At 40.5% G+C, this 59,133-nt stretch overlaps 4 protein-coding genes across 10 annotated transcripts; 1 reads left to right on the top strand and 3 right to left on the bottom strand.

Annotated features, from left to right (window-relative positions):
- Nucleotides 1-12,229: 12,229 nt before the first annotated feature.
- trpv4 (transient receptor potential cation channel, subfamily V, member 4) lies at nucleotides 12,230-27,344 on the bottom strand. Its single transcript, XM_033618444.2, has 17 exons — nucleotides 27,102-27,344; nucleotides 25,744-25,825; nucleotides 23,282-23,730; nucleotides 22,551-22,726; nucleotides 21,452-21,604; nucleotides 20,563-20,703; nucleotides 18,805-19,103; nucleotides 18,498-18,677; nucleotides 16,498-16,656; nucleotides 15,229-15,321; nucleotides 15,025-15,098; nucleotides 14,506-14,671; nucleotides 14,345-14,411; nucleotides 13,589-13,893; nucleotides 12,828-12,955; nucleotides 12,613-12,734; nucleotides 12,230-12,491 (listed from the first exon to the last, which is right to left on the bottom strand). Exons 2-17 carry the CDS (start codon nucleotides 25,750-25,752, stop codon nucleotides 12,391-12,393), a joined length of 2,622 nt encoding a protein of 873 aa, XP_033474335.2. The 5' UTR covers nucleotides 25,753-25,825; nucleotides 27,102-27,344; the 3' UTR covers nucleotides 12,230-12,390.
- Nucleotides 27,345-28,815: 1,471 nt separating this feature from the next.
- Nucleotides 28,816-35,024, bottom strand: gltpa (glycolipid transfer protein a). The gene is made up of 6 exons (XM_033619192.2): nucleotides 34,635-35,024; nucleotides 34,342-34,471; nucleotides 31,108-31,166; nucleotides 30,869-31,002; nucleotides 30,614-30,764; nucleotides 28,816-30,473 (listed from the first exon to the last, which is right to left on the bottom strand). Exons 2-6 carry the CDS (start codon nucleotides 34,442-34,444, stop codon nucleotides 30,291-30,293), a joined length of 630 nt encoding a protein of 209 aa, XP_033475083.1. The 5' UTR covers nucleotides 34,445-34,471; nucleotides 34,635-35,024; the 3' UTR covers nucleotides 28,816-30,290.
- Nucleotides 35,025-35,451: 427 nt separating this feature from the next.
- On the top strand, nucleotides 35,452-41,570 carry tchp (trichoplein, keratin filament binding). The gene is made up of 13 exons (XM_033619017.2): nucleotides 35,452-35,608; nucleotides 35,988-36,182; nucleotides 37,180-37,390; nucleotides 37,492-37,548; nucleotides 37,894-37,962; nucleotides 38,441-38,614; nucleotides 38,696-38,808; nucleotides 38,903-38,969; nucleotides 39,067-39,239; nucleotides 39,321-39,402; nucleotides 39,496-39,681; nucleotides 39,892-40,035; nucleotides 40,125-41,570. Exons 2-13 carry the CDS (start codon nucleotides 35,992-35,994, stop codon nucleotides 40,155-40,157), a joined length of 1,500 nt encoding a protein of 499 aa, XP_033474908.2. The 5' UTR covers nucleotides 35,452-35,608; nucleotides 35,988-35,991; the 3' UTR covers nucleotides 40,158-41,570.
- A 75-nt stretch (nucleotides 41,571-41,645) lies between these two features.
- Nucleotides 41,646-58,856, bottom strand: git2a (G protein-coupled receptor kinase interacting ArfGAP 2a). 7 transcript variants are annotated; one of them, XM_033619504.2, is made up of 21 exons: nucleotides 58,520-58,856; nucleotides 55,126-55,259; nucleotides 54,628-54,740; nucleotides 54,407-54,512; nucleotides 54,206-54,292; nucleotides 53,968-54,098; nucleotides 53,780-53,874; nucleotides 53,061-53,106; nucleotides 52,526-52,577; nucleotides 50,836-50,908; nucleotides 50,604-50,701; nucleotides 50,390-50,501; nucleotides 50,157-50,299; nucleotides 49,911-50,060; nucleotides 47,305-47,553; nucleotides 46,347-46,436; nucleotides 44,708-44,790; nucleotides 44,335-44,526; nucleotides 43,961-44,092; nucleotides 43,406-43,469; nucleotides 42,674-43,036 (listed from the first exon to the last, which is right to left on the bottom strand). In XM_033619504.2, the coding sequence occupies exons 1-21, from the start codon at nucleotides 58,569-58,571 to the stop codon at nucleotides 42,824-42,826; spliced, it is 2,415 nt and encodes an 804-aa protein (XP_033475395.2). In that variant the 5' UTR covers nucleotides 58,572-58,856; the 3' UTR covers nucleotides 42,674-42,823. The 7 variants fall into 7 exon arrangements, with proteins under 7 accessions (XP_033475402.2, XP_033475400.2, XP_033475405.2 ...); XM_033619509.2 differs by lacking the exon at nucleotides 43,961-44,092 and having other exon boundaries at nucleotides 42,569-43,036; XM_033619514.2 differs by lacking the exon at nucleotides 43,961-44,092 and having other exon boundaries at nucleotides 42,569-43,036; nucleotides 52,526-52,574; nucleotides 58,520-58,709.
- Nucleotides 58,857-59,133: the final 277 nt, after the last annotated feature.

Below are 59,133 nucleotides of genomic sequence, written 5' to 3'. Positions count from 1 at the left end.
GCTTGAATCTTGTTAACTTTGAAGTTTGGAATTGGGTAGTTTGGATATGATATATTTAAGAAACTTGAAAACTTGAACCTATTTTTTGTTGTTTTATATATTTGTAGGTATATTATATGCATTGGCTGCTATGGGGAAAAGTGTCTCAAATGCTTTTTTTTTCTTATCTTGTTTTTTTTCCCACTTTTGTTTTTATGATTTAATAATTCCTCCTCAAGCTGATGTGCAGTTTCTTATGTCCTGGTGTGAGGCATAGTCGCTGCTTTGGTTCTGTAAGAACCTGGTCGGAGAGCTCTTTTTCTTAACCAACACTGGAATCTACAATAAATCTTGAAATACTTATTTAAAAAAGAAAATGTCACAAAAAAATATGAAAAAGAAATGTTACAATGAAGAATGTGATTGGGAGGTTATCTACATAACCTTACGTGTATGTTTATGCGTGTATGTGGCTGAGTGCATGCGCGTGTGTGCATTTTAGTTTGTGTTCTTCAAAATCCTCAGACTTTTTTTTTCTTTTTTCAATTGTGTCATTATAAGATTTCTACCACCGAGACTGAAAAACTGATTCACCAGTCCCATAAACATCATATCTGAGTAATGTACAGGAGATACTTTGCAAATCTTGTTCCCTTTTTTATCGGAGGCTTTAGATGGAGCTAGAGTAGAAATCAAGTTCTCACATGACTCCTTTAGTTACAGTGCTACATCTCATACTTCTGTCAACTGCTATCATGATGACAGAAAGAGGTGGGAACAAATGGAGGTCCTATTTCGGGGGTACTACTCACCCCTGATCCTGCTAACGAATACAAAATGAAAACAATCATGCCCTGTCCTCTGGCATCAGATGAAATGAGAAGAGGCTCACTGCTTCCCCTTGTCCGTTTCAGCCCCTGGTTGGGATACATTTAGCCCGGGCCAGTCTTAACTTGATGATTCAGAGCAGTGAAATATTTATTATGACTGTGAGATTCCCTTGAATGTACTGCACTTAAATTACTGCAATGTTTTATTGCCTTGTGGGACTCGAGTGAAAGAGAAAAATTGGATCAGTGCAGCAGTCCTCTGGTCTTAAATTAGCATTTCTTTTGTCCGTCAAATTTCAATGGTAAATTGAATTTAGTAACTGGAGAGAGGAAGCAGGAGCTTTGTTGTGGGAAAATACTGGCATCAGTCTAGATTTATGAAGTGCAATTATTATGACTGTATTAACATTTTTTCTCTGAGCTTACACCAAAAAATGTAAACTACAGTTGTCAATACATTCCCAATGTACCACATCCCTAATCCCTATCCTTTTTTTTGTTTTGAGGTGTAAAATAAATTTCTTTAAGAATATATTAAGAAGCCACATCTCGGCTTTGAAGTCTGTCATTATTTTTTTAATGTATGTCCTCTAGACGTCAGCGGAAAATTAAGCCCTTGTTTCAGCAGCAGCGTCATGTGTGATATAGATCCTTCACTGTACTGTAGCGATCAAACCTCTGCCACTGAGATAACCTACCATATTTAAATGATTATCTTTCAAATGTTTACACTTTGGCCATCCAAAGATAAAGGATAGCAATGTTGGAAAAAAAAAGAAAGGATTTACACATTAATATTGAAGACGGAGCAGAAAATAAATTTTCTTTGATCACTTGCACTCCATAAATAGACCTGTTTCTCCCTTAAGATAACCCTTGCTTAATCTAAACTACGAGCCTTAAATTTCAAGCTAATGGTGTTTGTAGACACACACTACTGTCTTTGAAGGCTGACAAAGATTTCAGTGGAAAGAATACCAAGCCCCCTTGGCTTAAATTTGCACAGTAAGCCTCCTTAACATTCCAGTGAAAATTGTTCATGTTGTTTCAACAGCTTAATACCCCAGCCACACTGTGTGATTCCAGCATATTTTCTGTCTTGTAGAAATATTTTGACAGATTTACAGATACATCCCGTCCCTAAATCCCCTCCGTTTGGCTTCTGCATCCAAGCATTAAACCCTGTCACATGATGTTGAAGTGAAGAGGAGACACTTGAGGCAGTGGAGTTTCTGGTGTCTGGCCTTTCCCACCAGTGGAGGTCTGAGGCACCAGGCCTTTCTGCTAATGGGAATATTGGGTGACGCCTGGCTGCTGGACACTGCCAGTGGAGAGTATTCATTCACTCAAAGGGTTGAAATCAAACCCTTTTCAAATAGCAAGGGATTTCCTATTAGATACTGCGAGGAATCTGGCCATTGTGAGCCAAGTTTAGATGAATGAAACACAAAAGATGACACAAAATACAGCATTTTTCTTTTGTTTTTTTAACAGGAATGTTTAAGTCAGGTCCCATGTTGTGTTTAATATGAGGTGGTATTCAGATACTTTTACCATCTTTCCTTTGTGGCTACATTTTCTACTGTACAGGCTCCAAACTGTCTGGTTCTTTGCACACATTAATGAGCTCCTATTGATGGGATGCATCTTAGCCCTGCAACTCTGGTCCATTCCACAATTCCCGATTTGGACAATGGACGCTTAGCCCATATTAGGATAATAGAATTAAATTTCAAATAGATTTGTGCCTGAGCTGATCCATGCACGGCTCACTCAGCTGCAGAGGCAGAGTGGCATATGGCATGTCATTATCTAAACCCACCCTCCCCCTGTCCGGGGCCAACAGGGTTCAGCAGTGCTTAAACAAACTGAAGGTTAGGACTGGCTGGCTGGCGTTGAAGGGGAGGACAGCGGGGTTTTAAAGGGGAGGGGAGGGGGGTTGTTAAATCACAGCCTCCACAGCGTCTCAGAGGGCCTCAGCACCGCACCATGGCGCCTGGGCTCAGAGGCCTGCTTTAAAAAGCTGGGCTGTGTTTGATCGAGGGGATTTGTTTTCTGTTGGATTATACATGGTTGCTCCCTGCCTGGCTGAGGGGCCCTGTGCAATGTGACAGATCTCAGCAAAAGAAAGAAACAGGGAGAGAGATACAGGGAGGGATTTTGGGGTCAGAGGAGCCTCGAAGCATCAGTAATCAGGATAATTGCCATGTTCCTGGTGCTGGTTTCAGCCTCCCCTCTTTGGCTCTGCGGCCTCATATTCAGATTCAAGCTCTGAGGAAATCACATTCCTCACTGAAAGACTTATTGTGCCTCAATTTACTAAATTCAAGTAAGTGAAATCTTCATTTCCAATTAAGTTCTCAATGCTTGGGAAAATATTTTAAGTTCTGTGGCCCAGGAAATGATAAATTACACCAATCAAACCCCATCTGAACATGGACACTTAGATCCATAACTTATCTCTGTGGCTTCACACTATCGACTGTTAACACGTTTTCAAGGGCAATGAGATGCTCACGAGGATGGCCTGAGGGCAAAGTGGAGGGGAATTGACTTATGCTCGTTGTAAAAATCCCTTAGTAAATCCCAATAAGTCCATGAAGACCTTTACCCAGTGCAAAGGTCTAGTCGCATATTATGCACCTTAAATACTGCTGAGAAGGAAGCAGAGCGGACGGGCTCGTTCAAAGCAGGGTCAGCTCTTTCACTCTCAAAACAGAGGGGATGGGAGGGTGGGGAGAGATAGAGAAAATAAAGGCAGCTGCTCGCTCTGTAGAGTCTTGGCGCTGCTTCCCTAACCTACAGATGACTGAGGGGGGTGGGTAAGGGGGGTGACGTCCCCTCCACGCTGCTCTGGTCAACCTCAGTCATGTCCCCTGGCTGCCCTTGGGACCCTGGGGCTCTCATCTCTGAGTCCTTCCCAGCATCCCTTCTTAACGTCTGCAGAAGATAAAGTCATGAGGCCAGTGCTCTCCATTTGGCTCCTACCTAGCAAGAAAATACTTTAATCAATAATACAGATGGTTCTGAGGAGGCTTGTATAGTTAACCCACCAGCCTTATATCTGCACAATATCATTAAACGATTTCTTGTGTTTTGCTACTTAAGCACATTGCCATCGCTATCGTGCTACTGAATAGAACTGGATGGGTCCGATGTGAGCACCATGTAATTTAAATGTTGTTTTCAGCGTTTATTAATACAACACAAGGTAAAAATCAGCACAGATCCCAAAATAAATCAGGATCTTTTTTTTCCAAAGGCACAGCCCTTTTCTAAGAGGCAATGCAGCAGGTCGTAATTCCAGGAGCTTACAGCTTTTTATTTCTTCAGCGTCACAACTATGTATGTTCAGCTGAAAAAGCTTATGGCCTCCAAATATTCATCTAGTTTATGTGGTGGGTATATTGCTGTATCCAATCTAAACACAAAAGTCTGGGGATTTTGCTTTTTTTTTCTTCCTCTTTCCTTTTTACTGTTTGTGTGGCTCTCAGAATGTTCCTGTGGACAAACAGGGCTGTTTTTTTCCCGAATGATCTCAAATGCACCAACGCTGCCAAAGTCTGAGGGTGCCGCAACCTTGAGAAAATAATATATATGGAAATGGGAAATCTATTAAGCATCTCTCTTATTGTTCTCCCTGCAGTGTTGTATTTATGTTTAAAAAATGATTTTGTCTCCTCAGGATGAAAAAAATGTAAAGAATACCTTGCTTTTTCTTTTGAAAATGATAATATATGAGTCTTAGATTTCGAAATAAGAAGTCTGAATATAAAAAAGCTGTAAAATCCTTTAGTCGTGGGGTTTTCAACTTTTGAATGTGCCTACAGCCAAGCATCCCAGTGATTGCTTACCTTCTACCCCCTCTCCAGTTCTGCAATCTCCCCCTAATCTCCCCACAACCATCATCTTCAATTTGCTGAAACTGCCACTGTCCCCCCTCCATCCCAACGACCACAGTAGATATTTTGTCTGTTCCCTGCTTTTTGTCAATCTCAGGACTGAAATTTCTTTATTTTAATGTAGATGGTTGGTTTTCATTTGACCTCTCCTCTCTTATGTATTATTGTTTGACATAAGTAAATAAAGCAGATGACTTCTATGCCTGTCTTGTTGCTATACTCCTCTGTGGTCTTTTTTCCTCTCTCTCCCTTGCTGTAAACATCTTCTTAAACAATATTTAAGACTCTGGGTGAGACCTTACTGTAATGAAGGTAAGCATATTAGTCTTAGGACTCACTTTGCACATCACCACCATATGCTAGCCTCCGCAATCCTGTTGTTCACTTGACCTTTTTCACCTTTGCAGCAGTATATTGTGGCATAAGGCTTCAAAGCAGGGGCGGAGCTTTTAGGTTTTTAAAATAACATTACCTTATGTCATTTTCCTTCGTGCTGTTTGATTGGACCAGCAAATCCATGGAGCAAAAATTCTGTTAGGGAAATGTTGTCATCAATAGGTTAAACCTAACATTGCCACACACATCTCATGTGTGTCATTTTACCTTTAGCTATGTCACCTCAGTGAGCAAGCTTGCTAGCTAGCTAAGTGGCCTGTGGACTAAAGAAGTGAGGTAGTTTTTCATCAGGAATCAACCTCAGCCACCCACAAATGGTAAAAGTACCACGCTTGTAAAGCGCCTTTCTTGTCTTTCGACCACTCAAAGTGCTCATGTCACAGTCACCCATTCACACACTAGTGGCCGAGGCTACCATACATGGTGCCACACGCACTCATACACTGATGGAAAAGCCAACAGGAGCAATTTGGTTTTCAGTATCCTGCCCAAGGTCACTTCAGCATGCGGACTGGAGGAACCAACCTCCGATCTCCCGATTAGTGGACGACCCCCTGTACATTGGAACCACAGGTGCCAGGCTACTAGCTACCACTTAGGCTCGTAGGAGTGAATTGGTGAGGTATAGACTAATACAGTGCTGCGTTCTAATCATCTCAGAAGTCAAAGGTCAGAGCTGGGAATGACATCATAGTCAAGTTAATCACGTTCCAGTAAAACATGATAATTAAAACAGCAATACCAGTTCTAGCCAGGCTAGCCATTGCCAGTAACACCAGTTGATAAGGTCGCATTACGCTGTATTTTGGACATACAAATACCATACACCCATAGCAGCATGTCAACAGATAGAAGTTGGACTGGACTGTGAAGTGCTAATAAACAGTATGTTACAGTATTACACCTCTCAACACCACTGATGCATGGAGCAGCCACACTAGATTTTGAGGTCAGGGTTGGTAAGGTTCCTCTGACTTCCAAAGTCGGAAATTCAACTTCAGGCGGCATTCCTTCAAAATTCCTGACTGGGGATATGGAAATTCCAACTTCCCAGTGCAAGTGTAACACACCATAAATTGCTGGCTATCTAATGTTAGCTGCAGATAGCTGACTAGTTAATATAAGGGAGTATATGTTCTTCTGTTGGCCTCAGACTGAGTTCAGAATGTTGAATTAATTCTGTGAACTCTACTCCAGCATCATATGACAAAAATACATTTCAAGATTACTAATGTTGCTTATGCAAAATTCCTACCTACTTTATGTAACTTAAAAATAGTAATTTCAGACAATTTGTGATCCGCAACATTTTTTGTGATGTTGTTTCACAATGATCAAGACAGTTGGAGAACAATTGGATACTAAATAAAATGTTGGCTCTACAGGATGATTTTAAGGCATTCTTGAATTTCAAATGGCTTGAAAATTGTGCATATAGCTGCCTTAAATAGGGAATAAATTGCCAGAGGGGAGCATGCCCCTGGGCTCCCCTAGGTTTGGGCTTAGCCCCCAGTGCTTACAATGTTTGGCTCCAGCCTTGCCTCAAAGTCCATGACAGAACATTTGTGCTATCATTGGAAAACAACCAACAGGATAAAAGGGGACAGTAACCTCTTATACTGTGGGAATGATTGACAGTTTTCGTGAATGAGGATTTGGAGACACTGCTCTTAAGCAGAGGCAAAGGCAAGCTAAGTCTCTTTACATGCAATTTCCCAAAGTGGCCAAGACAAGGTGTCCTCCTCTAAAGCCTGGACATACAAGTCATACAATAAGGGAGTATTAGCTGACTCACATAACTATCTTTCTGAATGTATTTTTTGACAAATCAAAGAGCAGCAACTAATCTTTGTCTTTTACTGCAGCTCACACCTCTTTGCTCACTACGCCTTCTCCATAAACCCACCACAATGACAAATGCAATGAATGCTTTAGTTTGGCATTATATGTTAATGTCATAATTAATATGTATATTCTAATGTCAAGCTATCAAAAATATCTTGCATATATGTTAAGAAAGTGTGTGTCTTAGTAGGATTTGACCAGTGGCCTTGCTAGGAAGTCCATTTCCTGAAGATAAGGAGCACATCATACACGCAATCTAAATGTTTAACAACACAGGTACCTTCAAGAACTCAATATTGACGCTTTTTTCCTGCTTTCTCTCCTCACTCCCAACCTCTCCACCCACCTAAAACATCAGATAAGCCGTAGACTGATGAGCCAGCCGCCTCCACCAGAGCGTGTGGTACTGGGAGACTGCACACTGATTTCATACACGCTCGCTCAGACAGAAAAAGAGCTCTGTGGAGCAGAAATGCTTCTCTTATTAGCAAAACTCATTCACCTGCACGCCACATTGAGTCCCTGGCAATTTCACAATAAATCATGAGAGATGCCTATAGAGGCCGGGCAGCAGGCTGACGCTCTGCCGCGGCCATGCCCTCGCCTGTCAGTTTAGACACTCTGAATCATTTTGGGTTCAGCAGCCTCGTTTCATCTTAGATGAACTGAAAGGTCATCTCACATGCCACCTAACCAATATATCTCTGGCTCCTCATCTCCCAACGCTTCCAGTGATTGCTCATTCCATTTAGAAATACCACACCTTGGTGAAATATTTCACTGGGGATTATGGAAGGAATTTCATGGAATTATTTCAAGGAAGTAAATTAGCACTGACTTAAAGCTGTGAGAAACCTGCTTTTAGGTCTTAACCTGACTTTATCTGTTAGCCGAGAGAATTATTCAGTGATGATCCATCCACCTCTTTTGCAGTATCAGTCAGTGAAATGATTAGTGAGAGTGTGACCAGTACGGAAGGAGCCCTGGCTCTGTGTGTCAGGCGGCTGGACCTCAGACAGGCAATGAATGTTGTACTTGAAGCCATCAGACAGTCTGGAGTGTTGTTTAGTGAATAAAGAATGAGTTGGCCCAAGTCCAGCCCAGTATCCGCTTGAGACTCATCAGCCTAAACACCTTAAAGCTTAACTGGCTGGACAATAGCTGAACAATTTGTACTGCCAATATCTAAGCTAGTTAGTTTACTTAAGACCTTTGGCTGAAACTGTCAACTTTCCCTTATGTGTGGTTGCTAAATGAGGGCCGTTACAACATGATCCTGCTTGGCTGTCACTTTGGTTTGTTGAGACACATTTGTGGCAGCGAGCACACACATGCTGCAAGCAAGTGAGCCATTTTGTTAACAGCTCACACTTCCTGTGCAAGTGTGCGGTTCCAGAGTTGCTGACAGTGACACTTGCAGGACCGAGCCCTGCCCTACTTAACAGGCTGCGGGGAGGAGGGCAGGCCAAGTTGTCAGCAGCGCTAGGTGCTCACTGCTTAGATAAACCTGGAGGATTAGTGGCCCAGTTAAAGTTGGGGCAAAGAGGATTAGCCTCTTCTCTCAGGTGGTGAGAGATTCCCTGTGTCCTTCAGCGCTGCCGGCCTCAGAGAGGGGAGAGAAGAGGAGGAGGATGAGGAGGAGGAGGAGGATGGGAGGTGAGGGGTGAGGCCCTAGTTATCGTGAGTGAGAATCACCACTGTAGCATTTTAAAGAGGAGAAGGAAAGGTGAGGTGTAATGATGAAAGGTGAAAAGCAGTGAAGCAGTTCATAAATTGTTGCCAGCTTGTGGTTTCATTAGAAAGGCAAAAGCCCATAATTACTGGCCGGGTGTTACAGCGAGGTCAACGAGACCTGAGATCCAGAGGAAAAAAAAAATGTTTCATAAGTGGACTGCATCCTACAAAGTATAACCTATTAAAGGTTAGAGTGTTGGTAACAGTTAGCACTGACAATTCAATATTTACAGCTATAATTAAAATACATATATATATATATATATATATTTGCCCTACAGTTTCTACAGGAGTAGACACAGCTAATGCTTGTGTGCCTCAAGTGGGATCTCTTCTCTACATGCAGCACAGCACAGGAATTTAGACCTCTGCAGCCATCAGCAGGCCAGAGAAGGAACTGCAAGTGATAATTAACACTCATCTTCCCAACATATTTATCATACAAGGACTACTGTAGGAAACAACCATCATCTTAAAATGTTAACTTATATCCTCTCAAAATATTATTAGCTAAATAATTAATGTAATCTGGAGGAAAAAAACAGATTATTATTATTTTTAGGATAGTTATGTAACAGTTAATTGGCTTTAAACATCATCCTACATTAGGAGGTATTCAGGGTCATCGACAGAGCACATGAAATCTGTGTCTGTCTCCTTCATAATGACTGACAGAGTGTCCCTACACTTACTGCTGTGTGATACTTTAAATCAGGACCCATGGCAAACATGAACTCAATAAATAGTTCCGTCTATTAAAACTGCATAGGCTGAATTAGGTGCCTTTGAGTGGCACTAATGCACTGGTATTTTTAAAATGCACCAATTAAAACAGAAACAGAACTGAATGAAGTAATTGGGAACAAGTTGATTGACAAAAGGAATGGAAAAATTGTGATGATAGAATAAAGCACCTGTGACATACGACAAAAAGTAGGCCACACCTCTGGGGTCTGTCCAGCCACAGTCGGCAGTTTGAATTAACAGGACAGAACTCAAAATCCTTGAGTTTTGGAGAATTTGGTTTAATGTGGAATGAAGGTGCACTTATTAAAAAATACACAGAAAATCAAGAATATTGTTTTTTGTCATCAAAACGCTCTGTGAAAGATTATATAGATGCTTAGCTAAAATGTAATTCTTAACTTTCATGTGGTGATATAACATGTATATTTTACATGCAACAAATAGTAGAACAATGTTATGATGAGAAATGTAGACACTTAGATACCTTGCAAGGAAATGGTATGAATTTATTTGTATTTTGTCTTTGTTTTTACTCTATAGTGCTCGTTTGAGAAACTTTACACATGTATAGTAGAATTTAGAGAAAGGTCTCTGGGGACAGGAAAGGTCAGGGTTGAGGGGTGCAGGTGTATATGTTGTGATACTTCTTTGTGTCTGCTACTGTCTTTGTCATAACAGTGGAGCTGTGTTATATGAGGTATGATGTTGTTAAGAGAAGGTCAAATAATTAATTGTTGTCATGCCCTGTTTTGTTTATTTAACTGTCTGTCATTGTCCTGATATCTTCATGTGCTGTGGCATTGACAGCAGTTATTGGTTAATGTATACCTGCAAGTTGTGTCGAAAATAAAATTATGTCAATAAAAGAAAAACAACAACAAAAAACAACATAATTTTCACTACATAACCATCATGGCCAAAAGAATTCATGATAACGATATTTGTAGAAAATTTGAAAAGAAAATACTGTAAGTCAAATTCATCTTTAACTTTGTTTATTGTGCAATTTGTCTCTTTTTTGGTAAATAAATTACATTCAAAATGTACAGAGGTGGAGAGGCAGACAAAAGGAAAACAGAGAGAAGAGAAAATTATTTAAGAGGTGCTGGATTATTTGAACAGTATTATCATATATCTGTTATTAGCATGTTTTCAATATTTCATTTTTAAATATCACAGTTATCATCAATACCAGTATTTCACAACACCCCTAAACTCTACTGTATCACTCTTGTTAAACCACAAATGGAAACAGAATACATAACCATATATATATATATATATATATATTAAAAAAAAGCTTACATTTCCATATCTAAGTATTTACTTTCTTTGTATCTTTCTTTCTTTCTTTATTTATCTATATTTATTTATTTGATTTGCGTCTGTTCAAAGAGCTTCCATGGGCTCTTTCTTTTTTTTCTTTTTGATCAAATTAAATCATTTCTGGCTGATAGCAAATGCCCAGGGATACAATAATCCATCTATCATTTAAGTACTGATTGCAAAACATCCTCAGAAGAAGAATCTCATAGTCCAATGCAGGAATAGGAAGACAGAGTACTGTGTGGTTCATAAAATAAATTCAGTGTTTATTGTTCTGTGCAGCAATAAACAATGTAAAAAAATGCATAGGCATTTCTCTTTATAAAAGCAATGTAAACATTGTGAACAATGACCTGTGACCTTCGACAGCAATCAATTAGCGAAAATGAATTGCATGGCCTATCTGCTCTTTATCACACCCTGTCATGTAGTACAATAACTCACATACATGTATACATACATACAGTAGTTGTGCATCAACAAGATGCTCTATAGGGCAAGGAGCCAATTGCAATAAAAGCACTGCAGCAAATGGGGGGTGGGGGTGGGGGCACATAATGGCAAGGCCTGAGAGTTGATTATGCAAATACCCCAGCTGCAAAGGAACAATAACTCTGGAAATTCAAAGACAAACCATAACACGGAAGGCTATTGTCTTGCATTTGCATATTTGCTTGACAACTATAACCTGCTCATCATTCCCATCTTGTTCCGAACAATGTCTTTGTGTTCATACAATAATGCACACATCACAAATTGGCATAGTGCATTGTTTCAGTTACATGAAAGCTACGCTGCCGGCACCGGCGGTCCCAGCCCAAGACTTTCATAGTTTTAAAACTATTTGATTAATATGGTATAGAAAATAAAGGGAAAATACACTTCATAAAATACATAGATCCAGTTTCTACACACTGAACCCCCATAGCTGGAACAATACACATTCAAATTAGCACATACAATATAATCTTCATGATACATATAGGGACCTCTTAAATATAGAGCAAGCAAATAAAAGCCAACTTCTACTCTGTAAGCCTATGAATATTTATTGCAGTGATGAAGAAATATCTCCCATTGTGATTATATCTGTAGATGGCATTTCTAGCAAAGCTTTTGTTTACACTGCTGATGCAATAATACAGTAATTATGCTTCTGCTAGCTATTAGAAAACCCATGATTCTGTTTTCTGTAACACTATAATGAGATGGGAAATGCTGAAATATTTTGACTCACTTAAATCCCTGAGTGATCAGCTGCTGATGTCTGAAATGCAGAGGTACAGTACGTTTTTATAATAAGTTTTTTATTCTTCTGTGGCAAGTAAAAGACAAATTATAGCTATTTTTTATACTTTTTTTATGTCAAGTTTTTGACTCTTTTTGATGTTTTTTCAGATCAGTGATTCTTTAAGACGTTGTACATCCAGTGTCTCTGTGTGCTCAGTCTGTCTTCTTACACTGACTGTCTTACTGTAATATTTACTATACTATCTTTGAACAAAAGGCACATGAAATCTGTGCAAATTAGTCATTTATTGGCCAAATCGTTCCCTGCAGAGTGATCTCACTGGTGCTGATGGCTCTCTGCAGTCCCCTATAAGAAGGACAGCTGTAGTCTTCTGCAGGCGTCAGTGTCTTGGCGTAAGCGGCTCCATCTCCACCACCAGATCACGAGGCCGTGGCCCCTTACTTAACTCCACCACCCGCGGGACCACTGTGGACCAGCGGTCTAGAGGGGGATAAGAAAAGAAGGATTTTCTTTGATCTGTATGAATAAGTCAGTGTGCGCGCCATGAATATATACTTATTTGTTAATGCATTTATTCATAAGAGCACAGTGAGAATCTCACCTCTCCGCAAAGCTCTGACGCTCTGCTGCAACCCGTTGGCTTGGCAGGTCTCATTCTTGCCTGGATCTTCATTGATTATTGCCAGATTCTGATTCCAGTGGCACCAGTTCACCTCATCCACCCTGATATAACAAGACACCAGTGGGCTTGACAGTTCTCTTTGAAGTGGCATTGGCACTGCTGAGTGACTGTGATTGTGGGTCATGCATTAATACCTGAAGCACCAGCGTCGGTCAGGTGTGCCGTCCCAGTTCTTCCCCACAGTCACCATCTCCCCAGCTCGAAAAGACTTGCGGAGGCAGACTGGGAAAGAGCGCTCGATGTCCAAGATGGTCGTTGCCCACTGTGAGAAGACATTATGTTTAATTATACTATTTAAGCCACTTAAATGACAAAACAAATTTTCTTATTTGCATGTTGTGGTAAATAGCCATGCAGATTCATCTTTAATTCTTCATCTTCAGATATCCACGGTCCCTAGAGTATAAATCCCGATGATCCCCTGACCTTTCCTCCAGTACTCAACTGATTGCCATTAAAAAAATAGGTGAATAGATTCACGTGCCCCTCAGGATGAGTCCCTTGCCCTTACCCTTACCTTACTATTCAGCATGATATACGGATGGTACAGTGTTTGTTATTTATAAAATATTATGCAATGGTTTTACTGGTCCAGCCCACCTGCGATCAAATTGAACTTTATGCGGCCCATGAACTAAAATGAGTTTGTTACCCTCTGATTTACGTGTTCATACTGGGAGCTGCAGCTGCAAGAAAATGTAATTTTTCATTCCTGTAAGCACCACAAATGAAAAATGATCAAAACCTGCCAAAAAAAGGCCAAACCAAAACTATCTGCATGTCTAGATACCAGATGAGGTAAAGACACTACATGCGTTTTAATCATTTGGAAGAACTGAACATGAGACCATATTTCACTGACAGCGCCCATCACAAACAGCTACTTCCATCTCACCTGAAGCTTCCAGATCTTCTTGCTCTCCTTGGACACCTGCCCCACTGTCTCTCCCATCAAAGCGATTAACATGTTCAGCAGCAGGACAAAGGTGAGAATGATGTAGGTCACCAACAAGATGAGGAAGACTGCAGGATACTGTGCACTGTGGATCATGTCCAGCTCTCCCATCCCAATGGTCAGCTTAAAGAGGTCAAGTAGGAAAGCACTGAAGGTGTCTGTGTCCCTGCAGTCGGGGTAGGTGGGGCAGCCTCCGTCGCACTCTGTGCCCGGTGGAGGACACGCTGTCAGCAGGGACACCAGGGCTGTGCGGTGGGAACAGAGGAAGTCTGGTTATGTGTCTATGAGCGCTTAAAGGATTAGTACATTAGTACTATTGCTTTTTTTACCAAAAGTTAGATGAGGAGATTGATACCACTCTCATGTCTGTCTGTTAAATATGAGGCAGCCAGGAGACACTTAGCTTAGCAAAAAAACTAGAAGCAGGGGGAAACACCCTGTTAGCTTTAGGGTCACAGTTAGCTTAAATTAACCTGACATTAAGACTGAAAGTTAATAGCGTCAAGTTAATGGTTAGATATTTAGGTTTTTGCATTAAAACTGGAAGCATCCTGGTCGTAACTTCATATTTAAATTAATGGACAAAATATAAGTGTTAGTGACATTAACTATTTCCTAAAATGGCAAACTATCACTTTAATTAATGCAGACACAGCATTACACCTGTAAAGTGAGGTGACCATGAGCCTACAGTACCTGATGCATATCCAATCATGAAGAGCACGTACACAAGCAGAAATCTAAAAAGGTCTTTGAAAAGAATCTGTGAACCAAAAGTAAGAGGAGTGGTAAGACACATGGATAATGATTTTTAAGGTTAATTAATATGCATTGGTTTATTGTCTCCATTATCTAACCTTCTGTATCATGATGCTGTAGGTGCCAGTGAGCTTCAGGCCTCTGGTGAAGTACAGAGTGTTCATCCAGCCCAGGACGAGTGCAAACACCATCACAGACACATAGGCCTTAATGCCAGACAGGTAGAGAGCAGTTGTGACTACAATCAGTACCGAGTAGATGAAGCTGGAGAAGACACAGAGGACGTTTGTCATGATGTTAAAGTTTGTGATACTGGAGTAATACTTGAAGGCAGGCAGATGTGATTGCTGGCATTTGGCATTTTTAACAGAGTGTAGACAACACAGCCATGTTGCTAATGATTTGAATCAAGACGGTTCAGAGAGGTGCTTGACATTCTCTGCTCTTTGTTTGGATCATGGGCTTAATTAAAGATGTAAACTATAAAACGTGCCAGCAAGGAGGCTGAGAAATTAATTAGATGACTCAATTAAGAGGATGCAACATTTGCCTCAAGTAAAAGTCAGCAAAAGCTATGGCAGAGGTGAGGAAGAGGGGAACGGAGGATGGAGACTTACTACAGCAGTTGAAAAGATCCATCAATAAATAAAGACTTCACCCCAGGGCACTTCTTCAAGAAGAGGTCCTTAATCTGCAAAGAGCAAGAGAGGCATTTCCATAATGACAACAACACTATTGTTACAGGTTTGCAAAAGACTGGGAGACAGTCGTGAGCAACTAATGATCAAACGATAAAGAAGCGTCAGAGTGTGTTGACTCACATTGGTGAGGAAGAAGAAGATTCCTGATGCCAAGGTGACAATCTCTCCTGCCATGCGCAAGTAGTCAGAGGACGTTGTGTAAGGGTACGGAGGCTGGAAGGAAGCAGGATGGGGGTTTATCAATTCACTCAATCTGAACATTTTAGCAATAAAAAAAAAAAATCCATACACAATATACATATGAACATCTACGGGAAGAATTTAGCTTGTCAGGGATGGATGGTTTTAGATTTCTTCAGTAACAACATTCCTTATAGACACATGCAGATTGGGAGCAGATATGTAAACTACCATCCAGTTTAGAAAGGATTTTTCTCTGCTAAAAAGTTACAGATATACTATGCACTATCATAAAGAAGTAATTCCACTCAAACATCACTTGTGACCCCTACCTACCTGTTTGAACTCCTTCATATCTACACACCCTCCCGTACTCTTAGATCCTCTTCTGCAACTCATATCACCATCTGCGCGCTTAACTACCATGGCTTCTAGAACCTTCAGCCATTCTGCCCCCTCGCCTCTGGAATTCTCTCTCCCATGACATTCGCAGTATTGACTCAATTTCCACTTTCAAATCCCATCTGAAAACACACCTTTTCAAACTGGCATATTCAGTCTGATTTAACAGTGACACACATATGGTACCCTGGCCTGCACTGATGATGACTCCATGATGATGATTTTATACCTTAAATTTATAATTAAAATTTTTGTCTCGTCATTTTATTAACTCTTATTGTATATTACGATCTTTGGATACATTGCTGCTTGTTTTTTTTTAACCGTGTCTTTTAAGGTGTCCTTGAGTGCTTTGAAAGGTGCCTATTAATAAAATGCATTATTATTATTATTATTATTATTATTATTATTATTATTATTATTATTATTTTATTACTGGAGGTATGTGGCAGTGTTATTTTTTGGCAGAGACTCTGCCCTCTGCCTGTATTTTCTTATTTTCTTCTTATGTTGTTGTGTTTGGGACATAAATGGGATGGGCTTGACCCCCACAGCGTCCAGGTGAGGTCGGGATTTTATAAAAAAGTGCCAGATCATAAGCAGCAGGCATCCAAGAGATACAGCGCTGGAAAAAATGCAAATACAGCGAGGCGAAACAATCCTGCAAGGTACATCTTTAAATACCTGTTATAGTAAAAATATGTTCTTGTATTGTCCTGAATATCAAGTGATGCATTGGCACATTTAACAATTTCACATCATGAAGCACTGATTTGTTCCGATGCAATATGGTGGTTTCACACCTACCGTTCCCTGTGTTGGGTGGTAATAAGCGACCAGGGTGAAGATGATCATGGTGATGAGGTAGGAAACCACACTGATGTAAAAGGTGACGGCAGCAAACTTCTGCCATTTGGCCCTCAACAGCTCATTGATGGGCTCCACTGCCAGCATCTCATGGCGGTTCTGACAACAGGACCAGAAACATGACACTTAAAGAAATCCTGATCTGTGTACACACTCTGACTCAGGTTTTTGATATACTAAAATACAGTACAGGCCAAAAGTTTGGACACACCTTCTCATTCAATGCGTTTTCTTTATTTTCATGACTATTTACATTGTAGATTCTCACTGAAGGCATCAAAACTATGAATGAACACATGTGGAGTTATGTACTTAACAAAAAAAGGTGAAATAACTGAAAACATGTTTTATATTCTAGTTTCTTCAAAATAGCCACCCTTTGCTCTGATTACTGCTTTGCACACTCTTGGCATTCTCTCCATGAGCTTCAAGAGGTAGTCACCTGAAATGGTTTTCCAACAGTCTTGAAGGAGTTCCCAGAGGTGTTTAGCACTTGTTGGCCCCTTTGCCTTCACTCTGCGGTCCAGCTCACCCCAAACCATCTCGATTGGGTTCAGGTCCGGTGACTGTGGAGGCCAGGTCATCTGCCGCAGCACTCCATCACTCTCCTTCTTGGTCAAATAGCCCTTACACAGCCTGGAGGTGTGTTTGGGGTCATTGTCCTGTTGAAAAATAAATGATCGTCCAACTAAACACAAACCGGATGGGATGGCATGTCGCTGCAGGATTCTGTGGTAGCCATGCCGGTTCAGTGTGCCTTCAATTTTGAATAAATCCCCAACAGTGTCACCAGCAAAACACCCCCACACCATCACACCTCCTCCTCCATGCTTCACAGTGGGAACCAGGCATGTGAAATCCATCCATTCACCTTTTCTGCGTCTCACAAAGACACGGCGGTTGGAACCAAAGATCTCAAATTTGGACTCATCAGACCAAAGCACAGATTTCCACTGGTCTAATGTCCATTCCTTGTGTTTCTTGGCCCAAACAAATCTCTTCTGCTTGTTGCCTCTCCTTAGCAGTGGTTTCCTAGCAGCTATTTGACCATGAAGGCCTGATTCGCGCAGTCTCCTCTTAACAGTTGTTCTAGAGATGGGTCTGCTGCTAGAACTCTGTGTGGCATTCATCTGGTCTCTGATCTGAGCTGCTGTTAACTTGCGATTTCTGAGGCTGGCGACTCGGATGAACTTATCCTCAGAAGCAGAGGTGACTCTTGGTCTTCCTTTCCTGGGTCGGTCCTCATGTGTGCCAGTTTCGTTGTAGCGCTTGATGGTTTTTGCGACTCCACTTGGGGACACATTTAAAGTTTTTGCAATTTTCCGGACTGACTGACCTTCATTTCTTAAAGTAATGATGGCCACTCGTTTTTCTTTAGTTAGCTGATTGGTTCTTGCCATAATATGAATTTTAACAGTTGTCCAATAGGGCTGTCGGCTGTGTATTAACCTGACTTCTGCACAACATAACTGATGGTCCCAACCCCATTGATAAAGCAAGAAATTCCACTAATTAACCCTGATAAGGCACACCTGTGAAGTGGAAACCATTTCAGGTGACTACCTCTTGAAGCTCATGGAGAGAATGCCAAGAGTGTGCAAAGCAGTAATCAGAGCAAAGGGTGGCTATTTTGAAGAAACTAGAATATAAAACATGTTTTCAGTTATTTCAACTTTTTTTGTTAAGTACATAACTCCACATGTGTTCATTCATAGTTTTGATGCCTTCAGTGAGAATCTACAATGTAAATACTCATGAAAATAAAGAAAACGCATTGAATGAGAAGTTGTGTCCAAACTTTTGGCCTGTACTGTACATTTTTATGTTATGCTTGGTTGCTTTTAATACTCTGATCTTGAGGGAAACATTTTCAGTTCAACAATTTCAGCTGTATTTTGTTATAGTTGGAACAAGCACATAGATTTAAGATTTTTTTTCACCTCATTGCGGCTGTTGTAGACCAGGATTTCAAGCACAGACGGTTCCTCTCCACAAGTATCCAGTGAAGACAGATCATAGAGGGAGGAGTACACTGGCCCATACGCCCAGTCCTTAAACTTACGTGATAGATGACGAGCTTCCTCATCTTTGATCTCCCGTCGAATAATGTGCTGAAAAACCTGTAGGAATATGGAGAAGCTGACCTGCTGACCTCTGACTAATTATGGCCTGTAGAGATGTGATGAAGAAAACATTTCCTTTATTATACTCATGCTGCTTGACACACTGATTCATCATTATCCCTACCCCGATCTTTCCCAGCTTGGCGGCCATCATGAGGGGTGACATGCCATCGTTGTTGAGCACTGTCTCCAGGCTGCAGTCTGGGTAGAGCTTGACGCTCTTGATTAGCAGCAGGTCGTACATCTTTGTGAGGAAACGTGTGTTGTCCTTGGTGTTGTCTGCGATGTGCACTAGGGCGTGCAGCACCGTGTTTCCACGTGAGTCCTGGCGCCGCAGGTCGGCCTTCTTGTGTGGATTCTCAGTCAGGTAGCGCACTATGTCAGGCTGGTTAGTGCATGCGGCCAGTGAGAGAGGCAGCTCACCTAGGCAAATAGGGAGAGGGAGGGAGCACTCACCTCATTCTGAATTCACAGGAGATTAAAGCAACTGTATTTCAGATTAAAAATAAGCAAATCAACAGGAGGGTTAATTAAGAACTGTAGCTGGCATCTGTATGTTTTTGCAAAGCATACTAAACATGGATCAAAGATTTGACTTAAATCCCCGCTATGAAAACAGCACAATTAGCAGTTGTTTGAAGGAGGAGCGCAATGGGGCCAGAGTGCCAAAAGCAGCTGCTGAAAATGAGCCGTTGCCATGGGTGACAGATTACTTTGTCACCTCACATAGAAACGCTCCTCTTCATGGATTTGCACGGGTGCATGCAGAGTGTTAGCGTGAGTCTAAATCCCATTAGCCATCAGCCCTGCCAGGTTCCTGTTCACCTCACTGCAAAGCTCCGCAGCAAATTACTCACGCTGTGCGCGGACACGCTGGGATTTGGGAATGACAAGCGTGCTAAGTGCAAATAGAAATCATCTCCTCTGTGATGAGTGAGAAATATAACGCATGAATGTAATAAACAATTCTTAAAATTGGGTTGGGTAAAAAATAAAACAAGAGTACATAACCAGCTACACATCTTTCAGTGCTGTTGGTAGAGTAACATTAAAATCAATTATATCTGCTATAATTACCATCAGAAGGCTAAAAGGACACACTGATATAAATAAATAACTGTTTTTTTTCCTGGGTACCACAGACTGTGATATTGGAGGTTGTTTCCTAAAGTAAACCACAGAGGGCGATGTTGAGCGCTGATTTCTTTCCCTCTCTAACAGGTCAGTGAGGTCCTGCCCAGAGGAGGGTCAGCAGAGGATGTTTTCTAAACTGCAGAACACTGACACCTTTCACTGGACAACCTCTTAAACATATGACATCATGCTCGTCTTTTCATGTGTTTGTGGAGCACCACTGATGACGGTTTCTCTTACGATACTTCAAAAAACATTTGGCTATGAGTTGGACTTCACCTCTGGACCACAGCAGGATCCTGACTGTGTTAACTCAGCCTAAACCTGCCACGTTAAAAAGAGAAAGGGTGGGGTCTTATGTCACTTTATTTCTCCATGGCAACTGCGGTTTCCTTGCCAGGACCATGTCCTGTGCGTTAACTATGTTATCTTGGCAGCTGCTGATGTGCATATTGCATAACTTTGATGTCAGTTTTGTGCTGTAAAAGACAGAATAAGCATTTGGAGCCAGTGTGGAAACTCAAAGAGTGACCAGTGAAGTCATAAAAACCGCAGACACACCACATTATTACTACCACATGAGGCAGAACATACAGTAACAGTTTTAACAGAACTTCTGGTGACCGTCTGCCTGCACTGTTTTACCACCTCAGGATGGAGAAAAAGGTTAGCTGAAAACGGGAAATACAGCAGCACAATGAACTCTTTTGTTTCCACGCTAGATTTATATGCTGACAAAGGTCATTACCAAAGTAGAAGTAGCCCCCTTCGTCTCTGGGCTGGAAGAAGCGTCCCCTGGCTTGGGCATGAACATCAGCTCCCTGCTCCACCAGCAGCTCCACATACTGCTTACACCGGCGCTCTATAGCAATGTGGAGCGCCGTCTGGCCTGACAATGCAATGAATACATTTTACACATTTTAACTATTATTAGTATTCAAAAGTGTTGCTTTGTGTTTAATTGAAGAGTGTCAACTCTTGTCATTTTATCTACAGGATGTTTTTCTTTTGAGAAACTGACGCCCAGTTATGAGCTTGAGGGTCGAGGTCATAAAAAACAGACTAAAAGCCATAAGGGTTAGGGCTACATTTACGTGCAGGTTGTTTCTATTGGGTCAGAACCCATAGAAACTTAGCCCTTAAAAGTTTTTATGTTGTCACATAAAAAGTGTTTCCTGCATGAGAAAATAAAGCAGAGTTTTTGTTCAAACTGACCATAATTGTGAAATGTACAGAGTCTAATTAAACAGGCAACTCAAGCAATTTTGGAGAAAACAATAAAGAGCAACAACACTCTTTGTGTTGAAAGGTGTTCTTGAAACCTATTTTTTCCTCTTTAGTCACAGCAATGTAAAGGATGAGAGTCAAACAAATGAGGCCTGGATCTTCTCTTTCACAGAGTTGTACACATAGATAATACAAATACATGCCTAAGGCCCCATAACAGGGCCTCAACCACCAGCCAGGACAGATAAGGCAGCTCTCAAAAAACACTGTCTCTGCTAGCTTTAGCCCAGCATAAGATGAAGGGATCACCGTCTTGTATAAAACTGCAAAAGTCAAATTACCTCTTTATTTAAACTCCTTTCAATTGCAAATGACTTGTATGTAACTGCATGTTACGATCACATCCATACCTCTGTAGTAGACATCCCTGAAGGGTGTATTTATGAACTCTCTGAGGTTTCCAGTCTTCTCTGCTATGTCCACCAGCAGTGGGATGGTGTCGTTCTGCCCACCGTAAAGGTTCAACAGGGCTTTAGGCAGACATGTCTTCCCTGTGGACGGCTCTGGTGGAGAAATGAAATTAAAACAAAGAAAACAAACAAAGTTTTTTGTGTAAGTTCACCCATTTGTTTTAGTATACCATCATCAACATGACCCATAATGTTGAGTGTAAATGTTTAGGTTGGTTTAGTCAAGTTTGCACGTGTAATACATTTGGCAGAAGCTGGAAATTTCAACCATTCATCCATGATGATTAGCTCTTTATGATAATATTGAATTCGTTGTCCTACTCCACAATCTTTACGGGTATACCCTGATAACTGCAGAACTACCCCCTGTGGTAGAAGAACCCCTGGTTGGGAATCTAGTTTCATATAAAATGTGACCTCCTGGTGTGTTCCTCTCAATGTTCTGGGAATGAACCCATAAAATAAGAAGACAGAGTTCTGGGAATTGTTGCATGCAAATGATTAAGTAGCGTTCATGAGGTCAAACTGTGAAAGACAGAGGTCAAGAAAGCCCCTCGCTATTTTTAGACTCTCATTTTTTTGAAAAACTCTGTAAAGCCATGTTTCACTCTGAAGGAGATGACAGTTTGCTGTGATTTCTCTCTGCTTCTTGTTATAAGCCTGAAAAAAAACTTCTTAGACACACACAGGAAGCTTTCCTTGGGCCTGCCTCTAGCAGGACAAAGACTCAGCTCCACCATTTCCCTCTCACATCCTTTGAGCCAAAAACAGCATATAGAGGGGAGCAGGGGAACACAAAAGGCCAAAGGTAAAACTGTCACTAGATGAAGCTGAGCTTCTGTTTTAGAGCAAAGGCAGAGTTGAGATTCAAGAGAGAGAGGTTTGACAGAAACCGTGTGATAGAGTGAAAAATAAATCTGCATCATCTGCATCACAAAATGTTCCTCCTAGTCAAACCCATTTTGTTCACTTGTCGTCTGTCATGTCAAAGAAAAGCAGTGCACAGATATCACATTCAGCAACAACCTTTTTGTCTCACCTCTGAACTCCTCGTCAGTTAACCTCTTTTCATGAGTTTGCAGGTACTCCAACAGGCCATCGAGGGCCTCGGGGTCTGCACGTGACACGCAGTCGAAGAGGAGAGAGCGGTTGAATATTTTCATTACTTTTGGCGGGTCCGAACTTTGACCGTCGTCACAGGACGTCTCGGTTTTACTGAGGAGACAATAACATGACATGATGTCACACATTACAACTAAAACTAGATTTCCCTTCGTATCCATGGACTCTTTTCACATTTCATTGACAGAAAATTAATAATCCAAAGGGTGTTTGATGCACAAACCATCTTTTAAGAAACCATCCACACCCTCAAGTGCTCTAAATAGACCCCTGTGTATGTGTCGGACAGGTAGAGCAGCCTAAATATTACCTCAACGGCTGCAGAGTGACCAACAACATGCTCTCTGTTAGATCAGTGAATGGGCTGAATGAGAGACTGCTTTGAACACGGTGTGTGTGTGTATGTGTGTGTACATACTTCCTCATGTGGCACACCTCTGTCTACAGAGTGGCACTGGTAGCAGCTTTTCATTTTTCTGACAACATTTTTCCAAACCAGCCCTTTTGTCCCTGGAAAAAATCCAGTGTAGGTTCACTACTGACAGAAAAGTAAACCCACGAACTGTAAAGTCTAAAGGAACACACAAGTATTAAAACCTGTAAACACACATGAAATGTAGTTTCAAAACAGTAAGGGCCCCTTCTCACCCTCTTGGGAGCTTCTTCCTGCGTCGTTTCTGGTTGCTGGTGTTCCTGTAGGTACCATAGTCAAAGAGTGAGTCCATGGGTGCTTTTTTGGGGCCTTGAACCACATTTGACTCGTATATGGTGGATTCCAGTAGGTCCATTGGGGTGGAAATGCCCTTCTTAAAAGCACCCTGGAACTTCATCCGCAGGTTCTGTCTGCCATCTGCGGGCTGACCAGGCTGAACCAGCTCCACGACTGAATCCTGACTCGTGTCCTGAGTTGATGGGGAGTTGTCCTCGTTCTCAAACAGGTGGGAGAACTCTGACAGGTTGAACGCTGCATCACTCTCAGGCTGAGCGGCCCCGCCATCGCCTGCGTCCGCAGAGAGAGCATCGCTGGCAGGAACAGAGCTGAGGGTGTCGGCCTTGGACAAGGCAAGGTGGCACCTTCTGAGGAGAGCAGAACGGCCCTGGAATGAACAAAATGTTCTGGGTGAGCTGCGTGACCTCTAGGTAGTCATGGAAGTCTTGTGCAAATGGAAAGAGAAGTCTTAAAGGTGGCCAGTGGAGTTTTCTTGTAAACATACAACATATTTCCTTCATCATAAAACATTTGCAGAAATTATTTTTAAAATATTTTAGGCTAAATCATTGGCTGTGCTCTGTATCACATACTAACATCCTCCCGGCTACATACTTAATCTGTATGTACTGCATACTAAATGAACAATTAAATATGTCATTAGCAACACACGGTTCACACTGAAGTTTGCTCAAGCAAGACAGTCACGTGACAGTTTCATACTGGATCTGACCATGGGCAGATACTGAGACAACGGGCTCCTGGGCACAACTCTCCTACATATGGGCAAGACACAACAATTTTGTGGTGGTCTTGTGTCTCTTTGTAGTCATTATGCATCTTTTTGTGGTTTTGTGTCTCTTTAGGGTAACAAAGGTTAGCATTCTGTGTCTTTTTGTGTTTATTTCGTGTCTTTTTCTAGTTGTTTGTGTCTCTTTGATGTAATTTGTGTCTTTTTTGGTCATTTTGTGTCACTTTGCAGTCATTTCATGCCTCCTTGTAGTTGTTTTCTGTCTCTTTGTGGTAGTTTAGCCTGTTTTTCTAGGTTTTTTGTCTCTTTCCAGTTCCTTCGCATCTCTTTGCAGTTTTTTGTCTGATTGTGTCTTCCTGGTTTGTATTTGTTAATTTGACATTTGACATTTTGCAAGCGAAGGCCCCTGACACCTTTAGCCTCTTTGCCTGTGCCCATAGTCCTATTCAATAATCCATCCATGTATCTGACCACTGGTCTGACCTGGCCAGCAGCTCTCACATCTTCAAAAATGTCGCAGCAAATTTCCCAGTGTTATTTGGATAAAATGAGCACATATTGGGAATTTAAATAGCTACTTTCTTGCCTGAAAAAATATTAAAACTTATAAAAGTGATGTATTAACAGCTTTTAGCCTGACTCTCAAAATCTCTCCCATGGTGCAGGCTTAAGAGAGGCAATGCATTGTGGGGCAGTTGAGTATGTCCAGTGAGCTCACGTCTTATACTCACATACACAATTTGACATCATACTGAGTATGAGTAATAGTCTCTGTTTCTATGCACTTCCAAACACAGACATGCTAAATGGCTAAGAGTCTTCTTCTTCCCTGCCTTTGCTGGTGCACTGCAATATATCTAGTCATGTTACTGTGGCTGTTCATCAGTGAGATATATTGTAAAACCAATGGTAGGACTGTGTATCATGTCACTTGCATGTGTGAGATTCATTAGATAAACAAAACAGGGACCCACTGATAGAAAAAACGCTCCAGCTAGAGGTCAGAAACTCAACAGAGAACCTTCAATCTGTTCAACTGTAATCAGATATTTATGATCATGTGAAAGAGGAACCTTTCACTTTATTTTATAACTGCCACATTAAAACATTTATTATCTCCAGCATCTGGGCATTTGTGATTTCTGCTTTATAATTTTTTATTTGTTTTTTTCTCTTAATTTCTACATTTCTTGCTTGTTCGAACAGCATTAAGAGAACTTGGATAACCCTAATGTTGGTGGACCTGATTAATTCCAGGTCACATAAGGAAAGGAAGATGTGCAAATTGAAGACAGATGCAGCCAGCAGGAATTACCAACAATTCCAACATTGTACTTAAGGGTGGGGACCTCAGGAGAGCATGTAAAAGTAAGATTCCTTTTGTACTTGGAGTTAATGTTGTTATATTGTTGTGACTGTAGAAGAGTTTTTTAGAAGTAACACCCACCTAAACTACTGCAGGAAATAGCAACATTACATAGATTATTCTTTATCATAGGCATAATCATTATGGCAGAAGCAAAGTGAACAATATAATGTATTGAGTAAGAAATTGTATGAAGACTACAATTACCAGAGGGACCCTAGAAATCGCTACTTGAAGCCTGAGAAGATTTTGAAGTACACATTTGGCCTTTAACCCCTCTTTACCTCATTCATCCCTTTTATCACAATGGTGTGCCAAATTCCTCTTCAGGGAAAACTGGAAATGATGCTGAAGCATGTGGGCGTCCTGTAGAAACAAAAAACAGTCACCATCAACTGACACAGAGGTACAGACAAAAACAAATCTGTAGGTCTTGAGTGGTACAAAAAGAGCTCTGTTGTTCGGGGCTAGGATGTAAGGAAAACGTAGGAAAGGACTGATGCCAACACCAACAACATGGCTGTGAGTCTGGCTGCTCATTGGTCAGAATGATATGTTTCCTCCATCACACCACCTGTCTGTTTAACACTGGACACATTTACTCATTACAACTGGTGCTTTTCTGCACAGCTACAGTATGCCATCACACAGGACTTTGTACAACATGACATGCACACATGTTCCTCTTGAAGCTTCCTCTTAGATTGAACGGTTTCCTCAGTTTGTTCATGACACTGACAACCTAGCAAAGCCAGACTGTGCTACAAAGGAGCAACATAAACATGGGAGCTGGGGTCCCACTAAGGGGAAGGCATGACTCACCACCCTGCCTGACACACAGGGATTATCATGCCTTTACACCCCAATGGGCATATGATAGTAAAAAGACGGAGGCACAAAGAGAGGCTGCCCTTGATAAACTATTACAGCAGACTAAGAGCAAAGGATTAAGTTGTTAGGTGGACGTGTCTGACGGCAGAGAGGACCCACCGTGTATTAAACCTGTCAGAATGATAGAACAGGGTCGTAAAATAAAAAGTAGACCCAAAGCTCACATATTATCCACTTATTGGGTCAGGGAGTGGAAATCCACTTGTGGGAATTTCAAATGTGAGTGACTGTAATGTACTGAGAGAGATGTGGGACTTCCTGCTCACTGTCACTGCTGATGTGACATTATCCAGAGCAAGAGAGGCTGGAGGCTCTGCTAGCTACTGGGGGAAAAGTAGAAAAAAAAAATCAATTTATAAAAATGATTTTAAAGTTTTTGTATGTGACATTTGTGTGTTTCTTGAGTCACATATAGTAAATGAAACATAAATGAAGTAAAGGTTCATGACAGATTTTAAAAAAGTGTGGATTAACTGGTCATGAATGGGCATAAATAAAAAAAATAAAAAATAAAAATTACATATTTCTCAAAAGGGGCATGAAAGAAATAAAAAGTGACATGACACACACTGTTGAAAATGTTAAATAACGATAAGGCATCATGAAAAGTCGACCCTAGTCTTAATAATAATTAAACTACTGTAAGATCAGCTCAATACGTTTTCCCCCATGCAAAACGGTAAAATCTAATCAATGTTTGTGACTTTAATGACATTCAGTGAAGAGTATAAGGACCAGAGGTGTTACTTACCTTGTTCCAATCGGTTGATCTTATTTTGTGTTTCTTCTTTCTTCCTCTAAACTTTTCCGCAGCAGTTTTTCCATGGTTTGAAACTTTAATTTCTCCTGTTGAGCGCTGCTCTGCTGCCTCCTCGGGTTTAATGTGATTCCTGCCACTTCACACTAACTGCTTTGACTAAATCACAGTTCGCCTCTCATCCGTGCGTCCGACCGCCGGTAAAGTCCATCCGAACAACGGATGCTTTCACACAGATTTTGGGTGGGACAAAAGGGGCTGACTCTGAAGGCTGGAGCCAAGGCTGATGTGTAAGATGTAGTACCACTGATGGCCGCTAGGCGCTGCCTAAGAAAACAAAAATAACTCAGGCGTCAGGAAAGACCCATTCAACAAACTATCTGAGAAGCCTCTCACTTATTCCTGTAACTTTTGGGAGGTTTGCACAGTTTGCATGTCATCAAAAGACATAATGGTCTAAGCAGGATATTTCTTCTCATGAGTGTGTTGGTCATTAAACAAACTGTTGCTCCAGTGATGACAGAAGAGAGTTGATGTGTAGGCCTGTGTTATTGTGGCAGGTCATTTGCTCACTACCTGTTGCTAACCTTGTCCTTTTTTTCCTTAAATGTAAGAAGCCATCCACAGTCAAAGTTGACATAACAATCTCACTAGGAGGTCCATTTAGTAGATGTTCTGGAGCTTTCCATCACATCATAGTTTCATCATCATAGTGTCATAGTTCTGCAAAAATGCAAATATCAGTTTTTAAGTGCTTATCTTTTTTTTCTTTTTTGTTTGTTTGTTTGAATTGTTTTTTACCTACCAAGGTACTACCTTTACTTGGATATTGACATTTTTTTAAGTATATTAATTAGAAAGACTTCAAAGCAAGTGATAGACAGTACAGGCACTGATTGCAAATGAGAAGTTTTCTGGAATGTTAAATTTTTCGCTTGTCGTCTTGTTGGCTTTAAAATTGAGAGTTAAAGTTAATTTGTAACCTTGCTTTCTATCCCAGTTTAATCACTGCTGAATAAACATGCCTGTTGTGAGCAGTATTTCACAAATACTGACCCACCTCTCAACTATTCAAAATCACTCAGTGAAGTACAGTTTAATAAATCTCTGGAGGTAAGGAGTGGTGGCAAAGAGAGCAGGAAGAGCTGTACACAAAAGAAAAAAACTACTCCTGGTTAGTTTTCCCCCTTGCATTTATTGAAAACTTGACTAATTTCTACCTGTGCTGTAGCCGACCCATGCAGGGTGTGAAAAAGCTTAGGAATTTATCTTAATGTATTATTATAACTGATGCATCAGTGTAAGCATATTTTTTATGTTGCAGCAGGTCAAACTATTTTATACTGTACTGTTAAGTAGTTTAATTTGTAATATTGCATCATATTTTCCTTGATGACTACATGATTTATAGCTCATATAAAATGCTGATCTTCAAAGTAACAAGTAACTAAAGGTGTCAAATAACTGAAGTGGAGTGAAAGGTACAATATTTTCCGATGAATGAAATGGAGAGGAAATATAACTTGGCAACAAATTAATGTGAGTTAAGTGCAAGTATCTCTGAATTGAACTTATATTAATTATAGAACTGGAGTAAATGTACTTATTTACTTTCCACCACTGCAGTTTGCTTTATCTGATCTGTGATGTGTAGGGTAAAACAGTGATGTAAAATCATAGCGATGCACAACAAGTAAAGAAAGTCACATGAATTATTGCACATATTTTTATTGCAAATTATGGTTTACATAAATTGAAAATACATGATTTGTTATTTGCACTATACACGCACTGCAACATAATTTCAGCCACAAGAGACACATCAGATGAGCATTTCAGCACATGAACCCAAAACAGTACTGACCAGCCAAAGGCCACCAACCTTCCCCTTTATTCAAGGTCAATATGATGTCAAAATATAGCATCTGAAATTCTACCTTCCAACCATGTAGGAGGCAAAAAGCCATAATGCAACCCTTTATATCCCTTCAGCATCGAGTTTTAAAGAAAATACGCTTTCAGTTTTATGTAAACACCTGAGAGCAGAGTGGACAGAGGAGCACTTTGTGCTGATGAAGCATCACTTTGGAAAAATAGATTAAAATACATATTCAAGTTCTGCATAGCATGGAAGTATAAAAGAGACAGACAAGACCCTCAGTAATAATTAACAGTTTGCTCTATAACAGCCTGCCTGCTTCACACAAATGTATAAAATATATAGAGGACTAAAGGCAGAAAAGTTGACATGGTTGCTTAAATGCTCTGTAGATCCAATTTAAGGCAAAAACAGGTGAACACGCTTCAAAAATGACGCAGGAAAATATTCTGTTTATGTGTTTTGTATAGTTTGTGTACCTGTAATAGATAACTTAGGAATATGTAATAACTTAGCAGTAAAATTGTTCATTAAAATCTAAAAACTACAATCCCCACAAAACATGGACAACTACACAGTATTTGTTGCGTATGATGAAGAACATGACGTCTTTTCCAAAGTGTTTGTAAAAAATTTGAGTTTAGTCAAGTTTATTTCAATATAAGTCATTTTAAAGTCTTGTTTTGTCCTTTTTTTGTATGAATACAAGTAAATGCAGCCCTTATCTTATCTCAGGATATAGAACAATAACAATTTAAACATATGAAATTAAAATCTTTGATAAACACTATAAGGTGTAAAGATTATTTTTGTTGTATTATATACAGTGTTGATAGTGATGTGGCTCATTAAATTTGTCAGCATCACTCTCTTATTTAAAGCTTTTGTAACAGTCCTGGTTTTAAAAACATTTGCTGAGCAGCATTTTGATTTTTTGGTATAATTATCTTATGGTGAAGCACATAATATCTGTCTATATTGTTGCTTATGCTGTAAAGAAACATGACTCTTCAAATAGAGAACAGAGAAACAGTGAGTTTAAACCTGCAGCTGCTTTGGGAAACTTGCCTCAGAGTCAGACAACAGTGAGGAAAAGGCAGAACGAGAAAGCCAGAACAGGCACACAGATGATTAAAAGTGCACAAATATTTGATGTGTAACGACAGAGTATTATAAATACACTCCCGCAGTGAGTTGTCAGATGACCTGAGGGGAGACATGTCAAGATGTAGACTGCAGACTGCAGAATGTAAATTACTTTGTAAACTAAGTGGATCACTGGAGGAAAGAGGAGCGTCCCGCAGTCACACTTTATAATCAAGATCAGCATTCAGCTTATTGTACATCTCATAAATAGCGTCAACGGTGGCAGTGAAGTTAATGAGGAATTTTCGGATTTTTTCCAAGCATTCCTCTTCCTTGACGTCGCGGCCCTTGGAGAGGGCCCTCAGGAAATCTGTCTTATATGGAGCAGCGAAAAGAGCTGCCTGGAAGAGCAAATACAAACACTACATTTATACACAACTTGGCATTTTGAATGCTCAGCAGTATATTTCTTCACAAATAACACAGGGCGAGTCATACATCTGCTCTCAAAAAAGACATGCCTATCAAACTCTGAACTCACCTTGAAGAGCTGCTGCACAAACCAGCCATGATACTTTTTCAGAGCTATCTCATAGGCTTTAGTGACATTGACTCGAATGAGGTTTGGGTTGCTTTCATCCTTTTCACCGTCCACCAGACTCTGTAGGAAGACTTGAATAAACCGTAGACCCCTGGTCAATAAAGAAGACAAGCACAGTTATAACAGGTGCAGACCAAATTTTAAACACATGCAACCCAGACATGTATAAAACCTGAAATGTCAAATGTCTCAAACCTTTTTAGCCACATAAGTGCCAACGTGGCTCCAACTTTGGGCCATTCTGCTCCATGCATTTCCTTCTCCGCCTCCAAAATCTGCTGGAGTGTCTTGAACCGTCCTGGGTTGGTGTCATAAACAGCCTTGATTTTCTGTTAGGAGTACAGTACATTTCATTGTATTATAATGTTACTAAGAGATGTAAGAGTAGAGCGACAGATTGAACTGAGGTCACATGAAAGAATTATCATACTTACTGTGATGTTCCCAGATATGTCTGCCTTTATTGGGGCAAAAATGGTGGAGCCAAGGCAGTCTAAGGAGGAATATTTACACAAAGAGTGACTGAGAATTTAAGGAGTAAAAAGCTATGTATAAGACTGACTTTTTAAAATTCATTTCATAAATTTGCAATCATGAAAAAAAGCTTAATAGTTAAAATTGTCACTGGCCCTTGCAAAGTGTTGAAAGCACCACTGAAATGCATTCAATTTTCAGTAACTCTAGTTTTCATTCAGGTGTTAATGAATCACCATGTGCAGAAAATATCATTTCAAAATTGATAACTAAGATGATTGATGAAAATTAATGATTTTTCTTTTGTGTGTGTCATGCACACTTACATGTACCCAACCTTCATGGGTACACAAGACACCATTACAATGGCGTTGCAGTAAACAGTCCAAAGTACATGTTATTTTACTGCCCAGTCCTGAAACCAAATATTCTGCCTTCTATCCCAGGCCTGGAAGAAATTCAGCCACAGAAAAGGTTCCCTTTCTGACACAAAACTCAAATTATTCATGATCATCCAGCCAAAAGAAATCAACACAAATAGAGTTCATTTACTAAAACATACATATGTCTTCATATGCAGAAACCTCATTCTCAACTTCACCTAAATTACACATTAAACAAATTCTGTCCTCCTCTGGGGTGGCGGTAAACCTTCCAGTCTCTAAGGCTAATGGTAACGTTCCTGAGTGCAACTGTGCACACAGGGATCTTTGTCTTTTGCTTGGATTATTATTCACTAATACAAAAATATATTGATATTGTACTATACTGTACACAAAACTGGTGAAGTTGACCTTTCACCCTTACAAGCTCTTTGGTAGTCATATTGGATCACACTCAAGTCAAAATCCCAGACCTAAAATGTAAAATGTCAGGCTGAATTAAAGGCACAATATGTATAAAATGATGCACAAGGCATTTAGATTTTTTTAATTGATGAAACTGAACACCTATTAAACTGCATCTTGGATCTGAATATTTTAATTGATTTGCATTATGTATGATTTAGCTTTAGTTAAATGGTGGACAGAGCAGAATGACACAAGACGAACTTTAAAAGAATACTTCACTAGGAACACTTCTTTTTTCTTGAAAAAAACTGTTTTTCTCGCCTGCCTCCTGTGAACGAAAAATCCAAAAACAGAAACTTCTTGATAAATTTTATGTAAAATAGGGCTGGGTTTATTAACAGAAAACCTACATCAAAACTTCTGTTTAGAGAGTTGAATCATACTGCATAAGCTGTGTGAGAGATTATAAAGAGATACTCTAATATAGTTTTACTGTTGTTAAACAATGGCCCTTTTGACTTCAATTCATCAAGAAATGTCTCTGTTTTTGGATTCTTCGTTTATTGAGGAGGCTGAGAAAAACAAGTTATTGTGTAACTGATATATAAATGGTCATTTTGTAGGTGAATTACTCATTTAACAGCAGACTGAAAGCTGTGTTTTGTTGCCCTCTTTGGTTGAAAGTTTTATCACTGATGGGTTGGTTCGAAGTGCGCTCTGCTGCACCTGCAGCCACACCCACCAGTTGTGTCACAGGGTCCTGGAGTACAGTACACCTACATCACTGCAGCAAGATAAGACGTTACAAGAACAAGATTTTCAGGAGAAACTGGGAACATTCTCGAGTTGTTAAAACAGTCTTGTCACCTGGAATAAGCAGGCAATGAATAGAGGTAAAGCAAATCAACCTGGGCTGGGCCGTCAGTGTCTGCTGTTCTTATAGACACATCACCACAGTATTATCATTAGGTGTCCTTTAATTAGGCTACTAGAGGACCTGAGTATTTGGTGACGGGATGGTGAACAATGAGAAGTCTAGAGTCCCGGCCACACACGGCTCCTGACTGACCCACTGACACAACAGACAGCTTTCAGCTCCTGAGCTGTTAGTGGAAACTACTCATGACAAAATCCTCTCTATTGTGCTGATCTGATGCATCGCCATGACACTGATATCTTGTTTCAGAGACATCCTTATATTGTTTTTTCTGCTCTCTTCACAAGATTTTTTGTCACAAAGACAAAGTGCAACAACTCTGAAAAGCCACAGTAGAATCTATTTAACAGAAACGCTGAAGCTAAAATAGACAGGAATACGTTCTTGAATATTTTTTTGTTTACAAGCAACATCCAGTTCTCTGCTTGCTAAAGGCCCTGCAAACCCACATAGGTGTTAATTATTCTGGTTTATTTAGGCCTCTTCTCACGGTTGAAGTTGGACAGAGCCATGCAGTGAGTTTACTGAGGTCACTAAGCTCCAGATACTTAAAAGAATCACAAAAGTATGACTTGTCCTGCATGTAAAACAGGTGCAAAACTATCAGGGGAGTCAGGAAGTATTGTCCATGCATTCAGTCCTGAAGATGAGATCCAATTAGGCAACTGAATGTAAAACACCTGTGTGAATGTACTATGAAATTGTGCAGGACTTTAATGGCTTGTAGGAAAGTTGGCCAAGAAATTTCTAGGTCAGGAAAGACAATGGTGACAAGGAGGAAAGAGTTTAATATCGACATCAGACTTGATTCCTCTCAAGGGTTTCACGTGGCAAATTCAATGGAGGACCTTTGGCATATTAATACAGAATGAAGGCGCACAAAGATGCCCTGGCGCACCATGCCGCCGGTGAATGGGCAAGGGGAACTCAACACCGTACTAATCAATTTTCACAACTTAAAATCCAGGCCAGTGGATTAAATTATGCATGCTAAAGGACTGTGGACAGCTTGATGGAGAGAAACACGATCCAAAAAAGATTATCATTTGGAAAGAGCCAGATCGTTTCATTAGGCCTGATGGAAGTGTTGTGACAGATTTTCCTCACAACAAGTTTTGTGTCTATTAATCAAAGTTGAACAAATCCCACATGAAAGATGCATGATAGAAGAAAAAGGTCCATTACTGGGGACTTGTGTCAGATAAATTACTGCATTTGTGAGCATGTTTGGTCAGTTCAACAGTCAGTAAATCATACAGCACTATGGATCTGCATGCTTAAAACTACTATCAGTTAGTCAGTGCTCTCAATCTGGCCCACTGTAACTGTACATCTGAGAACTCAGAAATATATAGAGGTGCCACATCTCTCTGCAGCTGCTGACATCATTTATATCCAGGAATGACAGCAGTGTCTATATACCTGCATAGTCTCTAACTGTGTCACACTGTGGAAACTTCACTTACCAAAGAAGGGTGGAAGGTATGACACAGCCTCCAGAAACGGTCTTGTTTCCACCTGTCTGTCAGCTGGCATCTGCCTGAACTGGTGCTCCATTAGCAGAGCCATCTCTGTAATCCGGACACACTCTTACCTCTGAAATGATAGCAACAGGCTGTCAGCCCTCCACTGCGGATTTACAGTGACACCAGAGGAAGCTGTGTGCCATACCCCACCCCGGGAGAGCCACCACCACACACACACACACACACACACACACACACACACACACACACACACACACAGTCAAGTCACCTACACTGGAGCCAGGTAGTGGCGTAATATCCAGCCGACGGCTCGTGTGATCGACCTGTCACTGATAGATCCGGGTCATCGCCACCTGTCGGGTAAAAGGGCCGATAAACGGCGCTTAGACAGAAGTCCAGAACAAACACAAGACCGGCACCTGATGTGCTCTAATCAGCTGACACTAGTCTTCCTCTGCGTTTAATCACATATGCTGCTTTACTGCCAACTAATGGAGTTTTGTGGAATATCTCAAAGTGGACAGTTACACTAGAATGGTGGTAGTTTGATGATCTGACTGAATTTGACATTTTATTCCACTTATTTAATTGAATTTATTAATGAAATATTATTTAATTTATTAATTATATCTCAGACCAACTGCAGTCGGGTATTCAAAAGTTTGACACCACTTAATATATTATTTATAATACATAATGCGTAATTCTAAAACCACACACAATAAATAAATGAATAAATAGACAGATAAATAAATAAACAAACAAACAATAATAATAATGATTATTATTACTGTACTATTATTATTATTATTATTATTATTATTTTGTTGTTGTATGATTACATATTTCTAAAACCACTAGATAGATAGATAGATAGATAGATAGATGATAGATAGATAGATACATACATACATACATACATACATAGATACATACATACATACATACATACATGAAATAGAATAGAATAGAATAGAAAAATAAAATAAATAAATACATAAATAAATAAATAAATAAATAAAGATTTGTCCGATGTTTGACGAAAGTGCGTTTCGCGTTTCAATCCACTAGATAGTTTTGACCTTTACTTGATTCCGTAGCGTGGGAGTAACTAGGAAGTGAGTCGGTAACTAAGGCAAACTGGGGGACTCAATAAAAGCGGTTTTTCTGCGTAGAAATGCAAAACGTCGACTGGTTTTAACAAAATACTGAGAGAGAGCAATTCAGTTCACCACCGGAAGGATAAGTAAGTATTATTTATTCAGCTGAAACTGTTTTTAACGCCGTAAGTGTTGTAACGTTTGTGAGAGGTGTAACGTCAACGCTTTGTTCATACTGTGTTCGTTTTTCCTTTCTTCTGTGCCCCCTTGTAATAAGCGTTACATGGCCAAAACACATGTAACACTAGCAAAGACAGAAAGGTTACTGGATACGTTTTGTTTTCTGTGTGAATGAGTTGCCTTTAGCGTCAACACAGTGCACACAAATTACGAGTAACGTTATTCAGTTGGCCAGGTAACTTAAAACGTAAGATAACTGACGTTAATAAATTATAAAGCGAGGGACATTGGTTAGCATTAGCTTGAAGTGATTACATCTTATAATGTATGCTAATTATTATGCAGATCCATGGCCCTGCCGACCCTCTCGGCCCATGTGCCCAGTCGGTCCCGGGTGCTGGCCGGACAGCTGGCCCGGCAGCGGGAGCAGGAAGCTCGGTGGCGGCAGCAGTGGGAGCTGCATGCTCAGTACTTCAAGGAGCAGAATGTCCGCAGCCACAGACAGGCGGTGTGGGGCTCCCATCGGTCCTACCAGCAGAGGTAACTGCATGCACCAGAGCTGGACTGACTCAGCTACCATAACGTTATACAGCTTACTCTTATTGTTAACGTTACATTGCAGTCATCTCAGCAACAGTGGGAGGTTAAATAAAGCAACGCAGTTCAAAAGAATTGCTTCAATCTGACTGTGTTTTGTGATCCGTGTTTATAGTTAATGATTGCCAAGAGGCTGCTACACTATATCTACACCATTTCTCTTTCACTGCCTTCACTTAAGATGGCTCTGTAAGTAATCATCCTTTGTAAATAAGGTGTCTGTGCGATAAAAAGAGACAGTTATCTACAAACTATTGCTCACACTGAATGTGAACTTGATAGGAATCGCATCAGGCTCACATTGGCGCTTTGTTTGGCGCAACAAAAATCAGTTAGGGTACATTTTTCTCTCTGGACCTGACTAATCTTGTGTAAGTGTGGCTACATAAAAGAAGGAAGGTGTTCATGCAAATACTCATATCATTATGTGGCAAGAGATACTAATGCGTGTATTCAAAAAATGTCAAAAAAACTTTTTGAATGCAGTTTATTCAAAAGAGGATGTCCTTCTACTTGTGTTAATAGGTAGGGGGCCTGATAAATACATTCTCTGGCCCTCATGGCTGGTAACACTGTACAGTAGAGCTAACATTCATAAATAATGACAAAAGATACAGTCATGAATAGAAGCATTAATAATCTTCCCCCTATGAAATATCATGGTAACAGTAATGAAATTTTAATGATATTTACCAAGAGCAATAGTGTGGAAGTCAGTTTCTCTTTTTCAGTGCTTAGTTATTCATCATACGTACACAGTCTATGTTTTGGGCTCAGCAACTAAATATCAGTGTGTTTGTAAATTTATGTCAACAGTGAATGGCATAAATAAACCTGTACTTTTTTTTCTTTTTCTTCTAGTACATTTCTGAAACCCTGTTGATTTCAGCAGACAAATGACAGAACAAAAACTACTGTCTCTTTTCCTCTGTTTTGTCAGTATGTCGGCCTACCATAAACAGAGGCTGAAGGAGGAAAAGGAAGCCAGCCTGGAGCAGCGCAGGAATCGGCTCAAGGCCATGCTTCAAGAGGAGCAAGACCGGCTGGAGGTGGAGCTGAGAGGAGTAGTTCCTGACAGTAGCACATTGGCAAGTCAGCTGGTGGAAAAGACTGACGAGCTTCGTACAGCAAGAGAGGAAAGAAGAAAAAAGGTAGTTGTACTTTATTAGTTGTATATTTCTTTTCTGGTACTCATCATGGTGTTCTGCCAGATGTGTATAATCCCTGTTATTTCTGTTTTTTTTATCCCTAGCTTGCACAAGAGCTGCTGAGGGAGCACTGGAAGAAAAACAACGCAGAGTTGCGAGAGGTAGCTACATTTAAACTATTAATGGAAATTCAACAAGTTGTAAAACCTCTTGCTTCAAAGTCTCCATGTTGATGAAGTAAAAAAATGGCCTTAGGAATCTTGTAACCATTCTGTGCGTATGAAGAGCTCAGCAAGAGGAGAAAACAGACACTTTTTGTCAAGACATCCACTTGATCTGGAAACTAATAGGGCTTGTGATGCAGATATTCCATGACTTTCTGTTAACCTGAGTCCAGTGTTGACTTAGGAGAAAAAAATGTTGTGGTATCCCTTCCGCTGAGGGTCAAGTTCATCAGTATCTCTGTCTCGTCTATGTCCTTAATCGCTCTTTTAATCTGTCCACAGGTTGAGTCGGCATTACATAAAGATCATGTTGTCAACCAATGGCAGGTGCAGATATCTGAGAAGAAACAGGTAAGACATCCATCACAGCTATCTGACAAAACAGTTCAGCTCCTGTTCATTCAAGTGTTTTAATAGCTCTCTAAAGTGTTTTTTAACTGAAGGTCCTTGTTGTGAGCGGCTTTAGGAATCTCCAACTTGCAACAAGAACCTTCAGTTTAAAAACACTTATCATCTTTACATGGTAACTACTACTGTTATCACTCAATTTTAATCAAACCAAATTAGAAATTGCACTCCAGTACTCTCAAACATTAAATCACTTAGGTAAGATATGACACATAGGACCCACAAGTTGTTAACGTTGTCATTATCCTTTTACGTGACAAATTATTCATGTAACAAATCAATTTTTAATCAAATGGTGTTCATGTCATCTGTGAGCACAGTATCAAGTCTGAAATCTACTCACCTCGCTCCCCTCAACATGGTACATAATTGAGAAAGTTAAGACACCTACTGTAAGTGACCCATCTCTCTAAACATGTAGCAAGAAGTGGCGGAGCAGGAAGAGAAGAAGCGCTTTGAAAATGAGTATGAGAGGACCCGAAAAGAAGCTCTGGAGAGGATGAAGCAAGCTGAGGAGAAAAAGCACAAACAGGAGCAGAAGAGGGCGGAGGAACTTCGCAAACAGATGGAAGAACTGAAGCTGAGAGAAGAGGAGGTATTCAGAGCTTGGACACAGTATTTCTGCTGGGAAAATGATATTGCAGATGTGTTTTTCAAGCATTTTTTTCTCTCTCAGGCAACTCGCCTGAAGAAGGAGCAAGAGGTTCTGCTGGTCAAACAGTGGGAGCTGGAGAAGATAGAGGAGGAAAGGAGAAAGGTTGAGGAAATGCGAAAGAAGTCTGAGATGGGGTAGGCAGAGCTATTTCTGCAAATAACATATAACAAGTAACATGATTCTTCATTCTTGTGAGGCATTGGGTTGATTGGTTTTGTGTTCCACTAGGCATTTCTTAATCCGTCAATATCGTGCTCAGCTGAAGAGGAGAGCACAGCAAGTGCAGGAGGAACTGGTCAGCCTACTTCACCCTCTTTTGAAAAGTATTTTTCTTTATGTAATCCACCATGCCTTGCTTTCACACCTTCCTACAATCCCTCTGTGTCCATCAGGAGGCAGACCGTAAGATACTGGCAGCCTTGCTAGAAGGTCAGCAGGAGGACAGGATGATAGAGACTGCACGAAGGGAAAGGGCCATCGCTGATGCTGCCTGGATGAAACGTGTGATTGAAGAGCAGCTTCAGTTGGAGCAGGAGAGGGAGGCTGAGTTTGATATCCTACATAGGTGAGCACCAAGATTCAGTAAGTGCAGGAAGGGACTCTCGCTTCCCCTCAAATACCAACCAGTGTATCTCATCCATTACAGAGAAGAAGCTCAACGTGTGTGGGAGAAACGAGAAGCACAGTGGGAGAAGGAGAGGAAAGCCAGAGAACGGCTCATGCAAGAGGTCAGTTGCTTAAAACAAAATGAGACTGCATTTGAATGTATTTTGATAGATATGACTACTAAACAACAGCTCTCCTTTCTTCTTCTTGGAAAGGTACTTGCGGGGAGACAGCAGCAGCTGGAGCTGAAGGTGCAACAGAACAGAGAGGCTCAGGAGGAGTCCCTGAGGAGAAGAGAACAGCTGATCCAGGGGCTGGAGCTGGAGAGGCAGACAAGGCGCCAGGAGAAGGAACAAGAGGAGAGCCGTAAGACCGCAATGATGCGAGAGATAGATGCTCAGGTTGGCACATAGTGCAGTGGTTTGTGTTTTAATAGCACTTATTTTCCCCACCAAGTTAATGGCTAAGAACTTAAAGAAACATACTCTGTAACATTAAGGCTGTGATAGCAGCTAACTACATTTGTGTGAATTGAGCTCACAGCACAGCATCTTATTATATGCTTTTTATAATAAAACAGACATAAAGTTGTTTGCACATATATACTGCAGGTGGAGCAGCAGCGCCAAGAGCAGTGGGAGGAGCAGTGCAGGTTGGAGCAGGAGGAGGAGGAAGACAGGGAGGCTCTTCAGATCCAGGAGGAGGAGCTGAGGCTGGAGATGCAGAGGATGGCCAAGAAAGGGTACCAGGAGAAGGTAAAATATTAAAGTCAAGCTGCATGTTCATATTTCAAATTCCTCATTGCTCTTTAATGTTAAAATAAGCTCTTCACTGTCTCTTTCAGATTCACAGCAGACCTCGATCAGCATGGACATGAGCAACCTGCAAGACTTAGGTCAAAACTGAATTGTGAGATGTTTATTTTTCTACCTGTAAATTAGCTTTAAAGGATAGTTTCACATTTTTTCAAGCATGTCTCAAAGCAATGCGCACATGCCTACATGTAAATCGGAGCAGTTAGTGGTCGCTGTTCTTGTTCCTCTTGTCCATACTGGCCATGAAGAGATCCACTCCTAATGTGATTCAGAATAACTCACGAGGGATAAAATCCAGTCCTCATTCAGTGTAAACATGAATTTCAGACTTCTTTCAATCAAGTGGGGATCTTTCTTTTTAGTGCGTCATTCTCTCTTTTTGCTTTTCATGTTGAGCCACAGTGAAGACACAATAACACAAAGAGAGGATTTCATACCAAAACAATTACGACTTTGGAAGGTACCCACTTGATTTGACCACCTCCTGAAGCTTCATATTATCTTTGGTTTAAGGGAATACCTGGAGTTTTTCTCATGTGCCTCCACACTGAACGGAGAATCCAAAACAGGCGAACATTCTTCATGAGCCTTAGTAAACAGGTCTGCATGTAACAACAGCAAAACTGTATCAAAACATTCATGTACTCATTTATCCAGTCGTATGCTCAGTCTTTACCAAACATATGCATTTTCACTAAAACCTTACAATTTAAAACACTTCCACACAGTTTCATGCATGGATGTGTAGCGCACCTGGCCAAGCACATGCATTTGAACTGTGCTCAAGTGGGCTCAGTGTGCGCTACTCATAGGTCACAAGTGCTTTATACTAATAAATGCATCTGTTTGTGAAGTACTGAGTATATGACTAGATACATGAGACTTGGATTGAACTGCAAGAGTTGTGTGAGAGTTTGTAAACAGATGTTTTGATATAGTTTTGTTGTTGTCAGATGTGGACCCTGTTTACTTAAATTCATGAATGTTTGCCTTTTTTGGATTCTCCTTTTACCCTGGAGGCATGCAAGACTAACAAAGTTTTCTTCATGACTTAAATGTAACACATGGTGAGGAAATAATACACAAACTGTCATTTTGTGGGGGAAGTATTCCTTAAACATTTAAATACAAATACACTGTGGAGGGATCTTTTCATCGCTGGTATGAAGAGAATGAACAATCATCCGCTAATACCTCTTGTTATATGTACGTTTAGTACATATGGACTTGCAAGTTTTGTTTCAAGACAGATTTTTTAAAAGATATGAACCTTTTCTTTTATGCTTTTTAAATAATGTAGCACTCTGTAGGTTATAAGGTCATATTGTGCCATCTTGATGTTAATAATTAAATGCTGGCTGTTTGTGTATGTAGAGAAGAACTGATGGATTTTTTTGCACTTTTAGAGCTGTTAAAGAAGTATATATTTTCTATCCTGAATTTGCAGACTGTTTAATAAAACTTTTACAATCAAATCATTTCAGCATTTTGTATTAAGGCAACAAAAAGTGAAACAGGATAAAAACAAAATCTGGCAAACCACAACAGGATATATTTATAAATTAAGTTTATTTAGAAAATAATTATTTTTCCGAAGTGCAACTTAACAGCTGCATCACATACATCCCTGCACTCGGGTCAAGTACAGAGAGGGACAATACCTTGATCAGATTTCAAAATGACGAACTCTGAAACACTTGGTGAGGATGAATGTTGGGTAGCACAATTATACAGGAGACGTCTAGACTTCTATCCCATATGTTGCACATTAAATACAAAACTAGCAGCAACGGAACAGAGCACAAAACACATGGACATACACAGTATGGCTATTAGCTCTAAACATCACCAACACTGCAATGGCACACAGGACCACAGAATATGGTGCAGTGTGGAGAAACACACCAGATCATCTGAAGTTAATACAACAACATCTTGGTGCTAGTGACAAATACAACTTGGCCCCTGAACAAGCGTCATTTGCATTCACTGACTTGACAAATGGGCACACACAAATAGCCGCAATAAATGCACTGCAGACTGGATTACACTTGGACAGGGGACAAACTATATAAATAGCTTTTTCGATGCAACAAACATTGGCATTGCAGAGCTACAACGTGTGCATTAATGAAGTTCCCAACATTTAATGGTAAATTTGTTTTTTGGACATTAAACTTTACAGTATGATGCTTGCACAGTGCAATTTATAAGAGGAAGCTCCTTTAGCTACAAGAGTGCGAGCAATAGCTTTCAACGACAGCATATTCATGACTCATTTATGGCTTTTCAGCATCCATGTCTGGCTTTGGACTGATAACATTAACCAATATCATCATGTGGATTTACTGTGCTTAATTCTGTCTCTCAATAAAAGGTATTTACATGATGGACTGATGTAAGATTTACTCAAATTGTAATCTATAAACCATTACAGTCCCCAGGCCTGCGAGCTGCTGCTAGTTTTAACATGATTTGTGGAACTCATTATTATACCCCAAGAGAAATTGTGCTATTACAACAGCTGGGTATCCCTAAGTAAAGATGCTGACTCTTTCCCTTTACACCCAGATTTTGTCCAGAGTTGGCTTTAAATATTTATTCATAAATTAAAAAAAACAATGCATGCATATACCACAAATACAAAAAAAAACAACAACAAATCATTAAAAAATATATGTAAGAACAAAACTGAGATGCTGACTGCTTTGCAGCCCTGTAAGTGCTGTTAGTTGGTATTCTCCTTTGTGGTGATGGTGACAAGCTGCTTGGCTGCCTTGGCAATGTCATAAGCACATTGGATGACCTGCTGGGTGACCAGCTGCATGTCCGGTCCCGGGCAGCCCTCTGATGGCAACGCCTTCCTACACTCGCTCTGTAGCCGGAACGCACTGGAGGTCAACAAGCGCAGAGAGCCTCTAACTGTCTCTGAGCGGGGCTTCTGCAGAGGAAGGTTAAAATATCTTAATAGTAATGGACAGTGTTTGTTAAAAAGTCAACAGATTTATGCAAGGAGAGGCAGTACAGTGCAGATCCTTTAGAAACACATTGACCTTTGATGGCTTAGGACTAAATCTCTCTTTTCTTTTGGTACACTTAAAATGTGTATATTTAACACACAAGAATAAAGACATCTAGGTGCAATTCAGAGCAAAGTAAAATAATACATCAGGAAATGGCGCATTTGAAAATATTGCTGCACTTGGACCTTGAATCTCTGACATTTGTGCCATAAAAATAATACAATAAAAGCTAAATGGCGCACTGATCTGTTCTCTAAAGCAACATATCTACAAATTTGTTTCCATACCTTGGGAAAGAGGGCAGCCATCTCTGTTACAGCCACATGTATTCTTTCTGAGCAGGGTATGAAGCTGTGAGGAGAAGAGATTTGTCGATGAGTTCAACGTATTGATGTCATTTTCATACAAAATGCAAATTTATAACGACCACTGACAAACTATAAATGAACCAAAAGCTCTTACATGCACTCAATTTACTATATAGCATTTACACCACACCATGCATTATCATCTTCAACTTCAGGTTAACATCAACAACATGCTATTTATTAGATATTTTTAGCCTTGTAAGTACAAAACAGTTTTATTCCATAGCACATTTTTGTACACAGCAAAAACAACATCAGCCTGAAAACTGTGTTACATCAAATTCACTGTCAGCTATATTATCAAACACAAGTCACTGCATAGATGTTGCTTAACGTTTCATCACTTAACTAAAGCAAATTCAAAGTCAACACATCAGAGAAAAAGAGATAGCTGGTTAGCAGGTGAGGCAGAAACTGTGTGAGGGAGAGGAAAATAAAACTGTGCCTGGGAGGCAGGGACAGAGGCCAGAGTACCAGGAGGTGGGGTCAGGGGACCGCAGGCTGAGCGGCTGAAGGGGAGGGGGGGCCTTCTCGGCCCAGGGCACCAGAGTGCTGAAACATCCCAGGCTGTGCCTGAGCCGACGCACACCCTCACGCTCACATGGTCTGCTCATAGGGGTGAGGGATGGGGACACCAAAGCAACACCATAACAGCAGAGCAGAGTGGAAGTAGAATGAGGAGGGGAAGAGTGACGATAACGGACAAAAAGGGGAAATGATAGGAGATAAACTCAACTAAACATAACAGAATCATGATGAATGTAAGAGGAACATAGAGTTTAAAATGAAAGCGAGGAAATGAAAGCAGATCATACACTGATAAATAAAGCTCCTGTTCAGATTCTGACCTGTCATGTTTGTTCTCTTGAGCAGCTCGCAGCAGCTCTTGGATATTCTTGGTGATCTGCTCTGTTTTGCGTATGACGTCTTCTGTGCTGGGAAGCGTGGGGTCTGACTCCATCTCCAGATCATCCAGCTCAGGGATAGAGCTGCCCTCCCCCAGCCAGCCGCTGCTCCTCAGCCTCCCTCTCCTGCACAAACTGCACAGGGAAATTCACAAGACATTATGTCTGCTGCCAAAATCTGTGCTTATGTTTTTACTCCAAGACAAAACAGCACATTATTTTTACTAGTAAATCCCTTTAAACTGTATTTAGGAGTTAGAAAACTCTTAATGTCTTTCACTCATCACCTAACTCTCATTCTGGGTGATTTTCTTACCCTGAATCATCCATCTCAGAGTCATTGAATGTGTTGTCATAGTCACTTTCTGGCATGCTGCTTTGCTTCTCTAACTTCGCAGCCTAGAGGGAAGAGAGGAGACAAAAAAAAAAAAAAGAAAATGCTTGAGCAAGACGTCTCATGTCACTGACGATATTAACTGGAACCAGCTGTGGTGAAATCCCAATTTCAACGCTCATCGACAAAGAACATAAACATATACTGGAAATGTACCACTTTCTGTTTGTTGTGTGGCGAATCAGAATATAAACAAGTGAAAGCGATGCAGACGACTCTGACTCAAAGGAGCCAGTAAAGCTGTGAAGCAAGAGCACATAATCAAATTTAAAGCATTCGATATAGGATTAGTAAAACAGGTTATGCAGAGTTCAGACAGTTTCCTCACATCAGTAGCACATAATCACTAATGCTGGCTGGCTTGAAATTGATCTGATCTTCTCTTGAGATTCAAATTGTACTGAATCATTAGACTATGATCATCATCAAATGTGAGAATGTGTTGAAATAAGGATGTAGTCGTGGATGATGGTTAACAAAGCAATCAAACAAAATTCTAATAATCAGCAGCACATGACTAGAAACATTACTAAGAACTCGCTCTCCAAACTAAAAGAGAAGTGACCCCGGTGGGTAACTGTTTGAGAGCAGGAAGTCAAGATGAGTTCACACATGAAACTAAATCACATGCAACAAAACTATTAAGTCACCCACCAAAAATAGAAATGCCTTATTTTCACAGACAGATTTCACTATTATCTGACATGTTCACTTAACTTTACACATATTAACTATCAGACTCAAAACTAAATTTAGAAACAGTAAGCAGAGACAATCAGGTACACTAAAGCCACACAGGACCTGTTCACAACATGTCCATATTATTTCAGTCTAAGTCCAAGAATCTAAACAAAGTCCTCCTCTTGTGCGCAGTAAAAAATGCAACGCAGCACACACAAGCTTTCCTCGGGAAATGCGATCAGCACACATGTTTAGATGAATCTTTGTTCTGCCTGAACAGAAGATGAATCTGTTTAATTGTAAACAACTCCTGGATCACCATGTTGTTTGTGTGTTATTGGAGGAAGTGAGAGCATGCTGTGCAACATGGCCAAGCAGTTGTTAGAGACAGATAAAAAAGGACTTCTCTTTATACTGTTAGAGTGTTTGCAATAAAAAGACATATACATTTAACAAGCTAATTTACTCAGTTTGTTTCCTTCTCATTACCTACAGGTGGTTGTTTTATAAAATGAAACAAACACTGCTAACAAGATTTTTACAATCAGACTTTTTCAGCATCATCTGCTGCACAGGTTTCTGCATTAAAATCAGCAGGTGCTGCATCACAAGCACACCTTTCTGCTCAACACTCAGGTTTCATCTTTTCAAAGCCACACAATCCCAGTTGTGTAGCCGCGCTGAGAGGATGATGCTGGTGAAGGCAGGTATCTGATGGTGAGGGCAGCTGGTGGAGGGGCGGCTCATGCAGCAGGGCAGATAAGGAGCAGCATATGGGAGGACAGAGGGAGGTGAAGGAGGGGGGAGAGAGGTGGAAATGGCTCCGAGTGGATATGCTGCGTCCCACAAGACGTGTGGACCGAGTGAGGATGTACTTAACCTTTTGAGCACTTTCGTCCTTCGACCAAGACAGGGTGGATGGAAATGAGGGGAGGGATGAAGAGGTGGTCACAAAAGCGCCCCTTTCCGTCTAAAGACAGGGTTCAAATCACATTTTAAGGACACACATTTCTTAAACAAAAAAAACAAACTAAAAGATGAGATGAATGAGGTTAGATCATGTTGTCCCTGTAGTCTCTTGAAGCCAGCTGATAACTCATCAGATAATTTGTATTGAGAATGGAGCTGATGGGAAACTATATTTGTGCAATGATCATTCAACTCAGGATTATAACATTGTCTTATTTTAGAGGGGTGAGCTTAAGATGAATCAGTTCTATGTAGACAATTTAAGAGCTTTGTTGTTTTTACAGCTTATCCTCCTACATTTATTCCCTGAGCTCATAACCATTTCCTTTCTGAACACAGTGTGCTGGAAAAAATATGTCTCAAGTATCTGGGAGTTAATCCATCGTGAGAAAAGTACCAGAAAACTGTTATTCACAGGCTCAAATTTAACTGCATGAACTTATTTGAATCAAAGAGAGATTTCAAACAGACGAGAAGACAAGGTGAAATTATCATGCATTACAAAAACACAGAGTATTTGTATGGTAGTTTTAATGCTTCATCAACATAAAACAGTACAAACCTTCAAAGTATATCATAACAACAGCATCTCCTAAGTTTTGTCTGACAAACAAGCAGCACTCCAGCAAACAACAGATAATGCAGATAATGGTTTTCAATGGACAAGATGAGATGTGACTGGCTGTGTCTAAATGTATGACATTGTGATTTTGATGACGTCTTGATGCTGCAAAGTGGCAGATAAGTACAGAAAACTATCAACAAAAAGGCAGAGAGGAAGGTTTGCAGACAGGGTAAAAATATGAGGGAAAGCTGTGGGCAGAGGAGAGGAAATGGCAAAGGGAGAGCAGGGAACAGGTCTTACTTACATGAGGTGGGAAGGGTTGCAGGGTGGGGATACCCTCTTCTGGGTAGGGAGTTTCCCCTTTAGGGAGATAGGGCTTCAGGCCTGAGCCGGTCTCATACATAGACATGGGCCGACTGGCCCGCGCAGACTGCCGGCGTTTCAGGGCTGAGGGGCTGGAGGGGTCGGGGTAGTCTGAACCGCTGGGGATCTGATAGATATTGGTTGGGATGTGCCGCCTGAGAGAGGTGTTCTCGCTTTGCAGAGATTGCAGCTGGAAGAGACGGTCAGCAATACACTAAGAGGTGCTCTCAGCAAAGCAAGCTGTGTTCCCTGTTCTGATCCAGTCTATCTTTATAGCATAACACTTCAGCTTTTGTCCCATTGTTCCTAAAATATTCATATTGTACTCTGACAGCGTGCTTCTGTCAGCATGCTTGATGCTTACAGTCTTTTTATTCTGCCAAGGTTTTATTTGGCAAGATATATCAGAAAATTTAAGAATCTAAACTTTGAATGTCACTAATACACAAAACCTGAAGCTGCCTTAGTGATAATGATTTTCAGAGTAACCTGTGTCTCGTGGCTTTTTCGCTTACAGACTTTAGGTTAGAAACATGACTGAGAATATTTTCCCATAAATATTAACTTATGTTCTCCTTTAGAATCCGTCAAGCTGACCTCTTAAAAAAATCATAAGAATAACATGAATTTTGCTTTGGGAGGGATTTTCTCCTGGTCTTTACAAAGAAAGCAAAGCAAGTGATAAGCAAGCAAAGACTATTGCATAGGTTAAGCAACACAGGTGCAGTTTAAGTCAAAGATGTAGCCACAGTACAGATTAAAGGAATACTTCACCCACAAAATGGTCATTTGTATATCAGTTAGTCATACTGCGTTACTTTAAATTCATATATAAAACTCTGGTTTTCTCGCATGCCTCCACGGAAAACGGTGACCATACTGTTTAACTGGGGGCCGCATTAAACAGCAAAACTTTATCAAAACATCTGTTTACAAACTGTCATATGACTCATGCAGTATGATCTAAGTCTCATTTATCCAGTCATATGCTCAGTACTTCCCAAACATGTGGATTTTTGCTAAAACTGAACTGAAAATGAAACTTATTTATGCTTTCATCAAAGCCAAAGAGTGAATGCATGTTTTGATCTAGTTGTTAAAGTGGTCCCCAATCAATCAATAGATTAATATGTTCAGTGTTTTCCGTGGAGACATGCAAGACAAAATATTTCATCACAAATTCAACGTATCACGACATGACAAAACGATGTACAAATGCTCATTGTGTTGGTGAAGCATTCCTTTAACTCAAGAATTATGAGAGGATAAGGTGCATTCAAGAACAAACAGAATCCTGAAGATTTTGTCAGGGACGTAACAGTTTGGGGGTAGAAAACCTGGCCTTATTAATGGATGTACTTCCGTTTAGTGCAAAGTAAATGGTAGATCTGGTGTACTGGTGGTTTAGTTACTGACCTCTGCCATAATGACTGGCCGACTATTTTTGGTGAAGGTTGTCATTCCAATTAAAGTTGAAAGATATACAATATGTCCTGACAAGCCACATGTCCTGCTTTCTCCACCACATCATTATCTAAATGTGATCATTTTAGTGAATCCATTCAACCAAAAGCTAACAACACAAAGCCAGATCACATCATCAAAAACAATACAGTATGCTACAGTGATGTATGTCTCGTACAGTGTTACAGTGACCTTGTGTGTGCAACTGAGTCACACAAACAGCATTAAGAGACAAATTATTGGCATGCTCCCTGAAAACAGCCACATCAAAGCAAATTTAACATATGAAAAAAAATAAACCTCACTGACAGGGGTTCATTTTAACAAAATAAAAACCATGCTTAAAACATCTGAGGCCAAAAACAACCATTTTAAAAATAGTTTGGGTTTAGCAGATTGCTAAATTGAAGCGCAGTGCATACATTTGTGCAGAATCCCAAACTTAACATCATCTATAAATCAGCAGTTTGATGTAAGAGAGTAACAGTATTCCAGGTTTGTGTCACCTGAGTACGCTTCCTATGAAATGTGACCACTTAAACAACACGTCAAATAATAAATCTACATGTACTAAAAGGCTGTTACCAAAAACAACAGCTTAAAAATCAACCATAAACATTCTACACAGTAAACACAGTATATGTGATGAAGCAAGGCACACACATACAATTTCAGTTAGTCACTATGAAGAGATTAAAAAACACTGTCAATTACTTCATGCTTTCTCTTAAAACATGCTTGTTAGTAACATTAGACAGTGTAGATTTAATACAAAAAGGAGAACTATGGGTAAATTGTTTTTGTTATTAACTGGAGAAAGGGTGCACTTCTTCTCAAATCCAGAAAATAAACCAACAACAAAACAAAAAGAAATCTCCAGTTTACATTCAAGCTTTAAAATTGAACATGCTGGCCAAAACAGAGGGTGGACCAGCAGGGTGTCACAGCAGCCTTATCTTGCAACACAGCATTCCTGTTCAGACAGCTCGGACTGGGCAGGAGAAGAGCTCTGCTGACCACTGTGGCCCCCCCTCGGTCCGGCCCCCAGTGTTAGTTATCTTATTGGTGGAGCGCGGTGGATACCTTTTTCTGCATCAGCCTCAGCTCGTCGCTCAGGTTGTTGTTGGCTTTCATAAGGTGCTGGATCTTGGCTTCGGAGGCGGTGAGCGCGTTTTTCACCTCCATGTATTCATGCATAGTGATGGGGCCATCTGAGAGGTCAGAGTCCAGGCTCTGTCGGAGAGAGGGGTTGAAAAGAAAATGAAAAAGGCAACGCGAGACAGACAGAGCCCTTCAGGGTTTGTATTTGTGAACGTGATGCCACAATACCTTGGTTCTATCTCCTTTGCTTGAGGGGAGCTCATGATCTGTATCCTCATCAGACGCCACACTGTCGTAGTCGGGCTGGTCATTGTCCTGGCTATCACTGCAGTGCCTGACAGCCACGCTCTTCAAGACAAATTCGACATTATCTGGAATAAAGGAGAGCGGAACAGTTATATCTGTGCTACACTTTGGTGTATCAGTGAGATCTTGGACTAAAGCAACAATAAGATCCTGACCTTTGGGACTGGCTATTGTATTCCCTTGTTGCCTGCGCTTAGCATCACTTAATATGTCAATCACGAGAGTTGCAAATTCATGTGCATTGAATCTTGCCAGCTTCTGTCGTCCCTAAATAAGAAAAGCAAACACATCAGCGGTATGCAATCTAATTTCAAAACGCAGAGGGAAGCAACACAACATCTGTATGGTAGTTCTGTAAAGCTGACTTGCCTGGTTTCGCGTTGATGAATACTCTGGATTCACAGGAAGGAAAGGCACCACAGTCGTCTCTGTCACCAGAGTGCTGTGATTCTGTGTAGCCAGCCACACTACAAATAATAGGATAAGAAAGAGCTCAGTGGTGTCCGCTTTGGATTTAAAGTATCATTGTGAGGAGATGCCGGTACAAATGTCATCTGTGGATACAAGACACCGGAGCTTTTACTGGATGATTGTACTTTACCTGCATCAGTCTCTCGCCTGTCCACCTCATCGTACACATCCATGGCTAGCTCCTCGAATAAATGATTACTGAGCTGCAAGAAAGTGAGTTCAAGACACTTAGTCAGGCTTAAAGGAAAAATCCAAAATACATATTTCTTTTTTTGTTTTTACCTGTGTGTTATTTATCAATCCTTTTGGTGTCAGTTGTTGAGTGTTGGAGATATTGGCCTTAAGGATGTCTGCCTTCTAGTAAATATAATGGAACCAGATGGCACTCAGCTTGTGGTGCTCAAAGCGCCAAATAACACATTTAAAAAACTCAACAGCAATGTCTCTTTCCAGAAATCCTGATCTGGTTACACAAGATTATCCACGGACATTTTTGTGAGCAGTTTCATGCAGGAACTATTTTCTTACTACCACACTACACCCACCAACTGTATCACAGCGTAGAAGGAAGCATGCCCTCACCTAGCAACACTGAGCTAGCTAACGCTACGGCTCAGCTGAGGAGGACGCCATTAATGCTAACATCTCACACCGTCATGAGCATAAGCATCTCGTCCATGAGTAGATGCTTGCTTCCTTCTGCTAGGTGATACCAAACGTTGGTTGGCCCTCTCTTGAGGAAAGGCGCAAGAGGCACTGGCTTTTATATACTTTTAAGGCCTTTCTAGGCAAATTACCACCATATATTGCAAATTTGTTGGAGTGGAACTCAGGCACTTACATGACCCGTTCAGCTGAATTGCTACTACTCAAAGTTCCTCGAGTCCGTACAAGTATTGGTAAGACTGCCTTTTGTTATGATGCCCCTAGCTCTTGGAACGCACTACAACACATCCTGAAATTAGACACACTCCCTTCACTCACAGAGTTTAGGACCTTAATCATAGATAACTGTGTTTCTAATTGTAACTGTTTCAGATGACTGTCTTTCTTGTTAAATGTATTTTGTTGTGTGTAATCACTGTCAGTATTTTAATGGCTTGTCAACTCGACGGCTTTGAAAATGAGGGTAACCTCAATATCTCTCGAGAATAAATAAAGGTTATATATATATATATATATATATATATATATATATATATATATATATATATATATATATGTATGTATATATATATGTCCACTTGTGATCCGATCACCCAGGAGGCATGTTAATATCAGATGTATACAGGGCCTGATACCTGACGATAAATCTCATCCATCTGTCACTCCACGCAGATAAATACAACTGCTCATTGTTTTTCTGTACTATGTGATGATATACAATATTTAAATCATGCTCAGTTTAAAATATTTACATTTCCCATGAATATTGATGATGTTGTTGGCAGTCAACCAGAACATTCTTGTTGTTATATATATATATATATATATATATATATATGGTTGGTGGGTGTAGTTCGGTAGGAAAAAGTAGTTCCTTTATGAAACTGCTCACACTGTTTTTTCAAATATTTTTTTTTGGCGCTCTGAGCACCACAAGCTGAGTGCCATCAGTTCCTTTATATTCAAGAGAAGGCAGACATCTCTACGGCTGATATCTCCAACACTCTGCAACTCCCACCAAAACAATCTAGACTGATAAATAGCACTACAGGTAAGAGGAAAAATATGTGGTTTTGATTTTGGGGTGAACTGTCCCTTTAATAAATGGGAGAAAGGGTAACTTAGTACAGTAAAACTCTGCAAAAAATACTCACAGACTGCAGTTTCTTCTTTGCTGCTTTGGCCAGTTCTGATAAATCTAAACTGCTGGAAACAAAACATAACTTTCATAAACAAGCTGATGAACTGTTAGGTCGACATAATGCACACTTCATTCTGAGTAATACTTACATGTTCCTTATTCATCAAAAGACAGCATTAAAAAAAGATCAAATGTATCATTAAATTGAAAAAAGCACTGATTATTTCATAGTGGCTGTTCTGCTCATTGAAATTAGAGTTATTTGGACTAACATTCTTAATTATTTGCAGCAATTACAGAGTGTTTGGTATGTCAGCTACTCCCCTGGGTCTGTTTCCTTTAACACAGATACTAGATGCTGCAGCGCTCTCAACAGCGTGTCAGGACAGGCCTCAGAGCAAGACTACAACCATAAACAACTGCCTCACTGTGCTTGCTTTGCTGGCTCAATTCAAGTTGAGCCCGTTCACTTAGACACACGCTAATTCACAGACAAATTAGTTAATATCGACATACATCATGTTGACTTACAGCTTGTGCTTTCTTACCTGTCAGCCATTTGTGGAACAATGAAGTGCTGGCCGGTTTTATGATCTGAAAGTAACAACAAGAATGTTCTGGTTGACTGCCAACAACATCATCAATATTCATGGGAAATGTAAATATTTTAAACTGAGCATGATTTAAATATTGTATATCATCACATAGTACAGAAAAACAATGAGCAGTTGTATTTATCTGCGTGGAGTGACAGATGGATGAGATTTATCGTCAGGTAACAGGCCCTGTATACATCTGATATTAACATGCCTCCTGGGTGATCGGATCACAAGTGGACAGCTTTAAGTACAGGTGTGACTGTACCAAATGTGTCTTCAATGGGTCTTAAGATCCGATCACTCAGACCACATTTGGAGGTGGTCTGGGCTGCATGAGGCGTGTGCTTAGCATGACAAACTTCAGGCCAGTTAAAAACAACAATGTATTTGGTCTTTGCAAATGAAAATGTTGTACCTGTTCATTTGCATATGAAGTGGGAAATTTCAATATGATCACCAGTGGTCACTCGAGGCCCATGTGGAGATGCCCTCTTATGCCAGGTGTGAACAGACAAACATAGAGCTGTCCACTTGTGATCAATCACCCAAGAGGCATGGTAATACCAGGTGTAAACAGGCTCTTTCACTCCAGCCACACATGCACATATTCTTAGACCCATATGATTTTTAGTAATTACAGTAACAGATTACTCTCCGTCACTGCATACCTGGCTTTCTCCCACACAGGTAGAACGCCAGTCGATCAGTCAGCTCATACTGAATCTCCACCAGTCTATCTGCCAGGTCATGGTGGCCAGCTTCCCTACAAAAGCAAACATAAAAAAGCATTATATATTACTTGAAAGGGTAAAATTACAGGCCTGTGATATTTCATGTTTGAATTATAAAAGCTAACCTTGCATAGTCAATGGGAGTTTTGCCATTGCTGTCAGGGGCTCCAGGATCTGCTCCATAAACAGTTAATAGTTCAGCCTGAGATACTTGTCCTGCCTTTGCAGCTACATGCAAGGGAGTGTTTCCCTTTTCCTGGGGGAGAGGATGATTAACAGGACATACCATTATGATTTAAAATCAAGAGAGGAGTAAATGCAAAGATGAAAATTCTGGCTTTTAATACAGCAGGTGAGTCTTACCGGGTGAAAGAAGTTAGCTTGTGCTCCCAGGGATAGCAACCTCAAACAAGTCTCAAGATTCCCGGTGCGTACACTTGAGTGAAGTTGCTGAAAAAAACAAAACAAGTATTATTATGAATGAACACAGCTTACCAATACAGCTTTGTACAAAACAGTATTTCAGTTTTCTCTTGATCACATCAAGCAGCCCCTTCTCCTCACCTTGCTTAAATCCTTGGCTGTCGAGCTGTCATCCTCCCGGCAAGGCATGCGATGGACAAATGCCAGCATTTGATATTTGGCTTTAATAAACTCTGATTTGTTTGGGCTTTTGGGAGAACATGAAACAGAGAAAAGAAAGATGCAGTTAATGAGGCAGTGGCACATACTAAACTTCATTGAATCAACATCTACATGAACATTCTCAAATGATAAAGACTCACTGTATTTTGTCCTGAGGGTTGGCCTTGCGTTTTCCACTCATCACAGACGCAGGGTCCAGAAGAGAGTGCTCCCATATTGAATTTGCACCATTGCTGTATAACGTCTGAACCATCTAGGATGAATTGAAAAAGAAACCTGTAAAATTTGTCCCATCGATTTCTAACTGCAGAATGCTGACGGGCTGTTAACAGTTCTCTCCCTGAACAAACACTTTCTATATTTGGATAAAATCAATACACCTCAGTGGGATCTGATGTACAACTGTTGTCAACAGATTTATCTTGAGCAAAGATAGAGGCCAGCTGAATTTAAAACGGCAGTAATGCAGATTGTGAGCAAGGATAACGACAGTAATCTCAAGACATTTCAGGAGAGACACTTCATCCTCTAAGCACTCATAAACTTTAAAGAAAACAACTTCACAACTGAGAGTACAATGATGTGTAGCTTTATACAGGTGGCTATAAACATACATTTCCCCTGTGTGGGGTTATTACCTGTAGCTGCGTAGGAGGCCATGGTGTGTGCGTCAGGTGGCGGACCTGCGAGCTGTGTCTACCCAGACTTCGATGAACGCTGCAGCACTCGTCACAGATCAACACACCCCTGTTCACCGAGGCCCAGCGAGGTTCTGAGAGGGAAGACACAACCAGGAAGTAAAAATCATGACACCTGCAGTGATCTAACTGATGACTGACAACTGCCTGAAGATGTCCTTTGAAGGATAGCTTAAGGTACAATACCGTATAACCCGGCTCTCACTGATTTGATTTGCTCTAGCTTTATAGGTAGTCAAAGATGAGTCATTTAGAAATGTTTTGCAAGGCATGTCCTCTCTTTACATTCAGTACCATTATTCAAATCACTAACATGCAAGGTGGGAGCACCCACTTCTTCTTTTTCCTCTGCCGCACTGACTGGGTCTGGGGAAACTCTAACTTGTGTTTGCAAAACTATAAGAAACTTACAGGATGAGGCTGGAAATGCTTTACGTAGGTAAGTATCGTATCGTTTTACCAGTACAAATACCTGTACCCTTAAAGTGATACTGATACCTATATAGTACTTCATTTGGTACCTTCTTTTTCTACTTAATTCGATACCCATCATGTGCATGGAAGCGTTCAGTTGTTTAAAATGCCACCAGACGCCACAGTACACCACAGAGGTATCATTTGACTGGAGAAGTTTCGATACTCCTCAGTACCAGGTTATTTCGGTCAATACATTAAAGGTATTGAGAAGTGATACCCGGCACCATGAAGAGGTATTGTCTGTGTAGCCCAAGCCTGATAAAACTTTTTCCCCCATGCCATCCACCTCCATTGTTGTCCAAAAAGTCACAATCATACATCAGTGAGCCACACCAACGTACTAGGTGCACCATCATTAGATAAACATAGGTATTGTAGTTAATCCCACATAAACGGTCCTGCTGCCACAACTGATGTAATAATCCATGGCTGAAAATAGCCCCTAATAAATACACTATTTACTTCTGCTTCACCAGTTACATTTGCTGAAACGACAGTGCCTTGCTGTTTCAATAATGATATTCCACATTTTCTGACCTGTTTTTATAAGTGTATGTCTTAATTCTTCAAGATTAAATGGGCTTTGGACTGAGTGCCACAGGAAAGTCCCAAGAACCAAAGCTCAGACCACTGGAAGCAATATTTACGCAAGTGCAACAGGAACAGTTCAAACAATGTAGGGCACGAATATAACAGCCAGCCAAATTCAGGTTAGACTATCAGAACATGCCTTGAGGAGGTTTTTACATGCAGACACAAACACACTCTAACCAGAAAAAATAAAGACAAGAGTCAACCCTCAATTGGCAGTGACAACAGCAGCTATAACAGGCATCAAAGGCCTTTTTGACACCAGATTTAGGTGGAGCCATGCATTGTGTAACAAGGAAGTGAAGACTTGCAGTTGTAGGTTGAAGCACCTTAACCTTATTGTTGAGAAACAGAGCAGCTTCCTCTTTCAAAACATTGTATGACAGACGAATGCTATCAATAATTGTGCTGCAGCATAGTGAGGAAATGCACAGTCTGAGAAATGGAGACTGAATGCATTTACAAGATACAATATACTCTGTGACCAAAATAAAAATGTTTACTTAACCTTGATCTATTTAGAACACTTTATCTAACACAAATGTCAGAGTTGTGTCGTCTGCCGTTTATAGAGACTCCTGTGACAGCGAACATCTCCAGACCAAAAATACTGTAAATTCATACGACACTGATAGCTGATAAACTGTTAAGCAGATTGACTGGCTGGCACAGTGACAGCACAGTGAGGACTGTGAGTGTCTTAGCAGCAGCTGAGGTGAACTGTAGGAGGAACAGCTGCAGGAGTTACTGGTCAAATTCTGGCACCTGGTCCCTTGTGTTCAGGATCTCCTCAACTAACTTACTGTGAGTTTCAACCAAGACCTGGGAGTTGGTGCTGACATGCCTCTTTTACCCTTTCCTCAACAAGTGCTGCTAAATTTAATACCAAATCTTGAAACTAAAAATATTCACAGCCAACAACTGGTAAAAGCCACATGGAGGGGCAATCCAGGCCAGCTGCTGTGGACACCCAGAGTTAAACTAGACTTAACGACATGATGACAGACAGGGCACTAAAACTTGAGTATTACTGAGTATTTAGCATACTTGCTAGTGTTGTTCTTGATTTTTCTTGTGATTTTTTTATATTGGCTTTACATTTCTAAAACCAACTCTTACAGCATATCAGGTTTAAAATGTACCGTCATGCCACAATAGAGAAAAATCTCTTTTGCATTGAAAGCACGCAGTCGATTCACTCCGCATCCTGTTTTGCTTCCTGTGCCTGCTGAAAAACATCACGTCATTTCTATATAAATGAGACTCCTGAAAGTACCTCACACACAATGAAACTAGTACTAATAAAAGCTTAAACCATCCCTAATACTATTTATCATTACCATTATTCAACAAGCAAATCTCTTGTAAGGACACAGGATTAAGTTGTCTTTATCTGGACCAATAAACCTCCTGCTAGTCACCACAGACACTACAGTGCCGCAGCTGGTTCAGTCTGAGAAGCATTTTTAGACTTGGGTTGCGGATGTAAATCATTTATTTATTTGATTATTTTTACAAAGTCTTGTCACTCATTATTGTTTGAACGACTATTTTTTCCATAGTTCACAGTACAGATCAGTGGAGGAAAAAGCAATATCATTAAGAGTACATTCATTCAGTCATTCCTCATTAACACAATAGTTAACTTCAGTCACACATTGCCAATGTAGGCAATGCCCATGTGTGGTGTACAAAGAGCTGACAGTGGACCACTTTACTCACTGACTTTTTATGAATGATCCAGACATCCTGGTGGGTGCTTAAAAAGCATTTTTCTGCTGATCATGATGGATGATTTACTTTTATTTCAAATGTAGTGGACACCTAGATGAGGCAAATATCATTTCATTCACACTTATTGTTTGCTACCTGTGACAAAACTGCTGTCCAATTATACTCTCTCACACACACACACACACACACACACACATCAGAAATTCCTGCCTGATTAACTAAAGCAAGTCCGGATGGAAACAGTTAAAAAGACAGCTGCTTCAGGTCTAATTGCATCCTCAACCGGGGAGCTATAACACTGGTGAAGTGTCAACAACACTTACAACTTACCCTGTAGAAACAACAATACACTGCATGTCTAAATTACTGTGAAGACTGTATAAGAAAGCAGCATGGGCCAGGACTGATAATCTGATTTACACCAGAGTAGTGAAGTGCAAGGCTTTGGCTTAACGGTACTTGATGGACCAAACGTCTGTGAATAAATAAAGCTAACAGCCTCACACTACAGGGATGGTGTGGATTTGCTTACCTGGAACACTGCAATCAGCGCAGACCTCAGTGTTTCGCAGGCGTTTAGACATCCTTTACTCAGGAAGAAACGCCTTTTAAAACGAGCGTATTATGTCCGTTGCGTTATGCTAATCATTGATTACTCTGTGGGGATTCCTTCCGCGTTAGCTAGACCTAGCTAATTAAAAACAACCCAAACAACGGTCCGCTACCTCATTTAAATGTTGCTAGCCTTTTCGTTTTGGCTATCGCCCGCGTTACAACCATTATAACGTTATCCCAGGAGAGTACGGTACAATGCTGCTTGGCTGCAAGTTAGCTGACTTAGCACCTGATTAGCTAACTAGCCTGTGCCCGCTTGGTAGTTTACTCTTCAGCAGACAGCGACTGCGACTGCACAGCGCGAGAGCATTCCCAGTGGCAGCTGCGACTGTGACCTATTGTATAGGGCGACACTGTGCCCAGAGGTGAGCCTCTCAGGAAACAAACTTCTCCTCGGAAATAAATATATCACCAGCTACCTTTTGTGTTTCACCTGGGTGACCACATCCCAATCGTAGCCCTGATTTTTACAGCTACTAATAAGCATAAATTGTACAAACATCACAATATATTTGTTGGAGTGTTCTGTGG

Source organism: Epinephelus lanceolatus, chromosome 9 (genome assembly GCF_041903045.1).
Source record: "Epinephelus lanceolatus isolate andai-2023 chromosome 9, ASM4190304v1, whole genome shotgun sequence".
Classification (NCBI taxonomy): domain Eukaryota; kingdom Metazoa; phylum Chordata; class Actinopteri; order Perciformes; family Serranidae; genus Epinephelus; species Epinephelus lanceolatus.
Note: the sequence above shows the minus strand (reverse complement) of the source record. Positions and strands in the feature narration are given on the sequence as shown.

Bases quoted from the DNA above. Each gene is read 5' to 3' on its own strand.
- trpv4 (XM_033618444.2), bottom strand. The intron at 18,678-18,804 runs GTAGGGATAATG...ATATTCCTACAG, and splicing joins CCAAGCTGGGAAAGATCGGG to GTTTTTCAGCACATTATTCG. The intron at 15,322-16,497 runs GTAGGTGTGAAA...GCTTCCTTCCAG, and splicing joins ACCACCCAACACAGGGAACG to CCTCCGTACCCTTACACAAC.
- gltpa (XM_033619192.2), bottom strand. From the start codon at position 34,444: ATGGCTCTGCTAATGGAGCACCAGTTCAGGCAGATGCCAGCTGACAGA. The intron at 31,167-34,341 runs GTAAGTGAAGTT...ATTCCTCCTTAG, and splicing joins ATACCTTCCACCCTTCTTTG to ACTGCCTTGGCTCCACCATT. The intron at 30,765-30,868 runs GTTTGAGACATT...TTTATTGACCAG, and splicing joins GCACTTATGTGGCTAAAAAG to GGGTCTACGGTTTATTCAAG.
- tchp (XM_033619017.2), top strand. From the start codon at position 35,992: ATGGCCCTGCCGACCCTCTCGGCCCATGTGCCCAGTCGGTCCCGGGTG. The intron at 36,183-37,179 runs GTAACTGCATGC...CTGTTTTGTCAG, and splicing joins CATCGGTCCTACCAGCAGAG to TATGTCGGCCTACCATAAAC. The intron at 40,036-40,124 runs GTAAAATATTAA...TGTCTCTTTCAG, and splicing joins AGAAAGGGTACCAGGAGAAG to ATTCACAGCAGACCTCGATC.
- git2a (XM_033619504.2), bottom strand. From the start codon at position 58,571: ATGTCTAAACGCCTGCGAAACACTGAGGTCTGCGCTGATTGCAGTGTT. The intron at 50,502-50,603 runs GCAAGTCAGCTT...TTTCTTATTTAG, and splicing joins ATTCATCAACGCGAAACCAG to GGACGACAGAAGCTGGCAAG. The intron at 44,093-44,334 runs GTCAGAATCTGA...CCCTATGAGCAG, and splicing joins CAAGAGAACAAACATGACAG to ACCATGTGAGCGTGAGGGTG.